At 46.4% G+C, this 71,824-nt stretch overlaps 1 protein-coding gene across 3 annotated transcripts; it reads right to left on the reverse strand.

The window, feature by feature from the left end:
• Nucleotides 1-9,273: 9,273 nt before the first annotated feature.
• LOC121555684 (SH2B adapter protein 2) lies at nt 9,274-53,371 on the reverse strand. Of its 3 annotated transcripts, none has more exons than XM_041869516.2 (9): nt 53,088-53,371; nt 25,564-26,518; nt 18,119-18,220; nt 17,819-17,910; nt 17,386-17,486; nt 17,049-17,216; nt 14,767-14,972; nt 13,368-13,539; nt 9,274-11,765 (listed from the first exon to the last, which is right to left on the reverse strand). In XM_041869516.2, the coding sequence occupies exons 2-9, from the start codon at nt 26,485-26,487 to the stop codon at nt 11,398-11,400; spliced, it is 2,133 nt and encodes a 710-aa protein (XP_041725450.1). In that variant the 5' UTR covers nt 26,488-26,518; nt 53,088-53,371; the 3' UTR covers nt 9,274-11,397. The 3 variants fall into 3 exon arrangements, with proteins under 3 accessions (XP_041725450.1, XP_041725451.1, XP_041725449.1); XM_041869517.2 differs by having other exon boundaries at nt 9,274-11,729; nt 18,113-18,220; XM_041869515.2 differs by having other exon boundaries at nt 18,113-18,220.
• Between the last annotated feature and the right edge of the window lie 18,453 nt (nt 53,372-71,824).

Consider the following 71,824-nt stretch of genomic DNA (forward strand, 5'->3'; position numbering starts at 1 on the left):
GTCTACCTCTGTAGTAGTACAGTAGTCTCTACCTCTGCAGTAGTACAGTAGTCTCTACCTCTGTATTAGTACAGTAGTCTCTACCTCTGCAGTAGTACAGTAGTCTCTACCTCTGCAGTAGTACAGTAGTCTCTACCTCTGTAGTAGTACAGTAGTCTCTACCTCTGCAGTAGTACAGTAGTCTCTACCTCTGCAGTAGTACAGTAGTCTACCTCTGCAGTAGTACATTAGTCTCTACCTCTGTAGTAGTACAGTAGTCTCTACCTCTGCAGTAGTACAGTAGTCTCTACCTCTGCAGTAGTACAGTAGTCTCTACCTCTGCAGTAGTACAGTAGTCTCTACCTCTGTAGTAGTACAGTAGTCTCTACCTCTGCAGTAGTACAGTAGTCTCTACCTCTGTAGTAGTACAGTAGTCTCTACCTCTGCAGTAGTACAGTAGTCTCTACCTCTGCAGTAGTACAGTAGTCTCTACCTCTGCAGTAGTACAGTAGTCTCTACCTCTGCAGTAGTACAGTAGTCTCTACCTCTTCAGTAGTACAGTAGTCTACCTCTGCAGTAGTACAGTAGTCTCTACCTCTGCAGTAGTACAGTAGTCTCTACCTCTGTAGTAGTACAGTAGTCTCTACCTCTGTAGTAGTACAGTAGTCTCTACCTCTGCAGTAGTACAGTAGTCTCTACCTCTGCAGTAGTACAGTAGTCTCTACCTCTGTAGTAGTACAGTAGTCTCTACCTCTGCAGTAGTACAGTAGTCTCTACGTCTGTAGTAGTACAGTAGTCTCCACCTCTGCAGTAGTACAGTAGTCTCTACCTCTGCAGTATAGATAGACTGAGAGACTGTGAGAGACTGTCACGTGACTTCCGTCTCGCTTCCGCATTGTCTCCGTGCTGCTCTGCTGTTTGTTGCTACTTGGCTACCTAACAAACTATTCACGTTTTACTTTTAATAAACGTTTAATCAATCTCTGTGTTCAACAAATTTACCAACTTTTTAGTTTTGTCCTCACTCATCTTTTTTCGTTAAACTTTTTCACCCCGGACGTTTATCCCGAGACAGAAGAGTCAGAAGAGTCTTTTTCCTGTGCGTTTTAGCTGCCAACTTTACGTTATTTTCCTTTTTCCATCGCAACTTTTTTCCCTTATTCAACTTTTTCACTCCGGACGCTTTATCTGGACATGGTTCATCAACATCTTCAACAGCCGAAGCTAAGTAGTAACATTAACATGATGTCTTCTAATTGCAGTCGCTGTACTCATAATATACAGGAGAATTCTCGCCTTACGGCGAGAATAGCTGTGCTACAAGCCCAGCTTCAGACGCAATCGTTAGGCAAGGGTAATATCAGTGTAGGAAAGGAAGAAACAGCGTCTGTGCCACCAGTAAGTACAGACAGTAATGTTAGTATAAATCCCCCCGCACAGTCCCCCGCAGCCGGACAACTTTCTCATGGCTTCTGGAGGGAAATACTGTTGGAATGCTCAACCGGTGTCGCTCATTCAGCCGACAGAAACCTTCAACCGGTTTTCCCCATTATGTAGCGAGTCGGAGTCTGAGTCTGAGTCTTCTCTAGTCTCTACTCCTCCCGTTACGGGGTCTGAGACTCCGAAGGCTCCCACCATTAGCTCTGACAAATTGAAAACCCTAGTCATTGGCGACTCCATTACCCGCAGTATTAGACTTAAAACGAATCACCCAGCGATCATACACTGTTTACCAGGGGGCAGGGCTACCGACGTTAAGGCTAATCTAAAGATGGTGCTGGCTAAAGCTAAAACTGGCGAGTGTAGAGAGTATAGAGATATTGTTATCCACGTCGGCACCAACGATGTTAGGATGAAACAGTCAGAGGTCACCAAGTGCAACATAGCTTCAGCGTGTAAATCAGCTAGAAAGATGTGTCGGCATCGAGTAATTGTCTCTGGCCCCCTCCCAGTTAGGGGAAGTGACGAGCTCTACAGCAGAGTCTCAGCACTCAATCGCTGGTTGAAAACTGTTTTCTGCCCCTCCCAAAAGATAACATTTGTGGATAATTGGCCCTCTTTCTGGGACTCACCCACAAACAGGATCAAGCCTGACCTGCTGAGGAGTGACGGACTCCATCCTAACTGGAGGGGTGCCTCCTCTTATCTACCAACATAGATAGGGCTCTAACTCCTCTAGCCCCACAGTGAAATAGGGTGCAGGCCAGGCAGCAGGCTGTTAGCCAACCTGCCAGCTTAGTGGAGTCTGCCAATAGCATAGTCAGTGTAGTCAGCTCAGCCATACCCATTGAGACTGTGTCTGTGCCTCGACCTAGGTTGGGCAAAACTAAACATGGTGGTGTTCACCCTAGCAATCTTATTAGGATAAAGACCTCCTCCATTCCTGCCATTATTGAAAGAGATCGTGATACCTCACATCTCAAAATAGGGTTACTTAATGTTAGATCCCTCACTTCAAAGGCAGTCATAGTCAATGAACTAATCACTGATCATAATCTTGATGTGATTGGCCTGACTGAAACATGGCTTAAGCCTGATGAATTTGCTGTGTTAAATGAGGCCTCACCTCCTGGTTACACTAGTGACCATATTCCCCGTGCATCCCGCAAAGGCGGAGGTGTTGCTAACATTTACGATAGCAAATTTCAATTTACAAAAAAAAATGACGTTTTCATCTTTCGAGCTTCTAGTCATGAAATCTATGCAGCCTACTCAATCACTTTTTATAGCTACTGTTTACAGGCCTCCTGGGCCATATACAGCGTTCCTCTCTGAGTTTCCTGAATTCCTATCAGACCTTGTAGTCATAGCAGATCATATTCTAATTTTTGGTGATTTTAATATTCACATGGAGAAGTCCACAGACCCACTCCAAAAGTATTTCGGAGCCATTATCGACTCAGTGGGTTTTGTCCAACATGTCTCTGGACCTACTCACTGCCACAGTCATACTCTGGACCTAGTTTTGTCCCATGGAATAAATGTTGTAGATCTTAATGTTTTTCCACAAAATCCTGGACTATCGGACCACCATTTTATTACGTTTGCAATCGCAACAAATAATCTGCTCAGACCCCAACCAAGGAGCATCAAAAGTCGTGCTATAAATTCTCAGACAACACAAAAATTCATTGATGCCCTTCCAGACTCCTTCTGCCTACCCAAGGACGTCAGAGGACAAAAATCAGTTAACCACTTAACTGAGGAACTCAATTTAACCTTGCGCAATACCCTAGATGCAGTTGCACCCCTAAAAACGAAAAACATTTGTCATAAGAAACTAGCTCCCTGGTATACAGAAAATACCCGAGCTTTGAAGCAAGCTTCCAGGAAATTGGAACGGAAATGGCGCCACACCAAACTGGAAGTCTTCCGACTAGCTTGGAAAGACAGTACCGTGCAGTACCGAAGAGCCCTCACTGCTGCTCGATCATCCTACTTTTCCAAATTAATCGAGGAAAATAAGAACAATCCAAAATTTCTTTTTGATACTGTTGCAAAGCTAACTAAAAAGCAGCATTCCCCAAGAGAGGATGGTTTTCACTTCAGCAGTGATAAATTCATGAACTTCTTTGAGGAAAAGATCATGACCATTAGAAAGCAAATTACGGACTCCTCTTTGAATCTGCGTATTCCTCCAGGGCTTAGCTGTCCTGGATCTGCACAGCTCTGCGAGGGCCTGGGATCGGGAGAGACACTTAAGTGTTTTAGTACTATATCTCTTGACACAATGATGAAAATAATCATGGCCTCTAAACCTTCAAGCTGCATACTGGATCCTATTCCTACTAAACTGCTGAAGGAGCTGCTTCCTGTGCTTGGCCCTCCTATGTTGAACATAATAAACAGCTCTCTATCCACCGGATGTGTACCAAACTCACTAAAAGTGGCAGTGATAAAGCCTCTCTTGAAAAAGCCAAACCTTGACCCGGAAAATATAAAAAACTATCGGCCTATATCGAATCTTCCATTCCTCTCAAAAATTTTAGAAAAAGCTGTTGCGCAGCAACTCACTGCCTTTCTGAAGATAAACAATGTATACGAAATGCTTCAGTCTGGTTTTAGACCCCATCATAGCACTGAGACTGCACTTGTGAAGGTGGTAAATGACCTTTTAATGGCGTCAGACCGAGGCTCTGCATCTGTCCTCGTGCTACTAGACCTTAGTGCTGCCTTTGACACCATCGATCACCACATTCTTTTGGAGAGACTGGAAACCCAAATTGGTCTACACGGACAAGTTCTGGCCTGGTTTAGATCCTACCTGTCGGAAAGATATCAGTTTGTCTCTGTGAATGGTCTGTCCTCCGACAAATCAACTGTACATTTCGGTGTTCCTCAAGGTTCCGTTTTAGGACCACTATTGTTTTCACTATATATTTTACCTCTTGGGGGATGTTATTCGAAAACATAATGTTAACTTTCACTGCTATGCGGATGACACACAGCTGTACATTTCAATGAAGCATGGTGAAGCCCCAAAATTGCCCTCGCTAGAAGCCTGTGTTTCAGACATAAGGAAGTGGATGGCTGAAAACTTTTTACTTTTAAACTCGGACAAAACAGAGATGCTTGTACTAGGTCCCAAGAAACAAAGAGATCTTCTGTTAAATCTGACAATTCATCTTGATGGTTGTAAAGTCGTCTCAAATAAAACTGTGAAGGACCTAGGCGTTACTCTTGACCCTGATCTCTCTTTTGACGAACATATCAAGACTGTTTCAAGGACAGCTTTTTTCCATCTACGTAACATTGCAAAAATCAGAAATTTTCTGTCCAAAAATGATGCAGAAAAATTAATCCATGCATTTGTTACTTCTAGATTAGACTACTGCAATGCTCTATTTTCCGGCTACCCGGATAAAGCACTAAATAAACTTCAGTTAGTGCTAAATACGGCTGCTAGAATCCTGACTAGAACCAAGAAATTTGATCATATTACTCCAGTGCTAGCTTCCCTACACTGGCTTCCTGTTAAGGCAAGGGCTGATTTCAAGGTTTTACTGTTAACCTATAAAGCGTTACATGGGCTTGCTCCTACCTATCTTTCCGAGTTGGTCCTGCCGTACATACCAATACGTACGCTACGGTCACAAGACGCAGAGCCTCCTAATTGTCCCTAGAATTTCTAAGCAAACAGCGGGAGGCAGGGCTTTCTCCTATAGATCTCCATTTTTATGGAACAGTCTGCCTACCCATGTGAGAGACGCAGACTCGGTCTCAACCTTTAAGTCTTTACTGAAGACTTATCTCTTCAGTAGGTCATATGATTGAGTGTAGTCTGGCCCAGGAGTGTGAAGGTGAACGGAAAGGCTGGAGCAACGAACAGCCCTTGCTGTCTCTGCCGGGCCGGTTCCCCTCTCCACTGGGGTTCTCTGCCTCTAACCCTGTTGCAGGGGCTGAGTCACTGGCTTGCTGGTGCTCTTTCATGCCGTCCCTGGGAGGGGTGCGTCACTTGAGTGGGTTGAGTTACTGACGTGATCTTCCTGTCTGGGTTGGACCCCCCCCTTGGTTTGTGCTGTGGTGGAGACCTCTGTGGGCTATACTCGGCCTTGTCTCAGGATTGTAAGTTGGTGGTTGGGGATATCCCTCTAGTGGTGCGGGGCTGTGCTTTGGCGGAGTGGGTGGGGTTATATCCTTCCTGTTTGGCCCTGTCCGGGGTTTCTTCGGATGGGGCCACAGTGTCTCCGGACCGCTCCTGTCTCAGCCTCCAGTATTTATGCTGCAGTAGTTTATGTGTCGGGGGCTGGGGTTAGTTGGTTATACCTGGAGTACTTCTCCTGTCTTATCCAGTGTCCTGTGTGAATTTAAGTATGCTCTCTCTAATTCTCTCGTTCTCTCTTTCTCTCTGAGAACCTGAGCCCTAGGACCATACGTCAGGACTACCGGGCATGATGACACCTTGCTGTCCCCAGTCCGCCTGGCCTTGCTGCTATTCCAGTTTCAACTGTTCTGCCTGCGGCTACGAAACCCCTACCTGTCCCAGACCTGCTGTTTTCAACTCTAAATGATCGGCTATGAAAAGCCAACTGAGAGACCTGAGCCCTAGGACCATACGTCGGGACTACCGGCCGTGGTGACTCCTTGCTGTCCCCAGTCCGCCTGGCCTTGCTGCTATTCCAGTTTAAACTGTTCTGCCTGCGGTTATGGAACCCCTACCTGTCCCAGACCTGCTGTTTTAAACTCTAATGATCGGCTATGAAAAGCCAACTGAGATTTATTCCTGATTATTATTTGACCATGCTTGTCACTTATGAACATTTTTGAACATCTTGGCATGGTTCTGTTATAATCTCCACCCGGCACAGCCAGAAGAGGACTGGCCACCCCTCATAGCCTGGTTCCTCTCTAGGTTTCTTCCTAGGTTTTGCCTTTCTAGGGAGTTTTTCCTAGCCACCGTGCTTCTACACCTGCATTACTAGCTGTTTGGGGTTTTAGGCTGGGTTTCTGTACAGCACTTCGAGATATTAGCTGATGTAAGAAGGGCTATATAAAATAAAATTGATTGATTGATTGATTGATAGTACAGTAGTCTCTACCTCTGCAGTAGTACAGTAGTCTCTACCTCTGCAGTAGTACAGTAGTCTCTACCTCTGCAGTAGTACAGTAGTCTCTACCTCTGCAGTAGTACAGTAGTCTCTACCTCTGCTGTAGTACAGTAGTCTCTACCTCTGCAGTAGTACAGTAGTCTACCTCTGTAGTAGTACAGTAGTCTCTACCTCTGTAGTAGTACAGTAGTCTCTACCTCTGCAGTAGTACAGTAGTCTCTACCTCTGTAGTAGTACAGTAGTCTCCCTCTGTAGTAGTACAGTAGTCTCTACCTCTGTAGTAGTACAGTAGTCTCTACCTCTGCAGTAGTACAGTAGTCTCTACCTCTGTAGTAGTACAGTAGTCTCCCTCTGTAGTAGTACAGTAGTCTCTACCTCTGTAGTAGTACAGTAGTCTCTACCTCTGCAGTAGTACAGTAGTCTCTACCTCTGTAGTAGTACAGTAGTCTACCTCTGTAGTAGTACAGTAGTCTCTACCTCTGCAGTAGTACAGTAGTCTCTACCTCTGCAGTAGTACAGTAGTCTCTACCTCTGTAGTAGTACAGTAGTCTCTACCTCTGTAGTAGTACAGTAGTCTCTACCTCTGTAGTAGTACAGTAGTCTTTACCTCTGTAGTAGTACAGTAGTCTCTACCTCTGCAGTAGTACAGTAGTCTACCTCTGTAGTAGTACAGTAGTCTCTACCTCTGTAGTAGTACAGTAGTCTACCTCTGTAGTAGTACAGTAGTCTCTACCTCTGCAGTAGTACAGTAGTCTCTACCTCTGTAGTAGTACAGTAGTCTCTACCTCTGCAGTAGTACAGTAGTCTCTACCTCTGTAGTAGTACAGTAGTCTCTACCTCTGCAGTAGTACAGTAGTCTCTACCTCTGTAATAGTACAGTAGTCTCTACCTCTGCAGTAGTACAGTAGTCTCTACCTCTGCAGTAGTACAGTAGTCTCTACCTCTGCAGTAGTACAGTACTCTCTACCTCTGTAGTAGTACAGTAGTCTCTACCTCTGCAGTAGTACAGTAGTCTCTACCTCTGTAGTAGTACAGTAGTCTCTACCTCTGCAGTAGTACAGTAGTCTCTACCTCTGTAGTAGTACAGTAGTCTCTACCTCTGTAGTAGTACAGCAGTCTCTACCTCTGCAGTAGTACAGTAGTCTCTACCTCTGCAGTAGTACAGTAGTCTCTACCTCTGCAGTAGTACAGTAGTCTCTACCTCTGCAGTAGTACAGTAGTCTCTACCTCTGTAGTAGTACAGTAGTCTCTACCTCTGTAGTAGTACAGTAGTCTCTACCTCTGTAGTAGTACAGTAGTCTCTACCTCTGTAGTAGTACAGTAGTCTCTACATCTGTAGTAGTACAGCAGTCTCTACCTCTGCAGTAGTACAGTAGTCTCTACCTCTGTAGTAGTACAGTAGTCTCTACCTCTGTATTAGTACAGTAGTCTCTACCTCTGCAGTAGTACAGTAGTCTCTACCTCTGCAGTAGTACAGTAGTCTCTACCTCTACAGTAGTCTCTACCTCTGTAGTAGTACAGTAGTCTCTACCTCTGCAGTAGTACAGTAGTCTCTACCTCTGCAGTAGTACAGTAGTCTCTACCTCTGCAGTAGTACAGTAGTCTCTACCTCTGCAGTAGTACAGTAGTCTCTACCTCTGCAGTAGTACAGTAGTCTCTACCTCTGTAGTAGTACAGTAGTCTCTACCTCTGCAGTAGTACAGTAGTCTACCTCTGCAGTAGTACAGTAGTCTCTACCTCTGTAGTAGTACAGTAGTCTCTACCTCTGCAGTAGTACAGTAGTCTACCTCTGCAGTAGTACAGTAGTCTCCACCTCTGCAGTAGTACAGTAGTCTCCACCTCTGCAGTAGTACAGTAGTCTCTACCTCTGCAGTAGTACAGTAGTCTCTACCTCTGCAGTAGTACAGTAGTCTCTACCTCTGCAGTAGTACAGTAGTCTACCTCTGCAGTAGTACAGTAGTCTCTACCTCTGCAGTAGTACAGTAGTCTCTACCTCTGCAGTAGTACAGTAGTCTACCTCTGCAGTAGTACAGTAGTCTCTACCTCTGCAGTAGTACAGTAGTCTCTACCTCTGTATTAGTACAGTAGTCTCTACCTCTGCAGTAGTACAGTAGTCTCTACCTCTGCAGTAGTACAGTAGTCTCTACCTCTGCAGTAGTACAGTAGTCTCTACCTCTGCAGTAGTACAGTAGTCTACCTCTGCAGTAGTACAGTAGTCTCTACCTCTGCAGTAGTACAGTAGTCTCTACCTCTGTATTAGTACAGTAGTCTCTACCTCTGCAGTAGTACAGTAGTCTCTACCTCTGCAGTAGTACAGTAGTCTCTACCTCTGTAGTAGTACAGTAGTCTCTACCTCTGTAGTAGTACAGTAGTCTCTACCTCTGTAGTAGTACAGTAGTCTCTACCTCTGCAGTAGTACAGTAGTCTACCTCTGTAGTAGTACAGTAGTCTCTACCTCTGCAGTAGTACAGTAGTCTCTACCTCTGCAGTAGTACAGTAGTCTCTACCTCTGCAGTAGTACAGTAGTCTCTACCTCTGCAGTAGTACAGTAGTCTTTGCAACCCGTCCACCTAGCAGACTAGTCAGCAAGAACAGCTTTTGTCCACTAGAGGGCGCTGTTGTCCATCAGTAAAACCAAACCTATTCTCATGGAAGTACTGAGCTGTGTTCAATTCAATATGTTGTGATCAGGGTTGGTGCTAGATTAATGTCCTGTGGGTGGCTTAGAAACAGAAGACATGAGATGTTCATTGTAACAGTTTGCTCAAGTTTTATTCACAGAAGTATAAAGTTATGTCAAGTACATCACTTAGTACAAAATTGCACAGACTCTTCAAAACTCAGCCAGACAACAGAAATCAACACTAAATGTTAAGAAATAAAGAAAAGAGCCTCTGATATGTGAACAGGTCTGGTGTGATTGACTGGTTGCACTGAGGAGCTCACTGAGAAGAATGAAGAATGACATCAATAAGACTCGATAGGAAAATGTCATTTACAACAGCTGAGGAATAAATACTCTTCAAAAATACGATTTAAATTGGCACATGTACCATGAACTGCCCCCTGCATTCCCCCTCCTGTCGGTCTCTGTTAGTCTGACATAAGGCAACGGTCGTTGTCACCATCTGGCCGTGCCAGAGAGGATGGAAGTACAGCATGTTCTAATTAGAAATGCAGTTTTAATACTAACCTGTTGCCGATTCTATCCTAGCATGGCCATCTAGGGAGTACCAGCAGACCACCTGAACAGTTGTAGGTCCTTACCCTAGGCCCTCCCCCCTAGAGGTCACCATGCAGCGGTGCCATTACGTCCCCCAAACTATGGTCATCAAGTCCCTCAAACTATGGTCATTAAGTCCCCCATGTTTCGGCTGGTTTTCCTGTATTCTAATTCCACAAATCAACCAGTTCTTTTAGAACGTTCCAAACCAACTTTTAAAATGAGCCAAGTTTTCAGGTGTCTGTCCTTTTGGAAAATGAATGATATGGACAGAAAAACCATCACATAAAGGGGCAGTCCAGGACCAGGTTTAGGAAACACTACTAGAGTACATCAAACATCGGGCTTCAGGCTGTACATCACACCAGAGGTTAGTCAAACCCCCCCCCTCCATCATCATCGCATGGCTTTCAAACAGTTGTCTTGTAGGGGCTTGCCATCATATGTAAAATACCCCACTTACAGCATATTCTGAATTGTCCCCATCAACAACCGTCCATAGATACGTGGAAACGAAACATAATTTGGATTGAATTTGACTGAATTACAGTAGCAGCCTTCGATGTGAAAATGTTGCCGGCTGCACCATGTTGATATGCGAGTGGGAATGCTGAGCTGTGTTCTGATAGTTGGAGATGTGTATCGTGTTTTCAGGGTTGGGGTCAATTCCATAGAAATTGCAGTCAATTCAGGAAGTACACTGAACTTCCAATTCCAATTCTCTTTAATGCTTTTCAAGAGGACAATTTGGAATTGGAATTTGGTAAACTTTCTGAATTTACTGCAATTGAAACGACCCCAACCCTGCATGTTTTATCACTCTGACCTCTGACCTGAGGTCATCTCTGCCACTGCCAATGAGACGGCCCATCAGTCACATCATATCATATGGTCAAAGTGCTGTGAAACTGACAGGCACTAGGACCTTTTGGCTGTACACTAAGAAAATATCCATCTCAAATAACACTAACACACCCATTACTATACCGATGTTACCAATCATTTTTGCAAAGCTTTAGGAGAGGAAAGTACGTTGTACTTGTAACTCCCCTTGAGGACAGTGAGGATATCCGGGACAGACTAGAAGCAGCTTCACAAACATTAGGGCTATGCTCAGGAGGGCCTGGGGAGGAAAACCATTTATTTAGGGTCGCTTCAGCTCTTGATAACTTAGCAGGGCGGTGACAGAGGCTTTGTTCCTAGGGAATTGTGGGTAGGGCATACAGGAAGTGGTCTGGTGAAGTAAATCAAAACCTCCACTGGGCCACTTCCTCTCTCCCTCCTTCTCCATCCATCCCCCTCTCTCGCTCTCCCTCTTTCTCCCTGTCTCCATCCATCCCTCCCTCCCTCTTTCTCTCATCTCTCTCCTCACACTCGACTAAATCATCTGTTTCTTCAAATCCTTAATGTCAGCTGATGATGAGGGTGGCCAAAGAGCCAGGGGCTAACTGGACCCAGACTGACATACAGTCTAATATGCTTCCTTGTAACATTGGAGAAACAGGACATCTCTTGGAAAACAAACAAGCAAATAAACAAGATAATGAGTGATCCATGTCCATCCACGACCTTTCACCTATTGAGTCCAAATCCCTGCACTTCCTGTGTCTCAGCCAATGAGAGCTCCTGGTTTGGTTGGGCCCAGTCTCAGTAGAAGGAGTACTGGTTCTCCACAGCTCTGGCCCTGCGTGTTCCGTCTGTGTCTTGGTAGTCCTCTGAGGCACCACTAGAGGGATCTAACAGACGTTCGGAGCTGTTGCTCCTGCTAACCAGCCCCCCTCCTCCCCCTCCGCTGCCTGGCTCACCACGGGAGAGGGAAGGAAGGGCGGTGGGTGAGGATGAGGAGCTGGAGGAGAGCGGGGTGTCGGAGGGGGGCGCCACCGGCTGTGAGACCCCAGGGAGGTGAAGGGTCGGCTGGGCTGGTTCAGTCCAGCAGCCTTGGTCCCTTGGTGGGGTGGGGAGCTGAGGCACGGTCACATCTGTGTGAGAGCAATAGAGAGAGACGGGATATCTGTCTGTAAGAAAAGAGCAGTGTTAAGAGGCCTGATACAGTTTATTTTATGAAAATATCTTTCATTAAAATGCCAAACATAAACACAAGTTAGTGTTGACCTCCTGTACCATCACCTCTCTTGGTGGGACAACAACAACAACAGCAGTAGTGACACTGATAAAAACACGGCTGAGCAGCGTGTATCAATAAAGCTTTTTACACGCTGGACCAACAACCCACTCACTGTGTGTGTGTGTGTATGTGTTTAGGCCCAGGGCCCGGGGGAAACAGAGGGTCTCTTTATGAGTGTTCAGGCCTGCGGCTGGGCCTGCATGCAAAACCCCTGTTGTATAATCACTCCATCACTCTCCTGTCTCTCCCCTGCACAGGAGGGCATTCATCCCCTGCCAGGTGAGAGGGTGCGGTGGGGGTTGGGGGGAGGCAGGTTCACTGGTTAAAACCTCTAGTTAAAACCTTTAAGACTGAGGAAAACATCAATCTGTCTGTGAGGTCATCCCACTGAAAGGTTGCTGTTTTTTCAAGCGATTCACAGGACTTACAGCACCCAGCGATGTTGTTGTTTACAGCCAGACGTCAGACTGTCCTGTTCAGTAACAAGTGTCAGATAGAGCTACCCAGGGGTGGTCAGAACTGATCACAAATGACTAACTGTTTCTAGAAGGACATTCTCAACATTGGACTAGTTAAGGGAGCGTGAGCTTTAGAGTGTGTATATAAACCTATGTTGTTCAGGTGTGTGTGTGTGTATTGGGCGTACCTGTGGGGTGTATGTGTGTGTATACCTGTGTGTGTGTGTGTGTGTATACCTGTGGGTGTGTGTGTGTGTGTTGGGCGTACCTGTGGGGTGTATGTGTGTGTATACCTGTGGGGGTGTGTGTGTGTGTGTGTGTGTGTTGGGCATACCTGTGGGGTGTATGTGTGTGTATACCTGTGTGTGTGTTGGGCGTACCTGTGGGGTGTATGTATACCTGTGTGTGTGTGTGTGTGTTGGGCGTACCTGTGGGGTGTATGTGTGTGTATACCTGTGTGGGTGTGTGTTGGGCGTACCTGTGGGTGTGTGTGTGTGTGTGTGTGTGTGTTGGGCGTACCTGTGGGGGGTGTGTGTGTGTGTGTGTGTGTGTTGGGCGTACCTGTGGGGTGTATGTGTGTGTGTGTGTGTGTGTGTGTGTGGGTGTGTGTTGGGCGTACCTGTGGGGTGTATGTGTGTGTATACCTGTGTGTGTGTGTGTGTGTTGGGCGTACCTGTGGGGTGTATGTGTGTGTATACCTGTGGGTGTGTGTGTGTGTGTGTGGGTGTGTGTTGGGCGTACCTGTGGGGTGTATGTGTGTGTATACCTGTGTGTGTGTGTGTGTGTTGGGCGTACCTGTGGGGTGTATGTGTGTGTATACCTGTGTGTGTGTGTGTGTGTGTGTGTGTTGGGCGTACCTGTGGGTGTGTGTGTGTGTGTGTGTGTGGGTGTGTGTTGGGCGTACCTGTGTGGTGTATGTGTGTGTATACCTGTGGGTGTGTGTGTGTGGGTGTGTGTTGGGCGTACCTGTGGGGTGTATGTGTGTGTATACCTGTGGGTGTGTGTGTGTGTGTGTGGGTGTGTGTTGGGCGTACCTGTGGGTGTACCCTGTACTTGTACGTAGGAACGCAGTGTGATGTCAGCAGAACCCCCTGACTCCAGAGGGATGGGGTGGGCATGGAAGTGCCTGAGCATGTCTGACACGGTGTGGAACCACAGATGATGAACATGACACTGGCCGTTACCATTCACTGACAGACGCAGGTGCTGGGGGGAAGAGAGAGGGAGAGGAAGGGAATTGTGAGTAATATAAAGTTTCATTTATAACACTCTTGTCCATTAATTGTAAGGGAGAGGTGAGAGGGGGAGGGGGAATAGAGGAGAGAGGAGTAGAGGGGGAAGAATAGAGAGAGATGAGAGAGGAGTAGAGAGGGGGAAGAATAGAGAGATGAGAGAGGAGTAGAGGGGGAAGAATAGAGAGAGATGAGAGAGGAGTAGAGAGGGGGAAGAATAGAGAGAGATGAGAGAGGAGTAGAGAGGGGGAAGAATAGAGAGATGAGAGAGGAGTAGAGAGGGGGAAGAATAGAGAGAGAGGAGTAGAGGGGGGAAAAGCAGGACATAATGCTGAGCTGTTGGAGGAGAGCCACAGAATGCCAAGACTGACGCCGGAGGAGAGGATGAGGCAGGAGAGGGCATGGGAACAGACCTGCTGCCCGCAGCCCCAGAGGGCATGGGAACAGGCCTGCTGCCCGCAGCCCCAGAGGGCATGGGAACAGACCTGCTGCCCGCAGCCCCAGAGGGCATGGGGACAGACCTGCTGCCCGCAGCCCCAGAGGGCATGGGAACAGACCTGCTGCCCGCAGCCCCAGAGGGCATGGGAACAGACCTGCTGCCCGCAGCCCCAGAGGGCATGGGGACAGGCCTGCAGCCCCAGAGGGCATGGGAACAGACCTGCTGCCCGCAGCCCCAGAGGGCATGGGAACAGACCTGTCTCTACTAGAGGATACAGCCCAATCCCAAATCGACTCCTATGCCCTACGTAGAGATCTGACTGGATTTGACAGATGTAAGCAATATGGTAATAGCTCCACCTTGCCCTGTGATAGGCTAGGTTAAAGTTACACCATATTGCTTATACCAATCAAATGCTCTCAGATCTCCACAAGTGCGTAGGGCGTAGGGCTTAGGGGTTGATTTGGGATTTGGCCTACCCTACAATACACTGTGCATGCCTATAATACCCATACCAATACTTTGGTCTGGGCTAAACAGAGACATTCTAAATAGTCTGGCAACCTGTCCTGTTTCCTGAAAGCAAATCCTTCCGTTGGCATCTTATGTTTTAAGATCAGTGCATGTGAAGGGGAGGAGGAAGTGGTAGACCGCCTGTGATTGGCTGACCTTGGCGTTCCCCTGTATGTGATTGGCTGACCTTGGCGTTGCCCTGTATGTGATTGGCTGACCTTGGCGTTGCCCTGTATGTGATTGGCTCACCTTAGCTTTGCCCTGGAAGTTAAAGGTGAGGACGTACTCTCCCGGCCGCGTCTCGCTTTGGCGAATCACAAACAGCCCGTGGCTCCTAGCTCCGCCCGCCAGCACCAGTTGGGCAGCCCGCACACGCGACAACGTCCCGTGGAACCATGGGTAGTCCGCCGGGCTGGGGTCCGCCTCTGCCTCGGTCGCCCCCTCACCTAGAACCCCTGAAGGGAGGAGACAAAGATGAAAGATCACATGATAAAAGTTTGACCACACCTTCTGTAGCCGACACTGACCTTTTCAAACTATGTACATGTGTGTTAATATATACACTGAGTGGACAAAACATTTAAGAACACCTTCCTAATATTGAGTTGCACCTTAGAACAGCCTAAATTCTTTATTGCATGGACTCTACAAGGTGTCGAAAGCGTTCCACAGGGATGCTGGCCCAATGCTTCCCACAGTTGTCAAGTTGGCTGGATGTCCTTTGGGTGGGGACCATTCTTGATACACACGGAAAACCCAGCAGCGTTGCAGTTCTTAACACACTCAAACCGGTGTGCCTGGCACCTACTACCATACCCTGTTCAAAGGCACTTACATATTTTGTCTTGCCCATTCACCCTCTGAATGGCACACGTACACAATCCATGTCTCAAGGCTTAAAAGTCCTTCTTTAACCTGTCTCCTCTCCTTCATCTACACTGATTGAAGTGGATTTAACAAGTGACATCAATAAGGGATCATAGCTTTCACATGGATTCACCTGGTCAGTCTGTAATGGGATATTTGCCATTTAGCAGACACTTACCCAGGCGTGAAAGTAGAATGAATTTCTTCCCAGTACGGGTCCTCCTATATGTGCACGCGCTTGCACCCAAAAATGTTATGGACCTAATCATAGAATTACATATAGAATCCCTATTAATAGGATCTCTGTGGGCCTAGTCGTAAAGATTTGTAATTTAACTTTTAAAACCTTTTATTGTGGCATAAACACAACCAGTCATGATGCTTTTTAATTTAATTTAAATTTAATTTAACTAGGCAAGTCAGTTAAAAACAAATTCTTATTTACAATGACGGCCTACACCGGCCAAACCCGGACAACGCTGGGCCAATTGTGCGCCGCCCTCTGGGACTCTCAATCACGGCCGGTTGTGATACAGCCTGGAATCGAACCAGTGCCTTAGACCACTGCGCCACTCGGGAGCCCATCTGATTGTCAAACAATCCCTTCAAAGGGATCCTTTACTAGGCTACTCCCACACGTTCATCCACTCGCAACATATTTCCACCCTCCAAACAGTGGTGAATGGAACGAGACATCTGTTACACAAAACAACAAAAAGTGTAATGACATTTGGCGAATGTCATTAGGCCAGAATTTATGCGTCCACTGCTGTCCGCACGCGTCTCGGTGTCAGCCACTCATCTCTGCCTTGGCAAACTTTCAGTGTTCTCGTTTAACCACATTGCATTTTGGAGCGCAGGCTATACCAACCATTTTCAAGTCCATTCGCTCATTTGTCATGCCTCTGACATGCTGTAATGATAGAAAATTGTGTAATAGCCGACAGTTTTCTTGACATTTTGTTTTAATTATTGTGATAGGCTCATGTTTTACCGGTACGGAGTACCACCACTATTTATTTTGCCAGGTTGCCGGACCGGACCACCAAAGATATATAACTAACCCAAGATAGTTCATCTGTGTCATTTACAGTGGGAGCAAATTATGCTTAGTCGTTAGAACAAGCAAGCAGGTGGGCAAAGATGTTCTAGCATGTATTTGCATATTTCCGTTAGGGAACACCTCCTCTGTGAAGTGTGCGTGTGCGCAAACTCAATTCGACCTTGCAATCCTTCTAAACAAACAATTTTTTTTTTTTTACTTTGGCAAAGCGTCAAGTCTATAGTGCACTGTGTTCGTAAACATTTTATAGTTTGGGGAACAGAAACATTTATTGAGATCAGATGTTTCATCGATGAGAAAATGTGCAGAATGTCGGCCCAGTTTCACCTAGTTCCATCCTCTCCCACTACCCGCGACTGGACTTCCTCTCACTACCATATTTGGTGGTGAGGAAAACATTCTAAATGGATGCTTCAGCTTTATAGCCCCTGGGTTTCCCCTTCTGTCTGTGGTGCTGCCTTACCTTCACCCCTGATTTTTATCCAAAGCGACAGTCATGCGTGCATACAGTTTTTATGTAGTAGTGGTCCCGGGAATCAAACCCACTATCCTGGCGTTGCAAGCACCATTCTCTTCCAGCTGAGCTACTGTTTCCCCTTACCTGTGGTGGGGCTTTTCCCCTGGGCCTCTGGGGACTGGAGGAAGCGCTCCAGGGGGACATGGGATGGGTGCTGGGTGAAGGGTAGTTCTCTGCAGCGGACAGAGGGGGCGCTATACAGTTCTGCTGCTGCTGCTGAGCCACAGGATCTCTCAGGGGCGCGATGGACACCTGAACACAAACACAACATTAGAAGATACTGGTACATACACAACACAACCTTATACAGCAGCCAGATTGACAGCACATCCATTTCCCTCAAAAGGCAATGTGTGAGGTTAGGTTATGTGTGTGTGTGAGGTTAGGTTATGTGTGTGTGTGTGTGTGTGTTTTGTCTCACCCTCTGACAGAAGCTCACAGCTGCAGGAGGCCACCATGGAGAACTCTTTAGACGCCTGGCCGTGGGGACATGACGCCAGCTCAATGTCATCTCCACTGTCCCTGTGTCACACACACACACACACACACACACACACACACACACACACACACACACACACACAGATCAGACACAGCACACACACATACACACACAGCACACACACATACACAGGTAAACGTACACGGACACACACACAAACAAAATGTATCTCTGTTTATGACCATCTAAATACATGCCTGGACTGAACAGACAAACTCACTGTACCAGAAAAACTCAGAGCGTGAAATAGTGTGAGAGAGGGATCTGTCAGAAACTCTTCCAGGGTGATTAATGACTGTGCTGTTCCCTCCCTCCTCCTTAGTGAACAGTAAATATTTATCCCTCCATTTACCCAGGTTCCATGCAGTCCTGGATGTCAGCGACCCAGGAGTTTTTTTGTAGCGAGTCGATGGTCTCCAGGATATATTCACCTCCATTTTCCACCTGTGGAGAGAACACACCAAACCACAGAACAGAACAGTTACAGTGTGAGTCCAGAGGAGAGACAGAGAGAGTTCTGAACACACGGCAAGAAAGTCAAGTAGGCAGTTAGTTTGGTTTGTCAGGTCAGGTCAGGTAGTGTCCATAAGGTAGTGTTGTGAGAGGTAAAACAGGTAGAAGACAGGGTAGTGTTGTGGTTTCTTACCCTTACCTTCAGGACGAAGGTGTTGTCTTTGTCAGGCATCTCCAGGGGCATGGTGGTCCTCACCTCCACGATGGCAGACAGAGGGATGCTCACCTTGGGCTTTGACGACTGTTGGAAAAACACACACAGATGGATCACATTCCTTTTAGATATACATTTAAATGTTCTATGTGTGTGTGCGTGTGCCTGTGTGTGTGTGTCTGAGAGGCTGTAGGTGTTGCAGTAGAGGCTGTGGGTGTTGCAGTAGAGGCTGTGGGTGTTGCACTAGAGGCTGTGGGTGTTGCAGTAGAGGCTGTAGGTGTTGCAGTAGAGGCTGTAGGTGTTGCAGTAGAGGCTGTAGGTGTTGCAGTAGAGGCTGTAGGTGTTGCAGTAGAGGCTGTGGGTGTTGCAGTAGAGGCTGTAGGTGTTGCACTAGAGGCTGTGGGTGTTGCAGTAGAGGCTGTAGGTGTTGCAGTAGAGGCTGTAGGTGTTGCACTAGAGGCTGTGGGTGTTGCAGTAGAGGCTGTAGGTGTTGCACTAGAGGCTGTAGGTGTTGCAGTAGAGGCTGTGGGTGTTGCAGTAGAGGCTGTGGGTGTTGCAGTAGAGGCTGTGGTGTTGCAGTAGAGGCTGTGAGTGTTGCACTAGAGGCTGTGGGTGTTGCACTAGAGGCTGTAGGTGTTGCAGTAGAGGCTGTAGGTGTTGCAGTAGAGGCTGTAGGTGTTGCACTAGAGGCTGTGGGTGTTGCACTAGAGGCTGTGGGTGTTGCAGTAGAGGCTGTGGGTGTTGCAGTAGAGGCTGTAGGTGTTGCAGTAGAGGCTGTAGGTGTTGCACTAGAGGCTGTGGGTGTTGCACTAGAGGCTGTGGGTGTTGCAGTAGAGGCTGTGGGTGTTGCAGTAGAGGCTGTGGGTGTTGCAGTAGAGGCTGTAGGTGTTGCAGTAGAGGCTGTAGGTGTTGCAGTAGAGGCTGTAGGTGTTGCAGTAGAGGCTGTAGGTGTTGCAGTAGAGGCTCTGGGTGTTGCAGTAGAGGCTGTGGGTGTTGCAGTAGAGGCTGTGGGTGTTGCACTAGAGGCTGTGGGTGTTGCAGTAGAGGCTGTAGGTGTTGCAGTAGAGGCTGTGGGTGTTGCAGTAGAGGCTGTGGGTGTTGCACTAGAGGCTGTAGGTGTTGCAGTAGAGGCTGTAGGTGTTGTAGTAGAGGCTGTGGGTGTTGCAGTAGAGGCTGTAGGTGTTGCAGTAGAGGCTGTAGGTGTTGCAGTAGAGGCTGTGGGTGTTGCAGTAGAGGCTGTGGGTGTTGTAGTAGAGGCTGTAGGTGTTGCAGTAGAGGCTGTGGGTGTTGCAGTAGAGGCTGTGGGTGTTGCAGTAGAGGCTGTGGGTGTTGCAGTAGAGGCTGTGGGTGTTGCAGTAGAGGCTGTAGGTGTTGCAGTAGAGGCTGTAGGTGTTGCAGTAGAGGCTGTAGGTGTTGCAGTAGAGGCTGTGGGTGTTGCAGTAGAGGCTGTGGGTGTTGCACTAGAGGCTGTAGGTGTTGCAGTAGAGGCTGTAGGTGTTGCAGTAGAGGCTGTGGGTGTTGCACTAGAGGCTGTAGGTGTTGCACTAGAGGCTGTGGGTGTTGCAGTAGAGGCTGTAGGTGTTGCAGTAGAGGCTGTAGGTGTTGCAGTAGAGGCTGTAGGTGTTGCAGTAGAGGCTGTGGGTGTTGCAGTAGAGGCTGTGGGTGTTGCAGTAGAGGCTGTGGGTGTTGCAGTAGAGGCTGTAGGTGTTGATGTAGAGGCTGTAGGTGTTGCAGTAGAGGCTGTAGGTGTTGCAGTAGAGGCTGTGGGTGTTGCAGTAGAGGCTGTGGGTGTTGCACTAGAGGCTGTAGGTGTTGCAGTAGAGGCTGTAGGTGTTGCAGTAGAGGCTGTAGGTGTTGCACTAGAGGCTGTGGGTGTTGCACTAGAGGCTGTGGGTGTTGCAGTAGAGGCTGTGGGTGTTGCAGTAGAGGCTGTAGGTGTTGCAGTAGAGGCTGTAGGTGTTGCACTAGAGGCTGTGGGTGTTGCACTAGAGGCTGTGGGTGTTGCAGTAGAGGCTGTGGGTGTTGCAGTAGAGGCTGTGGGTGTTGCAGTAGAGGCTGTAGGTGTTGCAGTAGAGGCTGTAGGTGTTGCAGTAGAGGCTGTAGGTGTTGCAGTAGAGGCTGTAGGTGTTGCAGTAGAGGCTCTGGGTGTTGCAGTAGAGGCTGTGGGTGTTGCAGTAGAGGCTGTGGGTGTTGCACTAGAGGCTGTGGGTGTTGCAGTAGAGGCTGTAGGTGTTGCAGTAGAGGCTGTGGGTGTTGCAGTAGAGGCTGTGGGTGTTGCACTAGAGGCTGTAGGTGTTGCAGTAGAGGCTGTAGGTGTTGTAGTAGAGGCTGTGGGTGTTGCAGTAGAGGCTGTAGGTGTTGCAGTAGAGGCTGTAGGTGTTGCAGTAGAGGCTGTGGGTGTTGCAGTAGAGGCTGTGGGTGTTGTAGTAGAGGCTGTAGGTGTTGCAGTAGAGGCTGTGGGTGTTGCAGTAGAGGCTGTGGGTGTTGCAGTAGAGGCTGTGGGTGTTGCAGTAGAGGCTGTGGGTGTTGCAGTAGAGGCTGTAGGTGTTGCAGTAGAGGCTGTAGGTGTTGCAGTAGAGGCTGTGGGTGTTGCACTAGAGGCTGTGGGTGTTGCACTAGAGGCTGTAGGTGTTGCACTAGAGGCTGTGGGTGTTGCAGTAGAGGCTGTAGGTGTTGCAGTAGAGGCTGTGGGTGTTGCAGTAGAGGCTGTGGGTGTTGCAGTAGAGGCTGTAGGTGTTGCAGTAGAGGCTGTAGGTGTTGCACTAGAGGCTGTAGGTGTTGCACTAGAGGCTGTAGGTGTTGCACTAGAGGCTGTGGGTGTTGCAGTAGAGGCTGTAGGTGTTGCAGTAGAGGCTGTAGGTGTTGCAGTAGAGGCTGTAGGTGTTGCAGTAGAGGCTGTGGGTGTTGCACTAGAGGCTGTAGGTGTTGCAGTAGAGGCTGTAGGTGTTGCAGTAGAGGCTGTGGGTGTTGCACTAGAGGCTGTAGGTGTTGCACTAGAGGCTGTGGGTGTTGCAGTAGAGGCTGTAGGTGTTGCAGTAGAGGCTGTAGGTGTTGCAGTAGAGGCTGTAGGTGTTGCAGTAGAGGCTGTGGGTGTTGCAGTAGAGGCTGTGGGTGTTGCAGTAGAGGCTGTGGGTGTTGCAGTAGAGGCTGTAGGTGTTGCAGTAGAGGCTGTAGGTGTTGCAGTAGAGGCTGTGGGTGTTGCAGTAGAGGCTGTGGGTGTTGCAGTAGAGGCTGTAGGTGTTGCAGTAGAGGCTGTAGGTGTTGCAGTAGAGGCTGTGGGTGTTGCACTAGAGGCTGTAGGTGTTGCAGTAGAGGCTGTAGGTGTTGCAGTAGAGGCTGTAGGTGTTGCAGTAGAGGCTGTAGGTGTTGCAGTAGAGGCTGTGGGTGTTGCAGTAGAGGCTGTGGGTGTTGCAGTAGAGGCTGTAGGTGTTGCAGTAGAGGCTGTAGGTGTTGCACTAGAGGCTGTAGGTGTTGCAGTAGAGGCTGTGGGTGTTGCAGTAGAGTCTGTGGGGGTTGCACTAGAGGCTGTAGGTGTTGCAGTAGAGGCTGTAGGTGTTGCACTAGAGGCTGTAGGTGTTGCAGTAGAGGTTGTAGGTGTTGCAGTAGAGGCTGTGGGCGTTGCAGTAGAGGCTGTGGGTGTTGCAGTAGAGGCTGTAGGTGTTGCAGTAGAGGCTGTGGGCGTTGTAGTAGAGGCTGTAGGTGTTGCACTAGAGGCTGTAGGTGTTGTAGTAGAGGCTGTAGGTGTTGCACTAGAGGCTGTAGTTGTTGCAGTAGAGGCTGTAGGTGTTGCACTAGAGGCTGTGGGTGTTGCACTAGAGGCTGTGGGTGTTGCAGTAGAGGCTGTGGGTGTTGCACTAGAGGCTGTGGGTGTTGCACTAGAGGCTGTAGGTGTTGCAGTAGAGGCTGTGGGTGTTGCAGTAGAGGCTGTAGGTGTTGTAGTAGAGGCTGTAGGTGTTGCAGTAGAGGCTGTGGGTGTTGCACTAGAGGCTGTAGGTGTTGCACTAGAGGCTGTAGGTGTTGCACTAGAGGCTGTGGGTGTTGCAGTAGAGGCTGTAGGTGTTGCAGTAGAGGCTGTAGGTGTTGCACTAGAGGCTGTGGGTGTTGCAGTAGAGGCTGTAGGTGTTGCAGTAGAGGCTGTAGGTGTTGCAGTAGAGGCTGTAGGTGTTGCAGTAGAGGCTGTAGGTGTTGCAGTAGAGGCTGTAGGTGTTGCACTAGAGGCTGTGGGTGTTGCAGTAGAGGCTGTGGGTGTTGCACTAGAGGCTGTAGGTGTTGCAGTAGAGGCTGTAGGTGTTGCAGTAGAGGCTGTAGGTGTTGCAGTAGAGGCTGTGGGTGTTGCACTAGAGGCTGTAGGTGTTGCAGTAGAGGCTGTAGGTGTTGCAGTAGAGGCTGTAGGTGTTGCAGTAGAGGCTGTGGGTGTTGCAGTAGAGGCTGTGGGTGTTGCAGTAGAGGCTGTGGGTGTTGCACTAGAGGCTGTGGGTGTTGCACTAGAGGCTGTAGGTGTTGCAGTAGAGGCTGTAGGTGTTGCAGTAGAGGCTGTGGGTGTTGCAGTAGAGGCTGTGGGTGTTGCAGTAGAGGCTGTGGGTGTTGCAGTAGAGGCTGTAGGTGTTGCAGTAGAGGCTGTAGGTGTTGCAGTAGAGGCTGTAGGTGTTGCAGTAGAGGCTGTGGGTGTTGCAGTAGAGGCTGTGGGTGTTGCACTAGAGGCTGTAGGTGTTGCACTAGAGGCTGTAGGTGTTGCACTAGAGGCTGTAGGTGTTGCACTAGAGGCTGTAGGTGTTGCAGTAGAGGCTGTAGGTGTTGCAGTAGAGGCTGTAGGTGTTGCAGTAGAGGCTGTGGGTGTTGCACTAGAGGCTGTAGGTGTTGCAGTAGAGGCTGTAGGTGTTGCAGTAGAGGCTGTAGGTGTTGCAGTAGAGGCTGTAGGTGTTGCAGTAGAGGCTGTAGGTATTGCAGTAGAGGCTGTAGGTGTTGCAGTAGAGGCTGTGGGTGTTGCAGTAGAGGCTGTAGGTGTTGCAGTAGAGGCTGTAGGTGTTGCAGTAGAGGCTGTAGGTGTTGCAGTAGAGGCTTGTCAGTTGATCTGTCTTCATCTTCATCTCCCTGTATGACTGAGTAGCCGCCCTGAGCCCTCCACTCCACTCATCTCCGGGGGAAGAATATCGAAGGGCACTTCCTGTATCTAAAGGGATATTTCCTGTTCCTCTTGTCCCACTGAGATCACATCACATCCTAGGCAACAGTCAAGAAGACCCTGGCTCCATTCAAAAACTGTACGTGAAAAATGGTTTCACTAATCTCATCTGACATGGACTGGATTGATGAAAGCACTATGGAGGAGACTTACCGACTTCTATAGGAGTCAAATCTTCAAGGAGAGAAGGAAGTGTTAAGGTACTGGTCCTTTGTCTGTTATAAGGCAGGGCCTGCCTGCCTGCCTGATTGATTGATTGATTGATTGATTGATTGATTGATTGATTGATTGATTGATTGATTGATGGGGCCTGAGGAAGAGCATCCGGACCAGACCGGCCAGGCAAGTTCCACTCTATGACTCGGATACTCAGTCTCACAGACACTGTTGACTCTACAGAGCGTTGGCTTGTGAGAACCTGCACCCGTATCCACAAAGCCTCTCGGAGTAGGAGTGCTGACCTAGGATCAGGTCCACACAATATTATTAATTATGATCTAAAAGTCAAAACTGATGCTGGATCAGCACTCCGACTCTAAGAGGCTTTGTGGATACGGACCCTGATAAGACAACCGTAGTGAAGCAGGCAATTCTACGTCTCTGTTGAGAGGTACTGTACATCTTTCAGGGAACACAGTGTCTTTTGTGGTCATTAGTCAGTGGACCTGGATCACAACAAGAAGTGGGTTTTCTTTTCCACATCAGTGACTGAATCAGTTTCAGGATTGCATGACAGCTTCTAGAGGAACTGAAACCGTTGTAGATGTGAAACGGCCCATCAGGACATGTCATCATATCCCTATTAGTGTGTGCAATTCATTTGTCTTTATAGTGTGGTGATGGTGGAACTGCAGTCCCTTATGATGAGTTCCGATGTTTTGTGGCCCCCACCCCAATCAAAGTTGTCCATCCCTGATTTAGTGTTTATAATCTCTATCCCCCTTCCTCCCTCCCTTCCCCTCTCTATCCCCCTCTCTATCCCCCTCCCTCCCCCTCTCTATCCCCCTCCCTCCCTCCCTCCCCCTCTCTATCCCCCTCTCTATCCCCCTCCCTCCCCCTCTCTATCCCCCCTCCCTCCCTTCCCCCTCTCTATCCCCCTCCCTCCCCCTCTCTATCCCCCTCCCCTTCCCCCTCTCTATCCCCCCTCCCTTCCCCTCTCTATCCCCCTCCCCCTCTCTATCCCCCCTCCCTCGCCCTCTCTATCCCCCTCCCTCGCCCTCTCTATCGCCCTCCCTCTCCCCTCCCTCCCTCCCTCCCTCCCTCTATCTCTCCCTCCCTCCCTCTATCTCTCCCTCCCTCTATCCCTCCTCCCCCCTCTCATCCCCCCTCTATCCCCTCCCTCTCATCCCCCCCCTCTCATCCCCTCCCTCCATCCCCCCCTCTCACCCCCCTCCCTCCATCCCCCCTCTCATCCCCCTCCATCCCCTCCCTCCATCCCCCCTCTATCCCCTCCCTCCATCCCCTCCCTCCATCCCCTCCCTCCATCCCCCCTCCATCCCCTCCTACATCCCCTCCCTCCATCCCCTCCCTCCATCCCCCCTCTCATCCCCCTCCATCCCCTCCCTCCATCCCCCTCTATCCCCTCCCTCCATCCCCTCCCTCCATCCCCCTCTATCCCCTCCCTCCATCCCCTCCCTCCATCCCCCCACCTCCATCCCCCCCTCCATCCCCCTCCTCTATCCCCTCCCTCCATCCCCCTCCCTCCATCCCCCTCTATCCCCCCTCCCTCCATCCCCCTCCTCCATCCCCCCTCTCATCCCCCTCCATCCCCTCCTCCATCCCCCTCTATCCCCTCCCTCCATCCCCTCCCTCCATCCCCCTCTATCCCCTCCCTCCATCCCCCACCTCCATCCCCCTCCCTCCATCCCCTCCCTCCATCCCCCCTCCATCCCCCCTCCTCCATCCCCCCTCCTCTATCCCCTCCCTCCATCCCCCTCCCTCCATCCCCCTCTATCCCCCTCCCTCCATCCCCCTCCTCCATCCCCCCCTCTCATCCCCCTCCATCCCCTCCCTCCATCCCCCTCTATCCCCTCCCTCCATCCCCTCCTCCATCCCCCCTCTATCCCCTCCCCTCCATCCCCCTCCCTCCATCCCCCTCCCTCCATCCCCCTCCCTCCATCCCCCTCCTCCATCCCCCTCCCTCCATCCCCCTCCCTCCATCCCCCTCCTCCATCCCCCCTCCTCCATCCCCCCTCCCTCTATGTGTTTTGTGTGTTTGTGTGCACACGTCCATATACTGTAACTCTACCTTGGGTGGTACGTAGAACTCCAACAGGAACTTGTCACCCCCCTCGTCCCTCCTGGTCTTCCTCAGCAGCAACCTACACTTCTGCCACTGAACCGCCCCCAAACAGTTAGTGTCATCAGCCACCATGTAGCGCAGCGCCCCCTCTCTCTGGATCTCCAGCAGCTCAGCCTTGTGCCCCTGGGACCCCCTGGGAAGACGCAGTCTCTGGGACCATCTCTCCCCGCCTGGCTCCCCTCCTCCCACTCCTCCGTTGGCCCTTCTGGCCCCCCCGGACCCCCCTACAGGGTCTGGTTCAGGGGAGGCGCGGCGGTGCCAGATCTCCTTCACCCCGTCCACCACACACAGACTCATGTTCCTCAGAGAGAATCCCTTCTTGAAGCGGGCCTTGGGGTGTCCCACTGACACGTCCTCTGAGCTGCGTGACTGGCCCAGAGCAGAGGGCTTGTGGGCCGGCTGGGGGGCGCGGGAGGTGGCCATAGCCATGAAGGAGGAACTCCCTCCTACTCCTAAACCTCCACTATCCATACTGTCCAGGGACTCGCTAGAGGCACCGGCGTCCTTGCGCCGGTGGTAGAGGTCGTTGTGTCCGTAGGGCAGGGGGCAGCCCTGGATGCCCAGGAAGGGAACGATGCTGTATTTGGGGGGAGCGTTGGAGTCGTCGTCCCCTGGCAAGAGCGAGGCCTGGTGGTCCCTGGCCTGGGTGAGAGCAACAGAGAAACACTCCAGGAAGTGTCTGGCAAAGTGCTGCGAGAAGCTGCTGTCGGCGCCTGGTGAGTCGTAGCAGGGGTTCTCTGACAGGAAGCGGTGGAACTTGTGGGCAAAGTCGGCGGCGGAGGCGCGGGCATGGAGCTCGCAGAACTCTCGCCAGTCGGGCAGCGGGCATGAGGAGAACTCCGGGCTGCCGGGCACCGCCGCACCGTTCATCACTGGGCCATGCCAACCCGCCTGGGAGAGGCTGAGAGAGAAGAGAGAGGGAAAGGAAGAGAGAGAGATGTTAGAGAGAGTGTGGGGGGGGGGGGTCCTTTCATCACCAAGCCGTGCCAACACACCGTGTGTGCGTGCTTGTGTGTGTGTCACCAATACACATAACAGTGAGAATGTGTGGATCCTAGCATTTACAATGACAGCGCCAACAGAATAACTGTCCCTGTCTGGGAGAGTGTGTCGTGTGAACAACAGAAGACGTGGGAATGAAAACAGACTGCTGAGGCTGGGAGATCATGAGCGTGTTTGTCATTTCCCTAAATAGAGGCGACAGGCCCAGTCCTCCTCTCTCTATAGAAGAACGATCTCTCCACACAGCCCTCCTGCACTGACACACATCACAATCACACGGCTCATACCAGCTGACATCATCTGTTGTAAAGAGGTTATTGACATGGACATGACTAAAGCCAGATGGAATCTGCAGGAAATTCTTTATTTTTAATCATTTTTATCCTGCTGTGTTCATCTAATCAAAATAAATCTGTATGTTTTGTACCAGTGGTTGGTTTGGAATTCTACAGATAGCATGAGTCAAGCACAGATAAGTGTTTGTTCATCACCTACAGTGGGGGAAATAAGTATTTAATCAGCCACCAATTGTGCAAGTTCTCCCACTTAAAAAGATGAGAGAGGCCTGTAATTTTCATCATAGGTACACGTCAACTATGACAGACAAAATGAGAAAAAAAAATCTAGAAAATCAAATTGGAGGATTTTTTATGAATTTATTTGCAAATTATGGTGGAAAATAAGTATTTGGTCAATAACAAAAGTTTCTCAATACTTTGTTATATACCCTTTATTGGCAATGACACAGGTCAAAAGTTTTCTGTAAGTCTTCACAAGGTTTTCACACACTGTTGCTGGTATTTTGGCCCATTCCTCCATGCAGATCTCCTCTAGAGCAGTGATGTTTTGGGGCTGTCGCTGGGCAACACGGACTTTCAACTCCCTCCAAAGATTTTCTATGGGGTTGAGATCTGGAGACTGGCTAGGCCACTCCAGGACCTTGAAATGCTTCTTACGAAGCCACTCCTTCGTTGCCCGGGCGGTGTGTTTGGGATCATTGTCATGCTGAAAGACCCAGCCACGTTTCCTCTTCAATGCCCTTGCTGATGGAAGGAGGTTTTCACTCAAAATCTCACGATACATGGCCCCATTCATTCTTTCCTTTACACGGATCAGTCGTCCTGGTCCCTTTGCAGAAAAAACAGCCCCAAAGCATGATGTTTCCACCCCCCATGCTTCACAGTAGGTATGGTGTTCTTTGGATGCAACTCAGCATTCTTTGTCCTCCAAACACGACGAGTTGAGTTTTTACCAAAAAGTTATATTTTGGTTTCATCTGACCATATGAGATTCTCCCAATCCTCTTCTGGATCATCCAAATGCACTCTAGCAAACTTCAGACGGGCCTGGACATGTACTGGCTTAAGCAGGGGGGACACATCTGGCACTGCAGGATTTGAGTCCCTGGCGGCGTAGTGTTACTGATGGTAGGCTTTGTTACTTTGGTCCCAGCTCTCTGCAGGTCATTCACCAGGTCCCCCCGTGTGGTTCTGGGATTTTTGCTCACCGTTCTTGTGATCATTTTGACCCCACGGGGTGAGATCTTGTGTGGAGCCCCAGATCGAGGGAGATTATCAGTGGTCTTGTATGTCTTCCATTTCCTAATAATTGCTCCCACAGTTGATTTCTTCAAACCAAGCTGCTTACCTATTGCAGATTCAGTCTTCCCAGCCTGGTGCAGGTCTACAATTTTGTTTCTGGTGTCCTTTGACTGCTCTTTGGTCTTGGCCATTGTGGAGTTTGGAGTGTGACTGTTTGAGGTTGTGGACAGGTATCTTTTATACTGATAACAAGTTCAAACAGGTGCCATTAATACAGGTAACGAGTGGAGGACAGAGGAGCCTCTTAAAGAAGAAGTTACAGGTCTGTGAGAGCCAGAAATCTTGCTTGTTTGTAGGTGACCAAATACTTATTTTCCACCATAATTTGCAAATAAATTAATTAAAAATCCTACAATGTGATTTTCTGGAATTTTTCTCTCTCATTTTGTCTGTCATAGTTGACGTGTACCTATGATGAAAATTACAGGCCTCTCTCATCTTTTTAAGTGGGAGAACTTGCACAATTGGTGGCTGACTAAACACTTTTTTCCCCCACTGTAAATACAATCCAATTAAAGAGGAACTTAGAAAAATATGAACTATCCGTTTGTCAGCTAGAAATCTATAATTCCAATGTCTAAACTCTAATCTGTTCCTCCTGAGTTCTCTTTGCCTGTAGGCAGCCTGTAAATCAATGTGACAGCCTTATTCCTCCTCTGCTACTGAAGACACTCATCCCTCTCTCATCCCCCATCTCTCTCGGCCTCACTGGGTGTATGACTCAGCCCTATCCATCCCTCCCTCGCTCTCTGGCCGGTGCCAGGCCCAGGCTGTGCCAAACCACATCAGATCACACACAAACACGCTCTCCCTTTTCTCCATCTCGCTCTCCCCCTACCTCCCTCCCTTCCTTCCTCTCTCTCTCTCTCTCTCTTCTCCTCTGTCCTCCCCTCCATCTCTTCCTCCATTTCTTCCACTCCTCCTCTCTCTCCTCATCTCCCTCTTCATCCCTCTCTCCTCCCTCTCCTCTCCTCTCCCCTCCTCCTCTCCACTCTGAAGCCCTGCAGTGAAGAACCAACTGAGCTGGATTAAAATCAGGTCACATGAAGGACCCAGACTGAGCCCTGGGAAGGATAAGGAGAAAACCCCAGTACATACAGCTGTTTCAGGGAGCATCCATCTACCACCTTCTTTCAAGATGTAAAGACATGTTTGTGATGCTGCCAGCCCGAGAAAACCACATCTAGAGGATGTGGAGAGGGGGAGGTAGGAGGAGAGGAGAGGGGGAGGTAGGAGGAGAGGAGAGGGGGAGGTAGGATGAGAGGAGAGGGGGAGGTAGGAGGAGAGGAGAGGGGGAGGTAGGAGGAGGATGAGAGGAGGGAGACAGGATCACAAAATGAAAATCAGAAGACCGATTCATGTTGAGTGAAATCCCTCTGAAAGCCCTCAGAGAGAGAGCGAGGCAAACTCTGGATCCTGTACCAGAGGATATGGAGCAGGAATGATCAGCATTGTATCAATGTCTCCAGTCTTCCCTCAGATTAATCCCAGCAAGAGATTAAAGTGTCTCTTTAACCAGCAGCCAGCCATCAGGACAGAAAAATACTTAATGTTTCAGCAACAGCAGGCAAGGCTACGCCTGAGAACGCCTGAGTAAGATTTTAGTGAATTAAACTCTCGCCCACGCATACAGTTGAAGTCGGAAGTTTACATATACTTAGGTTGGAGTCATTAAAACTCGTTTTTCAACCACTCCACACATTTCTCGTTAACAAACTATAGTTTTGGTAAGTCGGTTAGGACATCTACTTTGTGCATGACACAAGTAATTTTTCCAACAATTGTTTACAGACAGATTATTTCACTTATAATTCACTGTATCACAATTCCAGTGGATCAGAAGTTTATGTCGACAGCTGGTAGCTTAGTGCTTAAGAGCGTTGTGCCAGTAACCGAAAGGTCGCTGGTTCTAATACCCGAGCTGACTAGGTGAAAAATCTGTCGATGAGCAAGGCTCTGGATTGCTCTGGATAAGAGCGTCTGCTAAATGACAAAAAAAAAGAAGCCACTGCTCCAAAACCACCATAAAAAAGCCAGACTACGGTTTGCAACTGCACATGGGACAAAGATTGTACTTTTTGGAGAAATGTCCTCTGGTCTGATGAAACAAAAATATAACTGTTTGGCTATAATGACCATCGTTATGTTTGGAGGAAAAAGGGGGAGCTTGCAAGCCGAAGAACACCATCCCAACCGTGAAGCACGGGGGTGGCAGCATCATCCTGTAGGGGTGCTTTGCTGCAGGAGGGACTGGTGCACTTCATAAAATAGATGGCATCATGAGGAAGGAAAATTATGTGGATATATTGAAGCAACATCTCAAGACATCAGTCAGGAAGTTAAAGCTTGGTCGCAAATGGGTCTTCCAAATGGACAATGATCCCAAGCACACTTCCAAAGTTGTGGCAAAATGGCTTAAAGACAACAAAGTCAAGGTATTGGAGTGGCCATCACAAAGCCCTGACCTCAATCCTATAGAACATTTGTGGGCAGAACTGAAAATGCGTGTGCGAGCAAGGAGGCCTACAATCCTGACTCAGTTACACCAGCTCTGTCAGGAGGAATGGGCCAAAATTCACCCAACTTATTGTGGGAAGCTTTTGGAAGGCAACCCCAAACGTTTGACCCAAGTTAAACAATTTAAAGGCAATGCTACCAAATACTAATTGAGTGTATGTAAACTTCTGACCCACTGGGAATGTGATGAAAGAAATAAAAGCTGAAATAAATCTCTCTCTACTATTATTCTGACATTTCACATTCTTAAAATAAAGTGGTGATCCTAACTGACCCAAGACAGGGAATTTTTACTAGGATTAAATGTCAGGAATAGTGAAAAACTGAGTTTAAATGTATTTGGCTAAGGTGTATGTAAACTTCCGACTTCAACTGTATATACACAAACACAGGCGCATAGAGAAGCACACACACATCTGAATGAGAAAGGCCTACCACCCAGTGACAAGACCAATAGAGATAAGAGTTAACTCTCTAAAGCACTAGTGTCTGTTTCAATTAAAAAAAAAAAAAAATCCTGACTCAATGTTCAGGTATTAAAATCGGTTTAATAAAGACTAATTGTAGTGTAACTGCCCATGGAACCACCATGTAATTATAGGATCTAGCTGTGGCGTAGGCAGAAATCCAGGTGTCCAAAATTGTAGGTGTCCAAAATTTGGGCACTCAAATTATAATTTAATTATCATAAAATCATAACCTACCCTACACCCTACTGTAATCGATCGCACACAATCAACCATCTAACGTGATTTCGCATTACAGACCAAATAGTCTTGTAGGCCTAAGTAACTCCTCTTGCATTTAACATGCGACTCACATAGACCTACACATAATAACCATAGGCCTATAATGATAGTCTAATAATTTCCTGATAGAACAGTAATAATTACAATAGGCTTGGCAACATCTCACTGGCTCAGCGACCAGGACATAGTAGGCTAGGCTCAGCGACCAGGACATAGTAGGCTCAGCAACCAGGAGATAGTAGGCTAGGCTCAGCGACCAGGAGATAGTAGGCTAGGCTCAGCGACCAGGAGATAGTAGGCTAGGCGACCAGGACATAGTAGGCTAGGCGACCGGGAGATAGAAGGCTAGGCTAGGCGATCAGGAGATAGTAGGCTAGGCTCAGCGACCAGGAGATAGTAGGCTAGGCTAGGCGACCAGGACATAGTAGGCTAGGCTAGGCGACCAGAACATAGTAGGCTAGGCTCAGCGACCAGGACATAGTAGGCTAGGCTCAGCGACCAGGAGATAGTAGGCTAGGCGACCAGGACATAGTAGGCTAGGCGACCAGGAGATAGTAGGCTAGGCTCAGCGACCAGGAGATAGTAGGCTCAGCGACCAGGAGATAGTAGGCTAGGCTAGGCGACCAGGAGATAGAAGGCTAGGCTAGGCGACCAGGACATAGTAGGCTAGGCGACCAGGAGATAGTAGGCTAGGCTAGGCGACCAGGAGATAGAAGGCTAGGCTAGGCGACCAGGAGATAGTAGGCTAGGCGACCAGGACATAGTAGGCTAGGCTAGGCGACCAGGACATAGTAGGCTAGGCTCAGCGACCAGGACATAGTAGGCTAGGCTCAGCGACCAGGACATAGTAGGCTAGGCTAGGCGACCAGGAGATAGAAGGCTAGGCTAGGCGACCAGGAGATAGTAGGCTAGGCGACCAGGACATAGTAGGCTAGGCTAGGCGACCAGGACATAGTAGGCTAGGCTAGGCGACCAGGACATAGTAGGCTAGGCGACCAGGAGATAGTAGGCTAGGCTCAGCGACCAGGAGATAGTAGGCTAGGCTAGGCGACCAGGACATAGTAGGCTAGGCGACCAGGACATAGTAGGCTAGGCGACCAGGACATAGTAGGCTAGGCTAGGCGACCAGGAGATAGTAGGCTAGGCTAGGCGACCAGGAGATAGTAGGCTAGGCGACCAGGACATAGTAGGCTAGGCTAGGCGACCAGGAGATAGTAGGCTAGGCTAGGCAACCAGGAGATAGTAGGCCAGGCGACCAGGAGATAGTAGGCTAGGCTAGGCGACCAGGAGATAGAAGGCTAGGCTAGGCGACCAGGAGATAGTAGGCTAGGCTAGGCGACCAGGAGATAGTAGGCTAGGCTAGGCGACCAGGAGATAGTAGGCTAGGCTAGGCGACCAGGAGATAGTAGGCTAGGCTAGGCTCAGCGAGAGAGATGGGAGAATTCTAGTCCTATTTAACTATTGCTGTATATATACTATATATTCTATCCATATACTGTCCATATTGTCTATACATCATATACAGTACCAGTCAAAAGTTTGGACACACCTACTCATTCAAGGGTTTTTCTTAATTTATACAATTTTCTACATTGTAGAATAATAGTGAAGACATCAATACTATGAAATAACACATATGGAATCATGTAGTAACCAAAAAAGTGTTAAACAAATCAAAGCACCCCGACACCATCACACCTCCTCCTCCATGCTTCATGGTGGGAACCACACAAATAAAATAAAATAGTATTTGTCACATACGTGTTTAGCAGATGTTATAGCGGGTGTAGCGAAATGCTTGTGCTTCTAGCTCCGACAGTGCAGTAATATCTAACAAGTAATATCTAACAATTTCACAACATATACCCAATACACACAAAACTAGTAAGGAATGGAATTTAAGAAAATATACATATATGGACAAGCAATGACAATGACAGAGCGGCATGGACTAAGATACAGTAGAGTATTATAGAATATAATGCAGTATATACATGAGATGAGTAGTGCAAGATATCTGAACATTATTAAAGTGACTGTAAACATTATTAAAGTGACTAGTGTTCCATTTCTTAAAGTGGCCAGTGATTTCAATAGGCAGCAGCAGCCTCTAATGTGCTAGTGATGGCTATTTAACAGTCTGATGGCCTTGAGATAGAGCTGTTTTTCATTCTCTCGATCCCAGCTTTGATGCACCTGTACTGACCTCGCCTTCTGGATAATAGCAGGGTGAACAGGCAGTGGCTCGGGTGGTTGATGTCCTTGATGATCTTTTTGGCCTTCCTGTGACATTGGGTGCTGTATGTGTCTTGGAGGGCAGGTAGTTTGCCCCCGATAATGCGTTCGGCAGACCGAACCACCCTCTGGAGAGCCCTGTGGTTGCGAGCGGTGCAGTTGCCGTACCAGGTGGTGATACAGCCTGACAGAATGCTCTCAATTGTGCATCTGTAAAAGTTTGTGAGGGTTTTAGGTGCCAAGCCGAATTTCTTCAGCCTCCTGAGGTTGAAGAGGCTCTGTTGCGCCTTCTTCACCACACTGTCTGCGTGGGTGGACCATTTCAGTTTGTCGGTGATGTGTACGCCAAGGAACTTGAAGCTTTCCACCTTCTCCACTGCGGTCCCGTCGATGTGGAAAGGGGGGTGCACCCTTTGCTGTTTCCTGAAGTCCACGATCATCTCCTTTCTTTTGTTGACGTTGAGTGAGAGGTTATTTTCCTGGCACCACACTCCCAGAGCCCTCACCTCCTTCCTGTAGGCGGTCTCGTCATTGTTGGTAATCAAGCCTACTACTGTTGTGTCATCTGCAAACTTGATGATTGAGTTGGAGGCGTGCTTGGCCACGCAGTCATGGGTGAACAGGGAGTACAGGAGGGGGCTGAGCACGCACCCTTGTGGGGCCCCAGTGTTGAGGATCAGCGAAGTGGAGATGTTGTTTCCTACCTTCACCACCTGGGGGCGGCCCGTCAGGAAGTCCAGGACCCAGTTGCACAGGGCAGGGTTCAGACCCAGGGCCTCGAGCTTAATGATGAGCTTGGAGGGTACTATGGTGTTGAATGCTGAGCTATAGTCAATGAACAGCATTCTTACATATGTATTCCTCTTGTCCAGATGGGATAGGGCAGTGTGCAGTATGATGGCGATTGCATCGTCTGTGGATCTATTGGGGCGGTAAGCAAATTGAAGTGGGTCTCGGGTGACAGGTAAGGTGATATGATCCTTGACTGGTCTCTCAAAGCACTTCATGATGACAGAGGTGAGTGCTACAGGGCGAGTCATTTAGTTCAGTTACCTTTGCTTTCTTGGGTACAGGAACAATGGTGGCCATCTTGAAGCATGTGGGAACAGCACACTGGGAAAGGGAGAGATTGAATATATCCATAAACACACCAGCCAGCTGGTCTGCGCATGCTCTGAGGACGCGGCTAGGGATGCCGTCTGGGCCGGCAGCCTTGCGGGGGTTAGCAATGTCTTAATCACATCGGCCACAGAGAAGGAGAGGCCACAGTCCTTTGTAGTGGGCCTCGTCAGTGGCACTGTGTTATCCTCAAAGTGGGAGAAGAAGGCGTTTAGCTTGTCTGGAAGCGAGACGTTGGTGTCGGCGACGTGGCTGGTTTTCCTTTTGTAGTCTGTGATTGTCTGTAGACCCTGCCACATACGTCTTGTGTCTGAGGAGATCATCCGTTCACCTACTCTGCATTTCACAAAGACATGGCGGTTGGAACCAAAAATCTCAAATTTCGACTCATCAGACCAAAGGACAGATTTCCACTGGTCTAATGTCCATTGCTCGTGTTTCTTGGCCCAAGCAAGTCTCTTTTTCTTATTGGTGTTCTTTAGTAGTGGTTTCTTTGCAGCAATTTGACCATGAAGGCCTGATTAACACAGTCCCCTCTGAAGAGTTGATGTTGAGATGTGTCTGTTACTTGAACTCTGTGAAGCATTTTTTGGGGCTGCAATCTGAGGTGCAGTTAACTAATGAATTTATCCTCTGCAGCAGAGGTAACTCTGGGTCTTCCATTCCTGTGGTGGTCCTCATGAGAGCCAGTTTCATCATAGTGCTTGATGGTTTTTGCGACTGCACATGAAGAAACTTTCAAAGTTCTTGAAATGTTCCAGATTGACTGACATTCATGTCTTAATGTAGTGATGGAATGTCGTTTCTCTTTGCTTATTTGAGCTGTTCTTGCCATAATATGGACTTGGTCTTTTACCAAATAGGGCTATCTTCTGTATACCACCCCTACCTTATCACAACACAACTGATTGGCTCAAACGCATTAAACTCCACAAATTAACAAGGCACACCTGTTAATTGAAATGCATTCCAGGTGACTACCTTATGAAGCTGGTTGAGAGAATGCCAAGAATGTGCAAAGCTGTCATCAAGGCAAAGGGTGGCTACTTTGAAGAATCTCAAATATATTTTGATTTGTTTAACACTTTTTTGGTTACTACATGATTCCATATATGTTACTTCATAGTTTTGATGTCTCACTATTATTCTACAATGTAAAAAATAGTTTTAAAAAACCTGGAATGAGTTGGTGTGTCCAAACTTTTGACTGGTACTAATATATATATATATATATATATATATATATATATATATATATATATATATATATATATATATACACATATACAATGAGGAAAAAAGTATTTGATCCCCTGCTGATTTTGTACGTTTGCCCACTGACAAAGACATGATCAGTCTATAATTTTAATGGTAGGTTTATTTGAACAGTGAGAGACAGAATAACAACAACAAAATCCAGAAAAATGCATGTCAAAGATGTTATAAGTTGATTTGCATTTTAATGAGGGAAATAAGTATTTGACCCCTCTGCAAAACATGACTTAGTACTTGGTGGCAAAACCCTTGTTGGCAATCACAGAGGTCAGATGTTTCTTGTAGTTGGCCACCAGGTTTGCACACATCTCAGGAGGGATTTTGTCCCACTCCTCTTTGCAGATCTTCTCCAAGTCATTAAGGTTTCGAGGCTGATGTTTGGCAACTCGAACCTTCAGCTCCATCCACAGATTTTCTATGGGATTAAGGTCTGGAGACTGGCTAGGCCACTCCAGGACCTTAATGTGCTTCTTCTTGAGCCACTCCTTTATTTCCTTGGTCGTGTGTTTTGTGTCATTGTCATGCTGGAATACCCATCCACGACCCATTTTCAATGCCCTGGCTGAGGGAAGGAGGTTCTCACCCAAGATTTGACGATACATGGCTCCATCCATCGTCCCTTTGATGCGGTGAAGTTGTCCTGTCCCCTTAGCAGAAAAACACCCCCAAAGCATAATGTTTCCACCTCCATGTTTGACGGTGGGGATGGTGTTCTTGGGGTCATGGGCAGCATTCCTCCACTGTGAGTTGAGTTGATGCCAAAGAGCTCGATTTTGGTCTCATCTGACCACAACACTTTCACCCAGTTCTCCTCTGAATCATTCAGATGTTCATTGGCAAACTTCAGACGGGCCTGTATATGTGCTTTCTTGAGCAGGGAGACCTTGCGGGCGCTGCAGGATTTCAGTCCTTCACGGCGTAGTGTGTTACCAATTGTTTTCTTGGTGACTATGGTCCCAGCTGCCTTGAGATCATTGACAAGATCCTCCCGTGTAGTTCTGGGCTGATTCCTCACTGTTCTCATGATCATTGCAACTCCACGAGGTGAGATCTTGCATGGAGCCCCAGGCCGAGGGAGATTGACAGTTATTTTGTGTTTCTTCCATTTGTGAATAATCGCACCAACTGTAGTCACCTTCTCACCAAGCTGCTTGGCGATGGTTTTGTAGCCCATTCCAGCCTTGTGTAGGTCTAAAATCTTGTCCCTGTGTCACGGTTTCGGCCGAGGCTGCTCCTTCTCCTTGTTCGGGCAGGCTTCGGCGGTCGTCGTCTCCGGAGTACTAGCTGCCACCGTTCTTTGTTTTCGATGTTTGTTTGGTTTGGTCTGTTTGGTACACCTGTTCTCGTTTAGTGTTGATTATGTGTCCTTTAAGTTCTCGTTGTTTCTGTCATGTGTTTGTGTGTAGTTGTTCTTTTGTCAGCTGGAGCAGTCAGTAAATTTTTTCTCTATTTGTTGTGTCTATTTATAACATTTTTGACATGCGTTTTTCTGGATTTTTGTTGTTGTTATTCTGTCTCTCACTGTTCAAATGAACCTACCATTAAAATTATAGACTGATCATGTCTTTGTCAGTGGGCAAACGTACAAAATCAGCAGGGGATCAAATACTTTTTTCCCTCACTGTGTATATACAGTGGGGAGAACAAGTATTTGATACACTGTCGATTTTTACAGGTTTTCCTACTTACAAAGCATGTAGAGGTCTGTAATTTTTATCATAGGTACACTTCAACTGTGAGAGACGGAATCTAAAACAAAAATCCAGAAAATCACATTGTATGATTTTTAAGTAATTAATTTGCATTTTATTGCATGACATAAGTATTTGATACATCAGAAAAGCAGAACTTAATATTTGGTACAGAAACCTTTGTTTGCAATTACAGAGATCATACGTTTCCTGTAGGTCTTGACCAGGTTTGCACACACTGCAGCAGGGATTTTGGCCCACTCCTCCATACAGACCTTCTCCAGATCCTTCAGGTTTCGGGGCTGTTGCTGGGCAATATGGACTTTCAGCTCCCTTCAAAGATGTTCTATTGGGTTCAGGTCTGGAGACTGTCTAGGCCACTCCAGGACATTGAGATGCTTCTTACGGAGCCACTCCTTAGTTGCCCTGGCTGTGTGTTTCGGGTCGTTGTCATGCTGGAAGACCCAGCCACGACCCATCTTCAATGCTCTTACTGAGGGAAGGAGGTTGTTGGCCAAGATCTTGCGATACATGGCCCCATCCATTCTCCCCTCAAAACGGTACAGTCGTCCTGTCCCCTTTGCAGAAAAGCATCCCCAAAGAATGATGTTTCTACCTCCATTCTTCACGTTTGGGATGGTGTTCTTGGGGTTGTACTCATCCTTCTTCTTCCTCCAAACACGGCGAGTGGAGTTTAGACCAAAAAGCTATATTTTTGTCTCATCAGACCACATGACCTTCTCCCATTCCTCCTCTGGATCATCCAGATGGTCATTGGCAAACTTCAGACGGGCCTGGACATGCGCTGGCTTGAGCAGGGGGACCTTGCGTGCGCTGCAGGATTTTAATCCATGACGGCGTAGTGTGTTACTAATGGTTTTCTTTGAGACTGTGGTCCCAGCTCTCTTCAGGTCATTGACCAGGTCCTGCCGTGTAGTTCTGGGCTGATCCCTCACCTTCCTCATGGTCATTGATGCTCCACGAGGTGAGATCTTGCATGGAGCCCCAGACCGAGGGTGATTGACCGTCATCTTGAACTTCTTCCATTTTCTAATAATTGCGCCAACAGTTGTTGCCTTCTCACCAAGCTGCTTGCCTATTGTCCTGTAGCCCATATCAGCCTTGTGCAGGTCTACAATTGTATCCCTGATGTCCTTACAGAGCTCTCTGGTCTTGGCCATTGTGGAGAGGTTGGAGTCTGTTTGATTGAGTGTGTGGACAGGTGTCTTTTATACAGGTAACGAGTTCAAACAGGTGCAGTTAATACAGGTAATGAGTGGAGAACAGGAGGGCTTCTTAAAGAAAAACTAAAAGGTCTGTGAGAGCCGGAATTCTTACTGGTTGGTAGGTGATCAAATACTTATGTCATGCAATAAAATACAAATTAATTACTTAAAAATCATACAATGTGATTTTCTGGATTTTTGTTTTAGATTCCGTCTCTCACAGTTGAAGTGTACCTATGATAGAAATGACAGACCTCTACATGCTTTGTAAGTAGGAAAACCTGCAAAATTGGCAGTGTATCAAATACTTGTTCTCCCCACTGTGTGTAATATATATATATATATATATATATATATATATATATATATATATATATATATATATATATATATATACACACACATATATACAGTTGAAGTCGGAAGTTTACATACACCTTAGCCAATTACATTTAAACTCAGTTTTTCACAATTCCTGACATTTAATCCTAGTAAAAATTCCCTGTCTTAGGTCAGTTAGGATCATTACTTCATTTTAAGAATGTGAAATGTCAGAATAATAGTAGAGAGAATGATTTATTTCAGCTTTTATTTCTTTCATCACATTCCCAGTGGGTCAGAAGTTAACAAACTCAATTAGTATTTGGTAGCATTGCCTTTAAATTGTTTAACTTGGGTCAAACGTTTTGGGTAGCCTTCCACAAGCTTCCCACAATAAGTTGGGTGAATTTTGTCCCATTCCTCCTGCCAGAGCTGGTGTAACTGAGTCAGGTTTGTAGGCCTCCTTGCTCGCACATGCTTTTTCAGTTCTGCCCACATATTTTCTATAGGATTGAGGTCAGGGCTTTGTGATGGCCACTCCAATACCTTGACTTTGTTGTCCTTAAGCCATTTTGCCACAACTTTGGAGGTATGCTTGGGATCATTGTCCATTTGGAAGACCCATTTGCGACCAAGCTTTAACTTCCTGACTGATGTTGCTTCAATATATCCACATAATTTTCCTTCCTCATGATGCCATCTATTTTGTGAAGTGCACCAGTCCCTCCTGCAGCAAAGCACCCCCACAGCATGATGCTGCCACCCCCGTGCTTCACGGTTGGGATGGTGTTCTTCGGCTTGCAATTACTCCCTTTTTCCTCCAAACATAACGATGGTCATTATGGCCAAACAGTTCTATTTTTGTTTCATCAGACCAGAAGACATTTCTCCAAAAAGTACAATATTTTCCCCATGTGCATTTGCAAACTGTAGTCTGGCTTCTTCTTTGCTGAGCGGCCTTTCAGGTTATGTCGATATAGGACTCGTTTTACTGTAGATATAGATACTTTTGTACCTGTTTCCGCCAGCATCTTCACAAGATCCTTTGCTGTTGTTCTGGGATTGATTTGCACTTTTCGCACCAAAGTACGTTCATCTCTAGGAGACAGAATGCGTCTCCTTCCTGAGCGGTATGACGGCTGTGTGGTCCCATAGTGTTTATACTTGCGTACTATTGTTTGTACAGATGAACATGGTTCCTTCAGGCGTTTGGAAATTGCTCCCAAGGATGAACCAGACTTGTGGCGGTCTACAATTTTTTGGCTGATTTCTTTTGATTTTCCCATGAGGATGTCAAGCAAAGAGGCACTGAGTTTGAAGGTAGGCCTTGAAATACATCCACAGGTACACCTCCAATTGACTCAAATGATGTCAATTAGCCTATCAGAAGCTTCTAAAGCCATGACATCATTTTCTGGAATTTTCCAAGCTGTTTAAAGGCACAGTCAACTTAGTGTATGTAAACTTCTGACATTTACATTTTAGTCATTTAGCAGACGCTCTTATCCAGAGCGACTTACAGTTAGTGAGTGCATACATAAAAAAAAAAAATATCCATACTGGCCCCCCGTGGGAATCGAACCCACAACCCTGGCGTTGCAAACGCCATGCTCTACCAACTGAGCTACATCCCTGCCGGCCACTCCCTCCCCTACCCTGGACAACGCTGGGCCAATTGTGCGCCGCCCCATGGGTCTCCCGGTCGTGGCCGGCTACGACAGAGCCTGGATCCAACTGGAATTGTGATACAGTGATTTATAAGTGAAATAATCTGTCTGTAAACAATTGTTGGAAAAAGTACTTGTGTCATGCACAAAGTAGATGTCCTAACCGACTTGCCAAAAGTATAGTTTGTTAACAAGAAATGTGTGGAGTGGTTGAAAAACAAGTTTTAATGACTCCAACCTAAGTGTATGTAAACTTCCGACTTCAACTGTATGTGTGTGTGTGTGTGTGTGTGTGTGTGTGTGTGTATATATATATATATATATACATACACACACACACACACTCCGGATTACGACATTGCTATGTGTATGCGACCAATAAAATGTGATTTGATGAACAGCGCAGCTTGTAATTGACCCAGAGGCAGGGAAACAAAACAGAGTGGCAAAAAGTGACAGGCAGGTAAAACGTTTTGATGTCTACTGTACATAGTGTCAGGAAGAGCAGATTCTGCAGTTACCAAATCACCAAACAACTCTTAGAAATGGCCCCTTGAGTGCTATTTCAAAATATAACTTTTGGCGAGACAGAATTACATGTGCTCCCCGAGTGCAATCGCAACACTCAAAGCACAGTAATATATTTAAACTCAAACCATTCCATTCTGTTCTTCTGAAATGCATTCCTTAAGACCCGTCCTTAACAACTTAATAATGAATTATCTTTGCGATGGTGTTTATTGAATGGATTTTAAACACTTGAATTGTTTGTGGTTTTTCTTTGTACATATAGTCTACAGTTACATAAACTAATGAAAATGCTATTGTGTTCTTTGAAATACATTTTCGTTCGTATTCTAATGTTACTTAAGACCTTCATAAACACAGCCAAATGATGATTCTTCCGATAACATATATTAAATATATTTATTATACTGTTAGAATTTTGACTTTCAAAAGACCCCGAAGGGAGGTCCAACGAGGCCAGGATTTTCTAGTGTTAATCACTGACACGGAGGCCAATCAAAGATAATGTTTACATTAGGATACACGGTGCCTAACATTTTTATTTTATTTTGCTCAATCTGATTTGGTGGGCCTAACTCCCCAGTGGGTGGGCCACAACCAGGCCCACCCGTGCCTATGCCCCTGGTTCACCGGTGATTACTAAATGTTGTAATCATTAGCTAGCTTCCCCTGTGAGCGTGTGGTGGCTGGGAGGCAGTCGATACCAGTTCAGCTATTTACAAACCTCTGGTGGTCCAGCTTTCAGCAGAAAAACAGCAACACACACACAACGTGGTGCCCGCTAAGAAGAGGATATGTGCCATTCTCAAGGATACTGGACAGACTGTACACACACACACACACACACACACACACACACACACACACACACACACAGCATGAAACTCAAGCCAGAGAAGCTGGTAGAGGAAGTGAAGCAGTGGGTTTGAGACTGATCTAAGTGGATACAGAAACACATCCTGAACATGGAGGGTCCCCAGATACAACAATCCACAAAATGTACACTTAGTTGTCAGTTTATTAGGTACACCACCCTGTTCACGAAAATGGTTCGCGCCGACAGACAGTGAGTCACGTGGTCATGGCTTTCTATATAAAGCAGACAGGCAGCGAGGCATTCAGTTACTGTTTGATTGAATGTTAGAATGGGCAAAACTAGTGACCTAAGCAACTTTGAGCGTGGTATGATTGTCGGTGCCAAGCACGCCGGTTCCAGTATCTCAGAAACGACCGGCCTCATGGGCTTTTCACGCACGATAGTGTCTAGGGTTTACCGAGAATGGTGCTGCCAGTCAGCAGCAGTCCTGTGGGCGAAAACAGCTTGTTGATGAGAGAAGTCGGAGGAGAATGGCAAGAATGGTGCAATCTAACAGGCGGGCCACAAACAGACAAATAACGGCGCAGTACAACAGTGGTGTGCAGAATGGCAGCTCGGAACGCACAACTCGTCGGTGCTCGTCACGGATGGGGCTATTACAGCAGACGACCACACCGGGTTCAACTCCTATCAGCTAAAAACAAGAAGAAGCGGATCCAGTGGGCATGTGACCACCAACACTGGACAACTGAGGAGTGGAAAAACGTCGCCTGGTCCGACGAATCCCAGTACCTGTTGCTTCATGCTGATGGCAGAGTCAGGATTTGGTGTAAGCAGCATGAGTCCCTGGACCCATCCTGCCTGGTGTCAACCGTACAGGCTGGTGGTGGTGGTGTACTGGTGTGGGGAATGTTTTCCTGGCACACGTTAGGTCCCTTGATACCAATTAAGTACGTTTCCATTCCCCGAAGAATTCAGGCTGTTCTGGAGGCAAAGGGTGGTCCGACTCTGTACTAAATGGTTGTACCTAATAAATTAGTCACTACAGTAGGGAAAAAAAAGTATTTAAATCAGCCACCAATTGTGCAAGTTCTCCCACTTAAAAAGATGAGAGAGGCCTGTAATTTTCATCATAGGTACACGTCAACTATGACAGACAAAATGAGAAGAAAAAAATCCAGAAAATCACATTGTAGGATTTTTAATGAATTTATTTGCAAATTATGGTGGAAAATAAGTATTTGGTCACCTAAAAACAAGCAAGATTTCTGGCTCTCACAGACCTGTAACTTCTTCTTTAGAGGCTCCCTGTCCTCCACTCTTACCTGTATTAATGGCACCTGTCTGAACTTGTTATCAGTATAAAAGACACCTGTCCACAACCTCAAACAGTCACACTCCAAACTCCACTATGGCCAAGACCAAAGAGCTGTCAAAGGACACCAGAAACAAAATTGTAGACCTGCACTAGGCTGGGAAGACTGAATCTGCAATAGGTAAGCAGCTTGGTTTGAAGAAATCAACTGTGGGAGCAATTATTAGGAAATGGAAGACATACAAGACCACTGATAATCTCCCTCGATCTGGGGCTCCACGCAAGATCTCACCCCGTAGGGGTCAAAATGATTACAAGAACGGTGAGCAAAAAATCCCAGAACCACACGGGGGACCTAGTGAATGACCTGCAGAGAGCTGGGACCAAAGTAACAAAGCCTACCATCAGTAACACACTACGCCGCTCAGGGACTCAAATCCTGCAGTGCCAGACGTGTCCCCTGCTTAAGCCAGTACATGTCCAGGCCCGTCTGAAGTTTGCTAGAGTGCATTTGGATGATCCAGAAGAGGATTGGGAGAATGTCATATGGTCAGATGAAATCAAAATATAACTTTTTGGTAAAAACTCAACTCGGTCGTGTTTGGAGGACAAAGAATGCTGAGTTGCATCCAAAGAACACTATACCTACTGTGAAGCATGGGGGTGGAAACATCATGCTTTGGGGCTGTTTTCTGCAAAGGGACCAGGACGACTTATCCGTGTAAAGGAAAGAAATGAATGGGGCCATGTATCGTGAGATTTTGAGTGAAAACCTCCTTCCATCAGAAAGGGCATTGAAGATGAAACGTGGCTGGGTCTTTCAGCATGACAATGATCCCAAACACACCGCCCGGCAACGAAGGAGTGGCCGTAAGAAGCATTTCAAGGTCCTGGAGTGACCTAGCCAGTCTCCAGATCTCAACCCCATAGAAAATCTTTGGAGGGAGTTGAAAGTCTGTGTTGCACAGCGACAGCCCCAAAACATCACTGCTCTAGAGGAGATCTGCATGGAGGAATGGGCCAAAATACCAGCAACAGTGTGTGAAAACCTTGTGAAGACTTACAGAAAACGTTTGACCTGTGTCATTGCCAATAAAGGGTATATACAAAGTATTGAGAAACTTTTGTTATTGACCAAATACTTATTTTCAACCATAATTTGCAAATAAATTCATTAAAAATCCTACAATGTGATTTTCTGGAATTTTTTTCTCATTTTGTCTGTCATAGTTGACGTGTACCTATGATGAAAATTACAGGCCTCTCTCATCTTTTTAAATGGGAGAACTTGCACAATTGGTGGCTGACTAAATACTTTTTTTCCCCACTGTAAGTGTATACAGTGGCTTGCGAAAGTATTCACCCCCCTTGGCATTTTTCCTATTTTGTTGCCTTAAACCTGGAATTTAAATGTATTTTGGGGGGGTTTGTATCATTTGATTTACACAACATGCCTACCACTTTGAAGATGCAAAATATTTTTTCTTGTGAAACAAAAAACACAAAAAAACTGGAAACTTGAGCATGCATAACTATTCACCCCCCCCAAAGTCAATACTTTGTAGAGCCACCTTTTGCAGCAATTACAGCTGCAAGTCTCTTGGGCTATGTCTCTATAAGCTTGGCACATCTAGCCACTGGGATTTTTGCCCATTCTTCAAGGCAAAACTGCTCCAGCTCCTTCAATTTGGATAGGTTCCGCTGGTGTACATTAATCTTTAAGTCATACCACAGATTCTCAATTGGATTGAGGTCTGGGCTTTGACTAGGCCATTCCAAGACATTAAAATATTTCCCCTTAAACCACTCGAGTGTTGCTTTAGCATTATGCTTAGGGTCATTGTCCTGCTGGAAGGTGAACCTCCGTCCCAGTCTTAAATCTCTGGAAGACTGAAACAGGTTTCCCTCAAGAATTTCCCTGGATTTAGCGCCATCCATCATTCCTTCAATTCTGACCAGTTTCCCAGTCCCTGCCGATGAAAAACATCCCCACAGCATGATGCTGCCACCACCATGCTTCACTGTGGGGGTGGTATTCTCGGGGTGATGAGAGGTGTTGGGTTTGCGCCAGACATAGCGTTTTCCTTGATGGCCAGAAAGCTACATTTTAGTCTCATCTGACCAGAGAATCTTCTTCCCTATGTTTGGGGAGTCTCCCACATGCCTTTTGGAGAACACCAAACGTGTTTGCTTTTTTTTTTCCTTTAAGTAATGCTTTTTTTCTGGCCATTATTCCGTAAAGCCCAGCTCTGTGGAGTGTACGGCTTAAAGTGGTCTTATGGACAGATACTCCAATCTCTGCTGTGGAGCTTTGCAGCTCCTTCAGGATTATCTTTGGTCTCTTTGTTGCCTCTCTGATTAATGCACTCCTTGCCTGGTCCGTGAGTTTTGGTGGGCGGCCCTCTCTTGGCAGGTTTGTTGTGGTGCCATATTCTTTCCATTTGTTAATAATGGATTAAAATGGTGCTCCGTGGGATGTTCAAAGTTTCTGATATTTTTTATAACCCAACCCTGACCTGTACTTCTCCACAACTTTGTCCCTGACCTGTTTGGAGAGCTCCTTGGTCTTCATGGTGCCGTTTGCTTGGTGGTGTCCCTTGCTTAGTGGTGTTGCAGACTCTGGGGCCTTTCAGACTGTGTATATATACACTGAGATCATGTGACACTTAGATTGCACACAGGTGGACTTTATTTAACTAATTATGTGACTTCTCAAGGTAATTGGTTGCAACAGATCTTATTTAGGGGCTTCATAGCAAAGGGGGTGAATACATATGCACGCACCACTTTTCCGTTATTAATTTTTTTTTTTTTTTTGAAACAAGTTATTTTTTTCATTTCACTTCACCAATTTGGATTATTTTGTATATGTCCATTACATGAAATCCAATTAAAAATCCATTTTAATTACAGGTTGTAATGCAACTAAATAGGAAAAATGCCAAGGGGGATGAATACTTTTGCAAGGCACTGTACATGTCAGTGAGGGAGTGTGAAGAAATGGCATAAGAGTGTGAGTGTGTGAGAGAGTGAGGAAGATAAAGGATTAAGAGAGAAAAGACTGGCAGGAGAGAGGGGTTGTGAGAGGAGGAGAGAGAAGCGTGGTGAGCCTATGGAAAGAGAGAGGGGTTGTGAGAGGAGGAGAGAGAAGCGTGGTGAGCCTATGGAAAGAGAGCGGGGTTGTGAGAGGAGGAGAGAAGCGTGGTGAGCCTATGGAAAGAGAGAGCGGTTGTGAGAGGAGGAGAGAGAAGCGTGGTGAGCCTATGGAAAGAGAGAGGGGTTGTGAGAGAAGAAGAGAGAAGCGTGATGAGCCTATGGAAAGAGAGAGGGGTTGTGAGAGGTGGAGAGAGAAGCGTGGTGAGCCTATGGAAAGAGAGAGGGGTTGTGAGAGGTGGAGAGAGAAGCGTGGTGAGCCTATGGAAAGAGAGCGGGGTTGTGAGAGGTGGAGAGAGAAGCGTGGTGAGCCTATGGAAAGAGAGAGGGGTTGTGAGAGGTGGAGAGAGAAGCGTGGTGAGCCTATGGAAAGAGAGCGGGGTTGTGAGAGGAGGAGAGAGAAGCGTGATGAGCCTATGGAAAGAGAGAGGGTTGTGAGAGGAGGAGAGAGAAGCGTGATGAGCCTATGGAAAGAGAGAGGGGTTGTGAGAGGTGGAGAGGGAAGCGTGGTGAGCCTATGGAAAGAGAGAGGGGTTGTGAGAGGAGGAGCAAGAAGCGTGGTGAGCCTATGGAAAGAGAGAGGGGTTGTGAGAGGATGAGCGAGAAGCGTGGTGAGCCTATGGAAAGAGAGAGCGGTTGTGAGAGGAGGAGAGAGAAGCGTGGTGAGCCTATGGAAAGAGAGAGGGGTTGTGAGAGAAGAAGAGAGAAGCGTGATGAGCCTATGGAAAGAGAGAGGGGTTGTGAGAGGTGGAGAGAGAAGCGTGGTGAGCCTATGGAAAGAGAGAGGGGTTGTGAGAGGTGGAGAGAGAAGCGTGGTGAGCCTATGGAAAGAGAGAGGGGGTTGTGAGAGGTGGAGAGAGAAGCGTGGTGAGCCTATGGAAAGAGAGCGGGGTTGTGAGAGGTGGAGAGAGAAGCGTGGTGAGCCTATGGAAAGAGAGAGGGGTTGTGAGAGGTGGAGAGAGAAGCGTGGTGAGCCTATGGAAAGAGAGCGGGGTTGTGAGAGGAGGAGAGAGAAGCGTGATGAGCCTATGGAAAGAGAGAGGGTTGTGAGAGGAGGAGAGAGAAGCGTGATGAGCCTATGGAAAGAGAGAGGGGTTGTGAGAGGTGGAGAGGGAAGCGTGGTGAGCCTATGGAAAGAGAGAGGGGTTGTGAGAGGAGGAGCAAGAAGCGTGGTGAGCCTATGGAAAGAGAGAGGGGTTGTGAGAGGATGAGCGAGAAGCGTGGTGAGCCTATGGAAAGAGAGGGGGGAGGATGGTGTCAGTAGAGAAGAGAGAGGGGTCATGTTTTTGCTCCATGGTCCAGCTGCTAAAACAATGTGTGTGTGTGTGTGTGTGTGTGTGTGTGTGTGTGTGTGTGAGTGTGTGTGTGTGTGTTTGTTAATGCGTGCGTGTGTGTGTGTGTAAGTAAGGTGTGTAGGTGGAGAGGCCACTGGGGACACAGAGGGGAAAGCAGGCCCACTCCAGGACCTTCGGGCTAGGGACCCTTACTCCAGCATAGTCCTCCAACTTGAACAGAGACCCCTGACACACACACACACACACACCTTTCCACAGACCAGACCCTATAGCCTTCCCTGAAGACCAAACACAATGGACAATGGACACAATGGAAGAGACTATAGGAACTCACTGTACCATTCACAACACCTTAAAAGGCTCATTCACTTCAAAAACAAAGACCTCCGCCTTTTCTCAGACAGAAACAACCCCCTATCCACCCTCTCTCTCTCTCTATACTCCCCACCCCTCCCTATCCACACCCTCTCTCTCTCTATACTCCCCACCCCTCCCTATCCACACCCTCTCTCTCTCTCTATACCCCCCACCCCTCCCTATCCACACCCTCTCTCTCTCTGGCACTACTGCATAGCAGCCCCCCATCCCAGGAGAATATGGCTGATATCTCTGTCAGATGGTTTCAGTACCCTAACAGTAACTGACCCAGGAGAATATGGACAGGAAAGAGACATAACTAGGAGCAGAGGCAGGGAGGCAACTCCAGCCTGCTAAACACATTGACCAGGAGACATGTGAGCTGGGCGATCTGATATTATCCAGTCCTCTAAGGAGATGTTCTGTTCAGTACATCATGTTGATTAATACAACAACACTATTACAGCCGCACTCTACATACATGCATGGCCACATACATACATACATACACACACACGCACGTACACACGACCACATAGACACACACACGCATACGCACACACAAACACAGTCACACACGGCTCTGAGGACCTCCCTGCCAGCAGGGCTGTGGGTTGTGGACTCTCTCCCTCCCTCTGATTGGTTGAAGCGGGCTGCTGGCGATGGCGTCCTCCCACCCCAGGGACTCTGTGCCCTGTCATGCTTTCTAAGATTATCCCGGCCAGGACAAGTCATGTGTTCTCTCTACTACAGTACAAACATACTGTACACACACACAGGAAGTCACTGCTTGGATGAGCAGGAAATTACACAGGCCAAATTCACAACCAGAAACATAAGATACATGATAGGCCGACACAGACACACAACACGGTTCACATGTAGGCCTACAAGGGTAGAATGTAGCGTAAACACACACAGACACAACCACACAGAAATCTATCCAGAAGTAATTTGTTTCCTCTAGGAATTACATCTAAAATTAACAAGGTGTGTTCCTTTGGGCTCTACAAGAGCAGATCGTCAGAGAGTGGAGGGTAGTCTAGTCTGACTCTACTAGGTCGGTCTGACTGACTGACTGACTCACCAAACGAAGCCAGATGCCAGAGGCCAGAGAAACCAATGGCAGCCTAAATGCATAGCAGAAGAAATGATGACAGAGAGAGAGAGGGAGGAGCAGACATTCAGAAGAAAGGATGACAGAGAGAGCGAGGGAGGGGCAGACATTCAGAAGAAAGGATGACAGAGAGAGAGGGGGAGGAGCAGACATTCAGAAGAAAGGATGACAGAGAGAGAGAGGGGGAGGAGCAGACATTCAGAAGAAAGGATGACAGCCCATAGAGCCAACCAGTAGATAAGACCTCAAGAGGGAAGAAAGGGGTCAGAGGTCAGAGTTATACAACCATCACCATCACAGACCACACACTATGACTTTTGACCTGACCTCTGATAACCCTGCCGGCCGCTTCCTGACTCTCAACCAACTGTCTGAGAGAGGAATGTTCTCTTCTCTGGGTAGAAGTTGGATGTAGCCTAGCAACAGATCTAGAATCAGTTTTCTCCCTTCACAGATACAGCCTCTCCTATACTGATGCCTTCACAGATACAGCCTCTCCTATTCAGACTGGTGCCTTCACAGATACAGCCTCTCCTATACAGACTAGTGCCTTCACAGATACAGCCTCTCCTATTCAGACTGGTGCCTTCACAGATACAGCCTCTCCTATTCAGACTGGTGCCTTCACAGATACAGCCTCTCCTATTCAGACTGGTCTCTTCACAGATACAGCCTCTCCTATTCAGACTGGTGCCTTCACAGATACAGCCTCTCCTATTCAGACTGGTGCCTTCACAGATACAGCCTCTCCTATACAGACTGGTGCCTTCACAGATACAGCCTCTCCTATTCAGACTGGTGCCTTCACAGATACAGCCTCTCCTATACAGACTGGTGCCTTCACAGATACAGCCTCTCCTATACAGACTAGTGCCTTCACAGATACAGCCTCTCCTATACAGACTGGTGCTTTCACAGATACAGCCTCTCCTATACAGACTGGTGCCTTCACAGATACAGCCTCTCCTATACAGACTGGTGCCTTCACAGATACAGCCTCTCCTATACAGACTGGTGCCTTCACAGATACAGCCTCTCCTATACAGACTGGTGCCTTCACAGATACAGCCTCTCCTATATAGACTGGTGCCTTCACAGATACAGCCTCTCCTATATAGACTGGTGCCTTCACAGATACAGCCTCTCCTATACAGACTGGTGCCTTCACAGATACAGCCTCTCCTATTCAGACTGGTGCCTTCACAGATACAGCCTCTCCTATTCAGACTGGTGCCTTCACAGATACAGCCTCTCCTATACAGACTGGTGCCTTCACAGATACAGCCTCTCCTATACTGATGCCTTCACAGATACAGCCTCTCCTATACAGACTGGTGCCTTCACAGATACAGCCTCTCCTATACTGGTGCCTTCACAGATACAGCCTCTCCTATACAGACTGGTGCCTTCACAGATACAGCCTCTCCTATACTGGTGCCTTCACAGATACAGCCTCTCCTATTCAGACTGGTCTCTTCACAGATACAGCCTCTCCTATTCAGACTGGTGCCTTCACAGATACAGCCTCTCCTATTCAGACTGGTGTCTTCACAGATACAGCCTCTCCTATACAGACTGATAGAGCCAGACTGGGCTGACATGATGACAGTAGTCAGGGCAGGCATAACTTACTGCTCTATGACCATACACTGAGTCATGTCTATACAAGCATAATGTACTCTGAGTATACACAGACTACAGACGCCGCCCACTGTAGGACTACAGACGCAGCCCACTGTAGGACTACAGACGCAGCCCACTGTAGGACTACAGACGCAGCCCACTGTAGGACTACAGACGCAGCCCACTGTAGGACTACAGACGCAGCCCACTGTAGGACTACAGACGCAGCCCACTGTAGGACTACAGACGCAGCCTACTGTAGGACTACAGACGCAGCCCACTGTAAGACTACAGATGCCAACTGTAAGACTACAGATGCCTAACTGTAGGACTACAGATGCCTCCAGTGATGTGAAACAAACAACAAAGCCGTACTTATAACAACCCCCACGCCACCGTGCGTGTTAAACACACTAATTAGCGTGAGAGCAGACGAGAGACAGAGCTAATGTAAATATTGAGTGAGCCTTCATGCATCGGTCCTCCATCATGGCCGGAGGTGATAAAGGATAGAGCGTGGGAGACGCGCATTCCGCGACTCCTTTCTGCTTCCTGTCCCTCTCACCCATTAAATTAATTTCACAGATGACCAAAACACCCTGAAATGCAAGACATGGGTTTTTTATTTTCCTCTTGAAACTATAAGTCTTGAAACGGCAGGTAGTTTAGTGGTTAAGAGCGTTGTGCCAGTAACCGAAAGGTCGCTGGTTCTAATCCCCGAGCCGACTAGGTGAAAAATCTGTCGATGTGCCCTTGAGCAAGGCACTTAACCCTAATTGCTCCTGTAAGTCGCTCTGGATAAGAGCGTCTGCTAAATGACTAAACTGTAAATAAAGATGAAAGGTGCATACATAGGTTATAATCAGAGAACGAAATCTGTGAACTAATAGGTTACTGGATAATTTATGTAGACTGGTAACAAAATCATCAGTAGTAAACATTTGGAATAGGCCTAGTTTAGCATACATTGTTGCACTGCACTGACATTTATTAAGTGGCATGATGGTTGTTTGATCTTCACTGCTGTCTATCTGTCTGATCATAGTCTATCGAATGAAACAGGCCGAAATAATAACATTATTCCTATATAAACCGTTACCAATTAGAAATAACTGTAAAATATATCACTAGCTTAGTAGCCTAGGCCTTTTAATCAATGGGAATAATCAATATGCTGTGGTTGCGTATGTGAGCGCGGTGGCGGTGCTCATGAATGAGAAATAACGGGCTCCTGAATGGCTGAGCGCCGAGTCTGCGGCTGAAAGAAAGGATCCCGAAATCTGAATGAATGACCGTTAACAGAGTAGACTTTATAGGCAAAGCCAGGACACAGACCCTGAGATTGCCAATGACTGCTGGAGCCAGAATGTTATAACGGTCTCTGTTATGGTCCCCTCGAGAGACCTACCCCTAGATCCGCTAAATGGATTAGGCGAAAAATCCCTTACCGAATAGTCCCAATCCCGAGTAGTTTTGTCTTGAAATATAAAAGAACGGCATCAATCGAGTCTGTTATAGCCTATGCTACCAGTGTGTCGCAATAATGTTTTTTTTAAATGGATGCGTTTCAGCACCAGGTGCGTTGGCGAGTCGAATGGACAGACGGCTTTACTTCAGCACCTGGAGCGAACACATTGAGGGCTGAGACTAACTGCCTAGCCTACAATTGCTACCCTCCTCACTAAAGCACGACGCAAACCGTTTCATAGCCTAGAAATAAAAGTATATGTGTAACGTAGCCTAAGCTACAGATTGGCGACCATAAAGGCAACTAGTAGGCTAGAATGCGCGCTATAGCTTCCAGCAACATCCAAGCAGGTCGGAAGCCACAAAATGGAAAACATGAACGCAGCAGCGCTCACCTCGATGTCCGACTCACTGCATGGCGCTACGCTGATGTCGGGGAGGCAATCCTTGCACTGTTGTTTTTGTTGTTGTTGTTGTTGTTGTTGTTGTTATTGTTGTCCAATCAAGGCCAATAATATGCATTAATTGTCTTCATATCGTTATCCTCGATGAGCGGTTAGACAGATATAGGAGATTAGGAGGCTACCGCGGCAACGTTATATTTTCTCCATATCCGCTCGACGCACACTGCACCGTTGGATCCAAGATCTCTCATTCCAGGGACTGCTGTGTGTGTGTGTGTGTGTTGCTCTCGCTCTCTGATCTATTTAACAGCCCTCGCAGGCTGCATTTAAAGGGGCCGCGAACGATTCATGCTTGCCTAGATCAGTTCTATAAATATATTTGTATTAATTGTTGTTGTCGTTTCTCTGTAATACTACTAGCCACATAGCAATTTAATGAAGTTGGATTTAGCTAGCCCAGATAGGTTTTCAATCTCCCAGCCTCATCACTAGCTAGCAAGAAGCCATTTCAGCCTATCAATCAAGTTAGAGTAGCTATCTTAGCTGGCATGCCTGTTGGCAAGGTTGGTAAACTTTAGAAAAGCAAGCAATAACTAAATGTACTGAATAAGACTCACATTCCTTTAAATCTTTTACCCAGATTTGACCAGAGAAGTATAGTTTGTTTCTTTAAAAAAAGAACTACCAATCAGGAGGATACAGACAGCTCAAGAGGTCTGCTTAAATATATATATATACATAGAATGAAGCATAATGATTATGGCTCTGGATTGCAGGAAAAGGCTGTTTCAGGTGTTTGAAAAATGCAACATTCTCCAATTTCCGTTGGGTGGGCCTAGCCCCCCTCCATTTGCTATGAAGCCCCTAAATAAGACCTGGTGCAACCAATTACCTTCAGAAGTCACGTAATTTGTTAAATAAAGTCCACCTGTGTGCAATCTAAGTGTCACATGATCTGTCACATGATCTCAGAATATATACACCTGTTCTGAAAGGCCCCAGAGTCTGCAACACCACTAAGCAAGGGGCACCACCAAGCAAGCGGCACCATGAAGACCAAGGAGCTCTCCAAACAGGTCAGGGACAAAGTTGTGGAGAAGTACAGATCAGGGTTGGGTTATAAAAAAAATATCTGAAACTTTGAACATCCCACGGAGCACCATTAAGTCCATTATTAAAAAATTGAAAGAATATGGCACCACAACAAACCTGCCAAGAGAGGGCCGCCCACCAAAACTCACAGACCAGGCAAGGAGGGCATTAATCAGAGAGGCAACAAAGAGACCAAAGATAACCCTGATCCATTTTATTTCCAGGTTGTAAGTGTAGTGTCTAAACAGTTTATGACTTTGCTGACATTTGCAAATGGTGTGTTAGAGGAAGTCTGTTATGTGGATGCCTGGGATTGGTTTATGGGAAAACCACCCATATCACGTTACAGATTATAAATACCATGGTTGGTCGGAGAGGAACAACATATTAGAGATTGGGTCAGTTGTTCTCCAGATGTCTGCAGGAGTCTGTAAATTGACGCTGAAATCTTTGATGTAATAAACTATTATAATCAAGGACAGTGTCAGCGGATTTCTTGTCATCACAGCATAATTAGCATCGTTATTTCGATACCACATAAGGCAACAAAATAGGAAAAATACCAAGGGGGGGGTGAATACTTTCCCAAGCCACTGTACTTGCAGTGAAGCCGCTCAACAACTACATCACATTAGTCATCTGACAGACTCCCATCCAGAGCGACACACAGAAGCTACCAGGGTCAACGCCCTGCTCAAGGGCACGTCGACAGACCTCCCACAAGGTCAAAAAACGGGAAGCGATTCATGATCCCCCCCAACAGTTCCCCAAGAGCTGCCCTTCAACCAACCGAGACCCCCCATATCCCACCTATCTCTGCTGGCCCCCCTCTTTGGATCTCTACGCCCCATATATCTTTCAACTATGCTGTGATGTTTAACATACAATTTCAATCTATCTAATCGAATAGAATCCACAGATTGCGAGTTGAAGATAAATACTTTTACACTAAGAGTATTAGTATATTAGTAATTGGCTGACCCGGTCTCTCCAGATCTCCCAACAATACTATTTCTAGGGTCAATTTTAGATCAATGTTATGCATTTTCAGCCATTCCTGAACCTGAGACCAGAAACAGGCTACCTGAGGGCAGTACCAAAACAAATGGTCTATTGATTGCCCCAAATATTCAACATTTTGTTGGTGGCAAGAATTCTATATAATAATTTTAGCTGAAAAGCACGAAGTCTTGAATCTTGCGTCGTTTTATATATCAACTCATGGAATCGGTACATCAAAAATCTCTTCCCAACTATTTTGCAATCTGTATGGCACAGCTGTCAACATCCTGGTCCTCAAATGAAACTGGTATACTTTCCTATTTATGCTATTTTTATTCCTCTGCCAGTTTTGATCCTTTATATTGGGCAGACAGACCCGTTCCCTACCTCCTCCCTTGATCCTTTATATTGGGCAGACAGACCAGTTCCCTACCTCCTCCCGCTGCCACCTGCCTCCTCCATGTTTGGGGTAATGCTGTAATCATTGGTTGTAATCTTGGATTGAGCAGACCTTCCCATACAATTCTGATAACTCCATGAAAGACATTACTCTACCATTCAAATTTACAATATCATTTAAAAACAAAATACCCTTTTCAAATATCATTCCCATAAATACAGGTATTTTATCAACCAGCACATTTGAGTTCAGCCATAATATTTGTTGTAATATTTGTTCTATCTTTTCAGGGGGATGAAATTGAAATTGTAGCCAGCTCTGCATTGCTTGTTTGAAAAAGAGAGATACTTTGAAAAAAATATCATTTTCAATTAATCGAAAATGAGACATGGCAATCTGCACAAAGGCAAAAAGGCCATTTTTAAACAATGGATGAGCTTTTCTTAGTAATCTACTTGAGAACCATTTAGGGTTCAAGTAAAACTTTTGAACTTTCGAAATGAATAAGTCAAGCTTTTAGAGAGAGGTTTAGTGCTTTTATATTTAATCATCTCAACCCACCCAATTCATATTCATTATATAGATAGGCACGCTTTATCTTGTCTGGTTTAGCATCCCAGATAAAGCGAAAATATGATTTGAAAAAACGATTCATCAGGAGTAGGCAGCGCTTTAAGTAAGTGAGTAAACTGAGATATGACTAAGGAGTTAATCAGGGCAATTTTCCCATAAATACAGGTAGTTACCTCTCCATGGTTGCAGGATCTTGTCTATTTTTTACTAGTGTTCTATTGAAATTCATTGTGGAGAGCTCATTTACATATTTTGTGATATAAATACCAAGTATGTCCACTTCACCGTCAGCCCATTTTATAGGTAAACTGCAGGGTAATGTAAAAGTTGTATTTTTTTAATGATCCAATACGTAATATTGCACACTTATCATAATTTGGTTTTAGAGAGTCCAGAAAAGTTATCTAGATCTTCAATGAGACATTGCAGGGATCTAGCTTGCAGACTTAATATAAAACTTCAGTCATCGGCATACATGGACACCTTTGTTTTTAAGCCTTGGATTTCTAATCCTCTAATGTTGTTATTTGATCTGATTTTAATAGCTAGCATTTCGATGGCCATAACAAATAGATATGGTGACAGCGGACACCCCTTGTTTAACTCCTCTTGACAATTCAAAACTCTCTGAGAAGTAGCCGCTATTTACTATTTTACACCTGGGGTTGCTATACATTACTTTTACAGATTTTTGTAAGAGAATCACAGAAATTGAAAAAATCCAGGCATTTATAAATAAAATCCAGTCTTACTTTATCAAAGGCCTTTTCAAAATCTGCTATAAATACCAGGCCTGGCTTCTTAGATGTTTCATGATGTTCTATTATTTCTAGTAGTTGTCGTATATTATCTCCAATGTATCGTCCATGTAAAAAAGCTGTCTGATCAGGATGAACAATACCAGGTAAAACCTTTTTAATTCTGAGTGCTATGCATTTCGCTGGTATTTTCGCATTAATTACAGGTTTCTTGAGTTATCTTACTATTTTGAGGAAGTGAATACTGGCTACTGCGTCTCAAGATGGACAAACAGTACTATTGCTGCTTTTTTCTTGTTTTTCAAGCGAAGGTCTTTCAAGGGAGTATGCGAGCACACTCGTTCGGTTTGCTTAGCCGAGTTCAGCTAGGTGCCAGCCAAACCGAAGCATGCGGAAGGCTTAACCCTAACCCTTAACCTAACCCTAATCCTAAACTTAACCCAAAACCTTAACCCCTAACCCTAACTCCTAACCCTAACCCTAATTCTAACCCTAAACCTAACCCCTAAGCCTAAAATAGCCTTTTTCCTTGTGGGGACCGTTAAAATGTCAACATTTTCCTTGTTTTACTATCATTGTGAGGACTTCTGATAGTAAAACCAAACACACACACACACACACCAGTGGAGGCTGCTGAGGGGAGGACGGCTCATAATAATGTTTGGAACGAACGAATGGAATGGCATCAAACACATACAAAACATGTTTGAAACCATTCCACTAATTCCGCTCCAGTCATTACCACGAGCCCGTCCTCCCCAATTAAGATGCCACCAACCTCCTGTGATACACACACACTTAGTCTTAATTTACTAGACATTTGTCTTACCACCAATGTGCCCTCTAAACTGCGGGCGTATGCAGGCGCCGTTTAATAAATATCAGCCTGTGCAGAGAAGCACGAGATTTAACTTCACTCAACTCTCTAGAGTTTTCCCCTTTAGTTAAACACTATCAACATTTCGCTCTACTGTGGGAATTGTGCTCAAATCAACGCAATATTAGCCACCTTCAATGTAACATACAGAAACAAAATGAACTACGAAAGACTTAATATGCGAAACTAACTGTGCAAGAGATTTCCTTGTAGGCAGAGTGCATTGGAGTAGGATTCTATTGCATTGACAGGTACGACTGATGCCGCGTTCAAACAACTGGGAAACTCTGAAAAATACGAGGTCAAATCATGACGTCAGTGATCTTCAGGTCGGAAAGTCAGAGCTCTAGAAAGAGGCCAGTGTTTCCTAGTTGAAATTCCGAGTTGGATGACCATTCAAAGTCGGAAGTCTGAGTTTTCGAGTTCTCAGTTCCGAATTCCCAGCTGTTTTGAACGCTACACAGACCGATGCGCCGTAACCAATCAGAGCTGCAGTAGGCCTACATGGTCTAAATTGAACACCACACATTGGCTGCTACTGTAGGCTGAATGATAGAACAGCAATTTCCATGTTAAAATGTTATGGGATGCATTTTTCTCCATTGTTTTTGATGGTAGGCCACTCTGCCTACATTGTGATCAAATAAACACAGTAGCCTACATGACCACTGTTAAAACGGTAACTTAAAGCGGGCACAGCCTCTGTGTTCACAGTAAACGCACGCCGGAAGCAGGCACAGCATCTGTGTTCACAGTAAACGCATGCCGGAAGTTGCTCAGAATTTTCACAATGTTCACGTTTGCGCTTAGCAGACCTGAAATTTGCTCACTCCATTATATCAGAGCTTATAAGCCTGGCCCTGGCAGGCCATTCTACACAAACATGCAACCTACCCCAGACATTTAGACACAGCAAGATACACACATTCATTTGGTGGCAGACAGACACAGTGACGTCATTGAGTGCAGACAGACAGTCACACAGACACAGTAACGTCATTGGGTGCAGAGTGACCCAGCCAACCCCACACGATTTCTCACAGTATTGTTCTTTCAGACTGTCTCCTGAAAATCACTCACAGGGGGGCTTCCTGGGGGAGGGGCTCAGACCAGCTGGACAGACACACATGCATGCACGCTTTGAGGATAACACAGTGCCACCGACGCGGCCCGCTACCAAGGACTGTGGGCTCTCCTTCTCCGTGGCCGACGTGAGTAAGAAATGTAAGCGTGTTAACCCTCGCAAGGCTGCCGGCCCAGACGGCATCCCTAGCCGCGTCCTCAGAGCATGTGCAGACCAGCTGGCCTATCCCAGTCTGCTGTCCTCACATGCTTCAAGATGGCAACTATTGTCCCTGTACCCAAGAAAGCAAAGGTAACTGAACTAAATGACAATCGCCCCGTAGCACTCACTTCTGTCATCGTGAAGTGCTTTGAGAGACTAGTCAAGGATCATATCACCTCTACCTTACCTGCCACCCTAGACTCACTTCAATTTGCTTACCGCCCCAATAGATCCACAGATGATGCAATTGCCATCGCACTGCACACTGCCCTATCCCATCTGGACAAGAGGAATAGAAGCACAAGCATTTCGCTACACCCGCTATAACATCTGCTAAACACGTGTATGTGACAAATACAATTTGATTTGATTTGATTTGAATACCTACGTAAGAATGCTGTTCATTGACTGTAGCTCAGTATTCAACACCATAGTACCCTCCCAGCTCATCATTAAGCTCGAGGCCCTGGGTCTGAACCCCGCCCTGTGCAACTGGGTCCTGGACTTCCTGATGGGCCGCCCCCAGGTGGTGAAGGTAGGAAACAACATCTCCACTTCGCTGATCCTCAACACTGGGGCCCCACAAGGGTGCGTGCTCAGCCCCTTCCTGTACTCTCTGTTCACCCATGACTGCGTGGCCACTCACGCCTCCAACTCAATCATCAAGTTTGCAGATGACACAACAGTAGTAGGCTTGATTACCAACAATGACGAGACAGCCTACAGGGAGGAGGTGAGGGCTCTGGGAGTGTGGTTTCAGGAAAATAACCTCTCACTCAATGTCAACAAAACAAAGGAGATGATCGTGGACTTCAGGAAACAGCAGAGGGTGCACCCCCCTATCCACATCGACGGGACCGCAGTGGAGAAAGTGGAAAGCTACAAGTTCCTCGGCGTACACATCACTGACAAACTGAAATGGTCCACACACACAGACATTGTGGTGAAGAAGGCGCAACAGTGCCTCTTCAACCTCAGGAGGCTGAATAAATTTGGCTTGGCACCTAAAACCCTCACAAACTCTTACAGATGCACAATTGAGAGCATCCTGTCAGGCTGTATCACCGCCTGGTACGGCAACTGCACCGCCCGCAACCGCTGGGCTCTCCAGAGGGTGGTGCGGTCTGCCTAACACATCACCAGGGGCAAACTACCAGCCCTCCAGGACACCTACAGCACCCAATGTTACAGGAAGCCAAAAATATATTCAAGGACAACAACCACCCGAGCCAATGCCTGTTCACCCCGCTATCATCCAGAAGGCAAGGTCAGTACAGGTGTATCAAAGCTGGGACCGAGAGACTGAAAAACAGCTTCTATCTCAAGGCCATCAGATTGTTAAACAGCCATCACTAGCACATTAGAGGCTGCTGCCTATAGACATAGACTAGAATTCACTGGCCATTTTAAGAAATGGAACACTAGTCACTTTAATAATGTTTACATATCTTGCATTACTCATCTCATATGTATATACTGTATTCTATACTATTCTACTGTATCTTGGTCTATGCCGCTCTGACATTGCTCATCCATATATGTATTTATATATTCTTAATTCCATGGCTTTACTTAGATTTGTCTGTATTGGGTATATGTTGTGAAATTGTTAGACATTACTTGTTAGATATTACTGCACTGTTGGAGCTAGAAACACAAGCATTTCGCTACACCAACAATAACATCTGCTAAACACGTGTATGTGACCGATTTGATTTGATTTGACACACATACCTCTCATAACACACATGCTTTCTCACTTTGATACACCAACACTATATAGTCTATATAGCTTTATAGTCTGGCCCATAGAGATCCTATTAAATTACTATAGGGGCTATGTCATTTTTTAAAATTATAATAATATTTTGAACCCTCAAAGCTCCAGAATGGGGTGAAAATGGCAGCCATATTGGTCAGGCAGAATTCCAAACCAGTCTAATTGGAATGAATGGCAGCATAATCCTGATTTAACTATTTATAATCCTGATTTAACTATTTATAATCCTGATTTAACTATTTATAATCCTGATTTAACTATTTATAATCCTGATTTAACTTACATTTTTTTGTCATTTAGCAGACGCTCTTTTCCAGACCGACTTACAGGAACAATTAGGGTTAAGTGCCTTGCTCAAGGCAACATTGACAGATTTTTCACCTAGTCGGCTCAGGGATTCGAACCAGCAACCTTTAGGTTACTGGCCCAATGCTCTTAACCACTAGGTTACCTGCTACCTTATGCTGGAAAATAAAAGTATGTGATATATCAGAAATTGTGTAATAGAATTATTGTCAACCTAAAATATAGTAATACAATTATAAATACAGTTTATATGGGTTTTATACCAATTCTCTGTATAAATAGGCTCTAAAATGCATGTACATGTGAACAGAGTATAAATGTCTACATTTTTGTTTTCTTGGAAAGACTTTACAGAATCCCCCTGCCAAGGGCGCTACAGGACGCTGTATCACTATGTTGTGTGTTTATTAGTTTATTTGATATCTGGCTCTTACACATCCTCACCATTTATCCTGTGAGAGATTGAGATCTCCTCCAGCTTCCGGCTTCAGCCAATCGGACAATAGCCATGTGTCTCACCCCTGTGCACGCTCTAGCCATGCAGTCTCTGCGGCCCCTGATTGGCTAGCCAGCCTGACCCATGATCTCCAAGGGAGTAAATATACCATACAAATATACTGTGCGTTATAGGGAAATAATGTACGCTCTATAATGCCCTTCAAGCCAATCAGAAACGAGTATTCAACAACGCCATGGTACAGTTTGTTCTATTCCTTGCAATCCATGTATATATTCATTGCATTTACATTTCTGTACTACATAACCATCCCCATGTTCATCTTAGTCAGTGTGTGTAAATAAAGTTCCCTGTGTGTGTTAAGGGCTGCTTTACTCCACTCTAACTGGTGTCAGTGGGTCACAGGCAGTTGTGGAAAAAGTACCCAATTGTCATACTTGAGTAAAAGTAAAGATACCTCAATAGGAAATGACTCAAGTAAAAGTGAAAGTCATCCAGTAAAATACTACTTGAGTAAAAGTCTAAAAGTATTTGATTTTAAATATACTTTAGTATCAAAAGTACATTTAATTGCAAAAATATACTTTAGTATCAAAAGTAAAAGTAAAAGTATAAATAATTTCAAATTACTTACATTGGCTTGCAAAAGTATTCCCCCCCCCCTTGGCATTTTTCCTATTTTGTTGCCTTACAACCTGGAATTAAAATCGATTTTTTGGGGGTTCGTATCATTTGATTTACACAACATGCCTACCACTTTGAAGATGCAAAATATTTTTTATTGTGAAACAAACAACAAATAAAACTAAAAAACAGAAAACTTGCGCGTGCGTAACTATTCACCCCCCCAAAGTCAATACTTTGTAGAGCCACCTTTTACAGTAATTACAGCTGCAAGTCTCTTGGGCTATGTCTCTATAAGCTTGGCACATCTAGCCACTGGGATTTTTGCCCATTCGTCAAGGCAAAACTGCTCCAGCTCCTTCAAGTTGGATGGGTTCTGCTGGTGTACAGCAATCTTTAAGTCATACCACAGATTCTCAGTTGGATTGAGGTCTGGGCTTTGACATTTCAATGTTTCTCCTTAAACCATTCGAGTGTTGCTTTAGCAGTTTGCTTAGTGTCATTGTCCTGCTGGAAGGTGAACCTCCGTCCCAGTCTCAAATCTCTGGAAGACTGAAACAGGTTTCCCTCAATAACTTCCCTGTATTTAGCGCCATCCATCATTCCTTCAATTCTGACCAGTTTCCCAGTCCCTGCTGATGAAAAACATCCCCAGAGCATGATGCTGCCACCACCATGCTTCACTGTGGGGATGGTATTCTCGGGGTGATGAGAGGTGTAGGGTTTGCGCCAGACATAGCGTTTTCCTTGATGGCCAAAAAGCTCAATTTTAGTCTCATCTGACCAGAGTACCTTCTTCCGTATGTTTGGGGAGTCTCCCACAAGTCTTTTGGCGAACACCAAACATGTTTGCTTATTTTTTTCTTTAAGCAATGGCTTTTTTCTGGCCACTCATCCGTAAAGCACAGCTCTGTGGAGTGTACAGCTTAAAGTGGCCCTATGGACAAAAACTCCAATCTCCGCTGTGGAGCTTTGCAGCTCCTTCAGCGTTATCTTTGGTCTCTTTGTTGCCTCTCTGATTAATGCCCTCCTGGCCTGGTCCGTGAGTTTTGGTGGGCGGCCCTCTCTTGGCAGGTTTGTTGTGATGCCATATTCTTTCAATTTTTTAATAATGGATTTAAAGGTGCTCCATGGGATGACACAAAAGACCTGTCGATCTCCCTCGGCCTGGGGCTCCATGCAAGATCTCACCTTGTGGAGTTGCAATGATCATGAGAACGGTGAGGAATCAGCCCAGAACAACACGGGATGATCTTGTCAATGATCTCAAGGCAGCTGGGACCAAAGTAGTGGTAACACACTACGGCGTGAAGCACTGAAATTCTGCAGCGCCTGCAAGGTCCCCCTGCTCAAGAAAGCACATATACAGGCCCGTCTGAAGTTTGCCCATGAACATCTGAATGATTCAGAGGAGAACTGGGTGAAAGTGTTGTGGTCAGATGAGACCAAAATCGAGCTCTTTGGCATCAACTCAACATGTTTGGAGGAGGAGGAATGCTGCCTATAACCCCAAGAACACCATCCCCACCGTTAAACATGGAGGTGGAAACATTATGCTTTGGGGGTGTTTTTCTGCTAACGGGACAGGACAACTTCACTGCATCAAAGGGACGATGGACGGGGCCATTTACCGTCAAATTTTGGGTGAGAACCTCCTTCCCTCAGCCAGGGCATTGAAAATGGGTTGTGGATGCGTATTCCAGCATGACAATGACCCAAAACACACAGCCAGGGCAACTAAGGAGTGGCTCCGTAAGAAGCATCTCAAGGTCCTGGAGTGGCCTAGCCAGTCTCCAGACCTGAACCCAATAGAAAATCTTTGGAGGGATCTGAAAGTCCGTATTGCCCAGCGACAGCCCCGAAACCTGAAGGATCTGGAGAAGGTCTGTATGGAGGAGTGGGCCAAAATCCCTGCTGCAGTGTGTGTAAACCTGGTCAAGACCTACAGGAAACGTATGATCTCTGTAATTGGAAACGAAGGTTTCTGTACCAAATATTAAGTTCTGCTTTTCTGATGTATCAAATACATATGTCATGCAATAAAATGCAAATTAATTACAAAAGTCATTCAATGTGATTTTCTGGATTTTTGTTTTAGATTCCGTCTCTCACAGTTTAAGTGTACCTATGATAAAAATTACAGACCTCTACATGCTTTGTAAGTAGGAAAACCTGCGTATTCGGCACTGTATCAAATATTTCTTCTCCCCACTGTATTTCACCTTTTATTTAACCAGGTAAGCCAGTTGAGAACAAGTTCTCATTTACAACTGCGACCTGGCCAAGATAAAGTAAAGCAGTGCGATAAAAACAACACAGAGTTACATATGGGGTAAACAAAACAAACAAAGTCAAAAATACAACAGAAAATATATATACAGTGTGTGCGAATGTAGTAAGTTATGGAGGTAAGGCAATAAATAGGCCATAGTACAAAATAGTTACAATTTCGTATTAACACTGGAATGATAGATGTGCAAAAGATGCTGTGCAAATCGAGATACTGGGGTGCAAATTAGCAAAATAAATAACAATATGTGGATGAGGTAGTTGGGTGGGCTAATTTCAGAATGGCAGTGTACAGGTACAGTGATCGGTAAGCTGCTCTGACAACTGATGCTTGAAGTTAGTGAGGGAGATAAGAGTCTTCAGCTTCAGAGATTTTTGCAGTTCGTTCCAGTCATTGGCAGCAGAGAACTGGAAGGAATGGCGGCCAAAGGAGGTGTTGGCTTTGGGGATGACCAGTGAGATATACCTGCTGGAGCGCAGACTACGGGTGGGTGTTGCTATGGTGACCACTGCCTAGCAGTGATTTATAGATGACCTGGAGCCAGTGGGTTTGGCGACAAATATGTAGTGAGGGCCAGCCAACAAGAGCATAGAGGTCACAATGGTGGGTAGTGTATGGGGCTTTGGTGACAAAACGGATGGCACTGTGATAGACTACATCCAATTTGCTGAGTAGAGTATTGGAGGCTATTTTGTAAATGACATCGCCGAAGTCAAGGATCGGTAGGATAGTCAGTTTTATGAGGGCATGTTTGGCAGCATGAGTGAAGGAGGCTTTGTTGCGAAATAGGAAGCTGATTCTAGATCTGACTTTTGATTGGAGATGCTTAATGTAGGTCTGGAAAGAGAGTTTACAGTCTAACCAGACACCTAGGTATTTGTAGTTGTCCACATGCTCTAGGTCAGACCCGCCGATTGTAGTGATTCTAGTCGGGTAGGCGGGTGCAAGCAGCGTTCGGTTGAAGAGCATGCATTTAGTTTTACTAGTGTTTAAGAGCAGTTGGAGGCTACGGAACGAGTGTTGTATGGCGTTGAAGCTCGTTTGGAGGTTTGTTAACACAGTGTCCAATGAAGGGCCAGATGTATACAAAATCTCCAGCGTCACCAGCAGCAAGAGCGACATCATTGATATAGACAGAATAGTCGGCCCGAGAATTTAACCCTGTGGCACCCCCATAGAGACTACCAAAGGTCCAGACAACAGGCCCTCCGATTTGACACATTGAACTCTATCTGAGAAGTAGTTGGTGAACCAGGCGAGGCAGTCATTTGAAACACCAAGGCTATTTAGTCTGCCAATAAGAATGAGGTGGTTGACAGAGTCAAAAGCCTTGGCCAGGTCGATGAAGACGGCTGCGCAGTACTGTCTTTTATCAATCGCGGTTATAATATCGTTTAGGACCTTGAGCATGGCTGAGGTGCACCCATGACCAGCTCGGAAACCGGATTGCATAGCGGAGAAGGTACGGTGGGATTCGAAATGGTCGGTGATCTGTTTGTTAACTTGGCTTTCAAATACTTTCGAAAGGCAGGGCAGGATGGATATAGGTCTGTAACAGTTTGGATCTAGAGTGTCACCCCCTTTGAAGAGGGGGATGACCGCAGCAGCTTTCCAATCTCTGGGGATCTCAGACGTTACGAAAGAGAGGTTGAACAGGCTTGTAATAGGGGTTCGACAATTTTGGCGGCTAATTTTAGAAAGAAAGGGTCCAGATTGTCTAGCCCAGCTGATTTGTAGGGGTCCAGCTTTTTCAGCTCTTTCAGAACATCAGATGTCTGAATTTGTGTGAAGGCGAAGCGGGGGTGGGGGCATGGGCAAGTTGCAGCGGAGGGTGCAGAGCTGGTGGCCAGGGTAGTGGTAGCCAGGTGGAAAGCATGGCCAGCCATAGCAAAATGCTTCTTGAAATTCTAGATTATTGTAGATTTATCTGTGGTGACAGTGTTTCCTAGCCTCAGTGCAGTGGGCAGTTGGGAGGAGGTGCTCTTATTCTCCATGGACTTTACAGTGTCCCAAGACTTTTTGGAGTTAGTGCTACAGGATGCAAATTTCTGTTTGAAAAAGCTAGCCTTTGCTTTCCTAACTGATTGTGTATATTGGTTCCTGACTTCCCTGAAAAGTTGCATATCGCAGGGGCTGTTCGATGCTAATGCAGTATGCCACAGGAGGTTTTTGTGCTGGTCAAGGGCAGTCAAGTCTGAGGAGAACCAGGGGCTATATCTGTTCTTAGTTCTGAATTTTTTGAATGGGGCATGCTTATTTAAGATTGAGAGGAAAGCACTTTTAAACAACAACCAGGCATCCTCTACTGACGGAATGAGGTCAATATCCATCCAGGATACCCGGGCCAGGTCAATTAGAAAGGCCTACTCGCTAAAGTGTTTTAGGGAGCGTTTGACAGCGGACCCATTACGGACGCAGGCAATAAGGCAGTGATCGCTGAGATCCTGGTTGAAGACAGCGGAGGTGTATTTAGAGGGTAAAAAGTTGTACCTGGTAGGTTCGTTGATAATTTGTGTGAGATTGAGGGCATCTAGTTTAGATTGTAGGTTGGTCGGGGTGTTAAGCATATCCCAGTTTAGGTCACCAAGCAGTACGAACTCTGAGGATAGATGGGGGGGGAATCAGTTCACATATGGTGTCCAGGGCACAGCTCGGGGCTGAGGGGGGTTCTGTAGCAAGCGGCAACAGTGAGAGACTTATTTCTGTAAAGGTGGATTTTTAGAAGTAGAAGCTCAAACTGTTTGGGCACAGACCTGGATAGTATGATAGAGCTCTGCAGGCTATCTCTACAGTAGATTGCAACCCCACCCCCCTTGGCAGTTCTATCGAGATGGAAAATGTTGTAGTTGGGGATGGACATTTCTGAATTTTTGGTGGCCGTCCTAAGCCAGGATTCAGACACTGCTAGAACATCAGGGTTGGCGGAGTGTGCTAACGCAGTGAATAACGCAAACTTAGGGAGGAGGCTTCTGGTGTTAACGTGCAAGAAGCCAAGGCATTTACGGTTACAGAAGTCAACAAATGATAACGCCTGGGGAGTAGGAGTGATACTGGGGGCTACAGGGCCTGGGTTAACCTCTACATCACCAGAGGAACAGAGGAGGACTAGAATAAGGATACGGCTAAAGGCTTTAAGAACTGGTCTTCTAGGGCGTTGGGTACAGAGAATAAAAGGGGCAGATTTCCGGGCGTTGTAGAATAGATTCAGGGCATTATGTACAGACACGGATATGGAAGGATATGAGTACAGTGGAGGTAAACCTAAGCGTTGGGTAACGATGAAAGAGATAGCATCACTGGAGGCACCGATTGAGTCGGTCTCCACGTGTATGGGGGGGTGGGACAAAGGAGCTAACTAAGGCAGGTTGAGCTGGACTGGGGGCTCTACAGTGAAATAGTACAATAAGAAATAACCGAAACAGCAATAAGCAAGGCATATTGACATGGGAGAGAGGCATAAAGCAATCACAGGTGTTATTCAAGAGAGCTAAGACAACAGCTGGTAATTGCGACAAAGTTTGGGCTGAGGCTAAACATAAACAGGATGCGGTACCGTATAAAGGAACAGTCCAGCAGGCATCAGCTGTATAGCTGAGTTATCATAAGGTCCAGTGAACAGCAGTAGGAGAGTTCGGAGGTAGTTCGGGGGCTGCTACTGCACTGGCGAGCAAGAGGCACGGCTTGCGTGTGCTAGCGGGCCGGGGCTAGCAGATGGATCTTCGTGGTCGACGTCGCCTGTTGAAACCACATCAGACGATTTAGTCGGCAGACCAGTCGTGTTGGATCGGCGGGGCTCCGTGTCAACACTAGGAGGTCCCGTCCGGTTGACAGAGAGGTAGATAGCCGGGAGATGGGCCTGGCTCGAGGCTAGCTCAAGGCTAACTGGTGCTTGCTAAGGGGCAATGGTAATTAGCCAACGACAACAGCCATTCGGTTGCAGCTAGCTAGTTGCGATGATCCGGCGCTAGGGTCCAGTGATTCCGGCAGAAAATCCGATATGCTCTGGGTCGATAGCACGCTGTGCAGACTGGCCGACAAATTGTCCAGGCTAGAGCTGGCTGGTGGGTAGTGCAGGCCAAGAACAATGGTGAAGACACGAACGGTGGTTAATAGCAAGTAGCTAGCTAGCTGGCTACCACAGCCATTCGGTTGCAGCTAGACTAGTTTCAGCTTAAGGTTCTTGGTAAAAGTTATAAAGAAATAATAGAATCCTTTCCACGTTGGGTGAGGCGGGTTGCAGGAAAGTATATTTAGTTAAAGAATGAAAATAAAATTGAGAAATATATACAAAATAGACAAAAAACTAAAAAAACTGGCTATTTACACAAGGACACTACAGAAAACACGACCGCACTGCTACGCCATCTTGGATTGCTCAGTTTGGCCAGGCGGCCAGCTCTAAGAAGAGTCTTGGTGGTTCCAAACTTCTTCCATTTAAGAATGATTGAGGCCACTGTGTTCTTGGGGACCTTCAATGCTGTATACATGTTTTGGTAGCCTTCCCCAGATCTCTGCCTCGACACAATCCTATCTCACAATCCTGTCAACCTCATGGCTTTGTTTTTGCTCTGACACGCACTGTCAACCATGGGACCTTATACAGACAGGTGTGTGCCTTTCCAAATCATGTCCAATCAATTGAATTTACCACAGGTGGACTCCAATCAAGTTTTAGATACGTCTCAAGGATAATCAATTTGAAACAGGATGCACCTGAGCTAAATTTCGAGTCTCATAGCAAAGGGTCTGATTATTCATTTTTAATGAATTAGCAAACATTTCAAAAAATCTGTTTTCGCTTTGTTATTATTGGGTATTGTGAGGGGGAAAAAATATTTTATCAATTTTAAAATAAGGCTGTAACGTAACAAAATGTGGAAAAAGTCAAGGGTTGTGTATACTTTCCAAATGCACTGTATATGATACAATATCAGTATTTGTTGCATTTACAACTAAGTCCTATCATCAACTGATTTCAGCCAGTGTATGGCTATGGATTGACTGGATTGACTGGCAATATGCAGTTAATTAGAAATATTAATGGAATCATTCCATTAATGAAATCATTCTAAAATTGGCTGGCTGGCTATCTAGCTACCAAACAAACAGTGCAGATAAATTATTTAAATTCATTATTTTAAACAATATCTTATCATAGCACTGGCAAACCATGGTTGACCAACTCCCTGACCAAAATGTCTGACCTTTATACAATCATAAGAAGGTTCATGTCCATTCTAGTATTCGAATTCCTAATTCTATAGTCTAGCCATTGATGCTCCACACTCCACTCCACCTGGGTGTGTATTCCTCCATGCCCCATTAGACAGAAACAAGGTGTGTATTCCTCCATGCCCCATTAGACAGAAACAAGGTGTGTATTCCTCCATGCCCCATTAGACAGAAACAAGGTGTGTATTCCTCCATGCCCCATTAGACAGAAACAAGGTGTGTATTCCTCCATGCCCCATTAGACAGAAACAAGGTGTGTATTCCTCCATGCCCCATTAGACAGAAACAAGGTGTGTATTCCTCCAAGCCCCATTAAACAGAAACAAGGTGTGTATCCCTCCAAGCCCCATTAGACAGAAACAAGGTGTGTATCCCTCCAAGCCCCATTAAACAGAAACAAGGTGTGTATCCCTTCAAGCCCCATTAAACAGAAACAAGGTGTGTATTCCTCCATGCCCCATTAGACAGAGGGCTACCCTCCCCTACTATCCCATTCTCCCTGCTCCCGACCACAGTGCACAGCCCATACTATTCTTCAGATATACTACATACTCTATCCATATACTGTCCATATTGTCCATACATCATATATACATACACTACCAGTCAAAAGTTTGGACACACCTACTCATTCAAGGGTTTTTCTTTATTTTTACTATTTTCTACATTGTAGAATAATAGTGAAGACATCAAAACTATGAAATAACACATATGGAATCTTGTAGTAACCAAAAAAGTTACAGAAACAAGGTGTGTATCCCTCCAAGCCCCATTAAACAGAAACAAGGTGTGTATCCCTTCAAGCCCCATTAAACAGAAACAAGGTGTGTATTCCTCCATGCCCCATTAGACAGAGGGCTACCCTCCCCTACTATCCCATTCTCCCTGCTCCCGACCACAGTGCACAGCCCATACTATTCTTCAGATATACTACATACTCTATCCATATACTGTCCATATTGTCCATACATCATATATACATACACTACCAGTCAAAAGTTTGGACACACCTACTCATTCAAGGGTTTTTCTTTATTTTTACTATTTTCTACATTGTAGAATAATAGTGAAGACATCAAAACTATGAAATAACACATATGGAATCTTGTAGTAACCAAAAAAGTATTAAACAAATTAAAATACATTTTATATTTGAGATTCTTCAAAGTAGCCACCCTTTGCCTTGATGACAGCTTTGCACACTCTTGGCATTCTCTCAACCAGCTTCATGAGGTAGTCACCTGGAATGCATTTCAATTAACAGGTGTGCCTTCTTAAAAGTTTAATTTGTGGAATTTCTTTCCTTTTTAATGCGTTTGAGCCAATCAATTGTGTTGTGACAAGGTAGGGGTGGTATACAGAAGATAGCCCTATTTGGTAAAATACAAAGTCCATATTATGGCAAGAAAAGCTCAAAAAAGCAAAGAGAAATGACAGTCCATCATTACTTTAAGACATGTAGGTGAGTCAATCTGCAAAATGTCAAGAACTTTGAAAGTTTCTTCAAGTGCAGTCGCAAAAACCATCAAGCGCTATGATGAAACTGGCTCTCATGAGGACCGCCACAGGGAAGGAAGACCCAGAGTTACCTCTGCTGCAGAGGATAAGTTCATTAGAGTTACCAGCCTCAGAAATTGCAGGCCAAAAAATGCTTCACAGAGTTCAAGTCACAGACACATCTCAACATCTACTGTTCAGAGGAGACTGTGTGAATCAGGCCTTCATGGTCGAATTGCTACAAAGAAACCACTACTAAAGGACACCAATAATAATAAGAGACTTGCTTGGGCCAAGAAACACGAGCAATGGACATTAGACCGGTGGAAATCTGTCCTTTGGTCTGATGAGTCCAAATGTGAGAATCTTGGTTCCAACCGCCTTGTCTTTGTGAGACGCAGAGTAGGTGAACGGATGATCTCCGCATGTATAGTTCCCACCGTAAATCATGGAGGATGTGTGATGGGGTGGGGGTGCTTTGCTGGTGACACTGTCTGTGATTTATTTTGAATTCAAGGCACACTTAACCAGCATGGCTACCACAGCATTCTGTAG

This window comes from Coregonus clupeaformis, unplaced genomic scaffold, assembly GCF_020615455.1.
Source record: "Coregonus clupeaformis isolate EN_2021a unplaced genomic scaffold, ASM2061545v1 scaf0219, whole genome shotgun sequence".
In the NCBI taxonomy this organism is placed as follows: domain Eukaryota; kingdom Metazoa; phylum Chordata; class Actinopteri; order Salmoniformes; family Salmonidae; genus Coregonus; species Coregonus clupeaformis.

Bases quoted from the DNA above. Each gene is read 5' to 3' on its own strand.
- LOC121555684 (XM_041869515.2), bottom strand. From the start codon at position 26,487: ATGAACGGTGCGGCGGTGCCCGGCAGCCCGGAGTTCTCCTCATGCCCG. The intron at 17,487-17,818 runs GTAAATGGAGGG...TGTGTGACACAG, and splicing joins CAGGACTGCATGGAACCTGG to GGACAGTGGAGATGACATTG. The intron at 11,766-13,367 runs GTACGCCCAACA...CTTTTCTTACAG, and splicing joins AGTACAGGGTACACCCACAG to ACAGATATCCCGTCTCTCTC.